The sequence below is a fragment of the Muntiacus reevesi genome, chromosome 6, assembly GCF_963930625.1.
Source record: "Muntiacus reevesi chromosome 6, mMunRee1.1, whole genome shotgun sequence".
In the NCBI taxonomy this organism is placed as follows: Eukaryota; Metazoa; Chordata; class Mammalia; order Artiodactyla; family Cervidae; genus Muntiacus; species Muntiacus reevesi.
The window spans coordinates 37,717,078-37,789,166 of record NC_089254.1 but is presented as its reverse complement, the minus strand read 5'-3'; positions in this window follow the sequence as shown (position 1 = coordinate 37,789,166).

The following is a 72,089-nucleotide window of genomic DNA, read 5'->3' as shown; positions in this document are numbered from 1 at the left end:
ATGGGGAAACAATGTCAAAGGCAAAAATACTGTGGAAAATTCACAAAACTCATGAGTTTGATCCCTGATCTTTATCTTCTAATTTCTTTATAGAGTTGAATAATAATTCTAAACAGATATTGTGAACCTTCCATAAAAAAGGAGAAAGAAGATGTTTAAGAACTGATACTTTCCCTGTAGAAATTGTTCACAGATCTTCAGGCTTCTCTAGTGTTCACTTGGGAGAAAATTAATAGAAAAAGTCAGATGACTTTATAACCATGCCATGATGTAGAAAGCCTATATAATTTCTATTTTGATTTAGATGTTACCAGTATGACTCTACCAAAATTTATCCTCCATAGAGTACCTGGCAAATTAATTGACCTATTGATCTGTTTTAAAAGTTAAATGTTTGGAGGGCAAACTTTGAATTACTCAATAGAAACAGTAGGTTGTCTAAATCTTAGGTTAACTAGAATGTATGTCAAAAATAGTTTAAAAATTAGGTTGTTCTTTGTGATAGAAAATCTTTAGTAAAATGTATTGCTTGGCTTGCATTACTGGGAGCATCATGCCTTAATTCAGCTATCCCACCCTCACACAACTCATGAAGATTTCATGTTACTTTTCCTCCATGTTTGATTTTCTACACACACATAGATTGAAAAATTCCTTGGTCCAGAACAAATTTTAGTAAAATTAAAAAATAATAGTTATATCTAAAGAAGGAGGAATAAAAATGTGGTTCTTTATTCATAAAGTATTGTTATTATTGGAGAAGAAAATGGCAACCCACCCCAGTATTCTTGCCTGGGAAATCCCATGGACAAAGGAGCCTGGTGGGTGGGCTACAGTCCATGTGATTGCAAAATAGTTGAACATGACCTAGTGACTAAGCAACAACAATTGTTATTACTCTTGTGAAAACTGGTTAAATAATTACTATAAGGTGAATCAAATCAAATATTGTATAAATCTGAATCCAATTAGGAGATAAAACCACACAGTTATGTGAGCAAGAAAAGTTTACTGTAAACATTTGTTAACTGTAACAGGTGATTGAAAAAACAAGGTATTGTCTAGTAAGAAAGAGAACTCTAATGAATTTGGAAATGAAACATATGAGGAATAGTTAGTAGCCTAGGGCTGAGGTAAGGTGTCCAAAGAGGAATCTCCTTTCCCCCACCCCTAGCATGAGATCTCAGCTCATTGGAAGACAGAGGAGTTATTATGGTGGATCTTGTAGGAATCTGTCCTTCAGAACTTGCCAGTAGTAACTATCTTGGTATCTGGGGAAAGTTTCTCTTGGGGAGATTTCATATCAGAGGCACTCCATTATGAAACCACCCATAGGGTATGCCAGGGGAAGCCGCTGGTCCCCGAGGGCTGCTGATAACTGTTTGCAGAAGCCTAGTGCAGGGGAAGCCACCGGTTTCAAAATATAGGCTTTGTTACTCAGGATTGGTAATACCAACAGATTAGGCGATTACTGCCTTTGCAAAGATAGTTTATTTTACTCACACATCCCAAGAGGAGAGAGCATGCCAAAGTACCAGTATCAGTGATGAGGCAAAAAATTAGGGGAAAATATGGGAAAGAGACTCAATGGGAAGGAAAAGGTAAGGCAGTGTAAGCAAACTCATGACTGTTTAGTTTGAATAATTTCACCAGGCTCTGGACACAGGGTCTATCCTGAGTTGTCTGGTACCTGATCCTGGGGATATTTGAGCAGGGGGATAGTGGCCCAGAGTGTGGGCCACTGATGAAGATGTTTGGGGATATGGGCTCTGGACTGGTTAGTATGTGTGTGTGTATATATATATTTCATATATATATATGAAATAAGTTCTTGAAGGTGAATTGTTTGCTGACTTTGGAAATCAGCTAACCCTGGGAGAAGCAGTCTCTTCAGAATCAACAAGATTCCAGTATGTCAAATATTCAGTGTAGAAAATAAAAGGCATGGTTAATACACAACCCCCAGTGTAGAATCTGGGCGCTAGGACTGCTTCATGCACTGTTAGGATTAGGTGCTGGAGAAGCTGCCTTTATTGTTGGAAGCAAGCACTGGAGAAGCTGTCACTGTCTAATCTTCCAGGAGAGCACACTAGAAAACTCCCACCGACAACATCTTCTCAGCTCCCTCCACAAAGCTGAACGTCAGGCCAGAGGATAACAGTAAAGTCTTTAAAGGGACCATCTATGTTTTTGCAGAGTAGGTAATGAAATTTGGATTTAGACCTAAAAGCAATATACATCTATGTTCAATTGCTGACTCTGATATTTGAATGTTTCAAGTTAATTTAACACACTGTTTTTTAATTTATTTATTTTACTTGGAGGCTAATTACTTTACAGTATTGTAGTGGTTTTGCCATACATTGACATGAATCAGCCATGGGTGTACATGTGTTCCCCATCCTGTACCCCTCTCCTACCTCCCTCCCCATCCCATCCCTCTGGGTCATCCCAGTGCACCAGCCCTGAGCACCCTGTCTCACACATTGAACCTGGACTGGTAATTTGGTTCACATATGATAATATACATGTTTCAATGCTATTCTCTCAAATCATTCCACCCTCGCCTTCTCCCATAGAGTCCAAAAGATTGTTCTATACATCTGTGTCTCTTCTGCTGTCTCGCATATAGGGTTATCATTGCCATCTTTCTAAATTCCATATATATGTGCTAGTATACTGTATTGGTGTTCCTTCTGGATTACTTCACTTTGTATAATAGGCTCCAATTACATCCACCTCATTAGAACAGATTCAAATGTATTATTTTTAATGGCTGAGTAATATTCCATTGTGTATATGTACCACAGCCTTCTTATCCATTCATCTGCTGGACATCTAGGTTGCTTCCATGTCCTGGCTATTATAAACAGTGCGGCGACACACTGTTTTAAAACCTCACTCAGTGAATCAAAATGGAGTTAGAGTGGTCCTTTGGGTCTGTCCAAATTTCAGTTGAGATAGCTGGTCCTTTATATCCCTACATTGATCTGTCTTGGATATAGTTGCCCAAGTAGGATCAAAACTGAGGCAGGGTCTTGCATATAACAGTGTTTGAGAAATCTGTTTTTAACTCATGTTGCTATTGCTATCATTAACACTATGATTTATTATACAATGCAATGGAATTCTTGTTCTATATTCAGGTGAAAATTTCTCCCACTTTGAGAACCAGAATTTCTGAAACTTTATTGCATAGAATTGCAAGGACAGATAGCACAGACTCCCAAGTGGATCACTGGAAATGATGGTAAGTGAAACTATTTTTGCTGCTATCATTTTGTTCCTGGATTGTTATTTCTATGAGGAGTAAAGTGCTATGTAAAGATACTTATGAAGGGTTCATATTCTTCTGCATCCTAGAAGATATTATCCCATTATCATACATTATTATAATGTGTCATCTTCAAATTACCTCTTTAACGGGACTTTAACATGCTATCCTACTGATCTGTTAGGCCAATAAACTTCAGATTGTGTGGTGTATGAAATGATAATTGCCTATCATCCAACTCTGAAATTTCTTTTGCTCTAAAGTGTGACCCTTGTTCTGATGTCATATTCATGTGGGGGTCTCACAAAAGTTAATCCTACAGGAAAGACAAACAAAAATATCTGTACCAGAAAAAATTCTGTACCAGAATATCTGTCTGTTTCTGTCAGCATGAATTTCTGCTTGTCCCTTCCATGTTAGAAGAGGTACAATGTAGTCAGTTTGACACTTGTCTTATATAAACAATTCAACATTAGTCTCTGTTTCTAGAAGATTAATTTCTGGGGCCCATGAATAAACTCTATCTCTACTTCCACGGCTGCTTTACTCAGGTGCTCATAGTGCCAGCACCAGAATGGTTAATGAGAAAAGCTTGACTAACTACAACTAGACGAATAATTTTGTCTGTTGAGTTGTTTAGTGCCTCTTTTATGATAGATGCTCTCTAATGCATATGGATGTGTGATACACAGATTTCATACTTCATTCCTACTTGTGTATGCACATTCACATGTCTCTATTCCAGAACTTCTTTGTCCTTCTAAGACCCTGATCAGCCAGGCAAGCCTTTGTCCCTGCTGCTGATTTTAAGCATATTCTAATCCATAGTCACTCCTCGTTTCTTACAAAGTGGAAGACAGGGTGAACTTCCCAGAGTTCTGTCCTTTGGGAGGACCCTAAACTGCCTTAGAGGCTTGAAATTCATTTGAATATACTAGATCATAAGCAACTGGGAATAAAGCTGCTCAAACTTCAGATTGGTTCACCTGGAGAATTGTCTGTTGCTCTGAGTCTCATGATTTTAGGATTTCAGTTTTATTTAGAGTGGGCTCCCAGTGGGTTCTTTAAATCAACTAAGTAAGTGAATAATTTACACTTGGCCTTAGCCAAAAGGCTGAGAACTGATAAGTGAATAATTTAAATAACTCCAAATTCTATATATTAGCACACTGAATTGTATTCCTGCTAAGGACCCCCATATCAATAAATTCTGGTCCAACTTATAGTTAGAATCTTCTGTATTTGTTCTAGCTCCCTCAAAATTAATTTCTACCCACATTCCTCCAGCATTTGTTATTAGTGCAGTGCAAACTTGTGAGTAGGATATTTGTAGAAGTAAAATAGGGTTATGGCCCATGCTAACACAGCTTGCAGGTCTAGAATTCCCACAGCATAGTAGTCTCCAACCAGGGACAATTTTATCCCCACACTTTCTCCAGGTTTGTCACTGTCAGGAGACATTTATGGTTGTTACAGCTAGAGAAGTGCTAGTGGTATCTACTGGGTAGAGTTCAGGATGCTGTTAAACATCCTACAAAACATACAACAATCTACACACACACACACACACACACACACACACACACACACACATACACTCACACAATTATTTGGCCAAAATGCCAATATTGCTAAGGTTGAGAAACATACTGAACTCAGAGAAGTGGTTGTATTGAGAGAAGATCCACTGTTGGAAGAGCTAGAAGATAAACCTTTACCGAAAGAAGGCTTTGGTGATGGTTATCTAAGCCATGGATGACTGAAAGAGAAGTTATTACAGAACTAGAGTCACTAGTGTCAATGGAAATGAGAACAGTTATTAGCTAGAACCCTGAATATATAATTAGAATAATTGGCAATTGGCACAAATCCACTTTGTGTCCTGGGTCTGTGGGTTAACAGTTATCATTGTTCTGTATTTCTATAGGCATCTACTTCCCTTTCCAAATCACTTTGCTCTCATGGAAAATCTATATGATTAATAGAAGATAAGTATATTCCTAATTAGAGAAGGACCAATAATCAACAGCCATGATAGGAATACAAATAACCGATATTTCCCACTAAGAATTTCAAAAAGAGTCCTTCTGATTAGCAGACATCATCTGCAGTTATGTATCTACACCATCTTTCCCTGCTCATAACAACATGGGCTTCTCATTCAGAAGGATCCAGAAAACTGAGTTTATTTTGTTTTAGGTGCAAATTTGTCACAATAACACATCAAACAACAGTAATAGAAATAAGAACAAAAATAAACTTGGTTCTCCTTATTCATCTACATGCCAAACATACTATATTATTCTTTTACTTTTTCTCCTTAGGTCCAGACTGACAACATAAGCATATATCTCCAATTCAAATAACTTAGCTGCCACCTACAGAGTAATGAACTCAGACTTTTATACCCAATAGCAGTCTTACAGTTTCATTTTAAAGATAAACAAATTGTGTCTAAAGAAACTGAAATCACTTTCCCAAGGTTGAACAGTGTTTCAGTAGGCAATAATCTAGCTTTGTATATTTCTTTTTAATGCTAAACAATAAAATAATAGTACCAGAGATAGTCAGAATAACTTGAGTTAATTAAAAATCATGTTATATAATTCTATTTTAAATGAACTTTATTTACTTGAGCCTAAACATATTACTAGGCAAAAATTAAGACATTCATAGCAAACATATGCTATATTCTTTATTAGATTAAGCAGTTTATTTGATATGCCCAAAAGATAACTTTTGCTTCTAATGCAATTTTCAGCAGAATACCAAGAGAGTCCAGAAATTGAGAAAGTGCATATCTGGGCTATTTGCTTTGTTGTTTATAATGAACATACTCTTGACAATTGCTTTGTTCTTTGTGCTTCTGTTTCAGCACTAATAACTCTGCTGTTCTCCATCTGATCACAGTGGGGTGCAGATAAATACAAGCTCAGGAGAGTGGTTGTTGAAAAGACAAAGTAGTATGAGATAAAGATCTTAAATAGAATTTTTCTGGTGCATAATTTGAGAGAAACAGGCTAAATAGTGGCTGAGCATGTTTGAGTGAGATATTTAGTGGAAAAGTGAGGTAAAAGGAGAGTGGGGATTAATAGAATGTATAGGATAATGATATCCTATACATTCTATTAATCCCATTTCTCTCTCCTAAAGGCTTATGGTATAAACCTCTTTTTCCTGTTTTGGTGTAGCCATTGCTACTAAAGGTCATTGATTCTCATCCAATTCAGGGAAAATAAAACATTATTCTATGAATCTAATGGTACAAAGAAAAACAAATGTGAACACTAAAAGTGTAATTTCATGGATGCTGTCCAAAACCTGACTATAAATGTGAACTGTAGAACATAAATAAAGTGAATATTCCTATTTTATCATAAACATTTTTCTAATACCATCCAAAATGCTGCAGATTGGAATTTCAAACAGGATAAGGAACTTGACTACAGCCCATTATTTCGCTCAGTGAGAGGCATGGCAAAAGCCTCCTTTATTCCGGCTACTGTAGTTCTTCCTCATCTAAATTTAGTTCTAAATTTCTTCCTGTGTTTATTGTTTCATTTTCTGAACTAATGATAACAGTATTCATTCTACAAATAGTTATGAAACACCTTCAAGCCACAAAACTAAGTGCTAAATATCAGAGGGAAATTGTCCCTGCCCTACTAGGATCTTACAATATTAAGTAGGAAAGTTAACTGCAAACTCAACTGTGGTCAGCAACCCAATCCATGCAATCAGGTAGCTGAAGAGAAACTCAAAACTATTCATTATAGTTTGAATTTTCAAATAACCAATTTACCTAAAAGGGCTATTCTACTCAAATTATTAAAAACAGAGTGTCAAAAGATAACTGAAAAAAAATTATATATTTTTAAATTTCCTCATATAATACACATCCTGAATGTTTATCTGATTTTTAAAAGGGTTAATCCCATTCCTCAAATACATTCAAAACTCTTCTTTCATATTTGTATTGAAAGATTAGTTTAGAAAGCTCTGTGTGATTTTATATTTATCCTATTGTAAGTTATTTAATTGTATTGTGGTAGAAGAAGATACTTAATGAGATTAGCATCCTTTTTAATGAAACACTGTATATTGAATGTATTGTCTACTTTAAGAAATATTTCATGTGCACTTAAAAGAATATTTCTTCTACAATTTAGGGGTAGGGTCAAAATGGCTGATAGTAATGTTAAACTAATTAATTTGAGCAATCATTTACACAAAGATGAATGCAGAAATTTCCAAATACAATTTTGGATTTGTTATTTTCCACCTTTTTCTGTCAAATTTAGCTTTATCTTTGTAAAGAATGAACTCTTATTATTTTACATTTCAATCTATCTTTATTTTTAAAGTACATATTTTGTAGATAGAATATAGCTGATTCCTTTTTCTTTTTTAAATCATGGGTCTTACAATATTTTCCTTCTCAAAATCTCTGCCTATTAATAGAAAGAAAAATATTAATAGAAAAATTCAGATGGCTTTATAACCTTGCCATAATATAAAAACTCTATATAATTCTTATTTTGATTTAGGTGTTAGTATGATTCTACCAAAATGTATCCTCCACAGAATGTATGGCAAATGAATCAATCTCGTTATCTGTTTGAAGAGTGAAATTCATGGAGGGCAAACATTGGATTACTTTCAGTTATAAATCTGTGGAAAAGAAACTATAGTATTTTTTAACACTGCATGGCCACAATGTCCTTTACAGCAAAATGACCTGAGAAATGGATCCTTATATCACAATGTTACAATCAATTACTTTGTAAATGGAAATGAAAATGAGATGAAATACCTTATGTAGTCTTTTACGTTGTTGTATCAGAATAAATCTGTTCAAAGAAAATGTCAGATCATGGTCTAATATGAAAGTAAGGCAAAGAGACCAGTTTCGTCTGACTTTAGTAGAAAGGAGAATGACTTGCTGTTAACTCAGGTGGACACTCTGACTGTTCTTCCTCTGGCCTGACATGAGGGACCACTGCTCCTCTGTGGTCGCTGCCTGAACCGAGCCTCAGCTCATCTGGGAACAACACCTGACTCCACACCCCCACCCCCCTGCCCCCATCCCCATCTCTAAGCGTCCAGAAAAAGTAATGGTCTCTCCTTCTCCCTCTCAAATTTTATATAGCTTATTTAAGTGTTTAATCCATAGTCTTCACTGTATATTTGCCTTTACTGGTGGGATTTTTCCTTTCCTGCAAATTCTTACTTATTGTAGCCTGTACTTTTCCACTTAGTGAAGAATCTGTAACATCTTTTTAAAGATGCTTTACTATTGGTGAACTGCTTGCCTGAGAAGTTTGTTATCTTTTCTTCAATTCTGGATAACTGTGGCAGGTAGATCATATTAGGTGTAATTTTTTTCTCCCCTTTCAGCACTTTAAATATATCATGCCACTTCTCCTAGTCTGCAAAGATTTGCAGAAATAGCAGCTCATAGCCTTATGGGGGGTTCCCTTGCATTCCCTCTTTGGTTTTCTCTGCTGCCTTTAGCTCTCTTTCTTTTTCTTTAATCTTTGCCATTTTAATCGTGATATTTCTTGGTGTGGGTCTCTCTGGGTTCATCTTGTTTGGGACTCTGTTTCCTGTACCTGGACATCTATTTCCTTCTTCATTTGGACTTAGGAAGTTTTCAGCCACAATTTCATAAATACATTTCCATCCCTTTGTCTCTTCTCCTTGGGATCCCTATAACACTATGGTCCCTTAAACTTTCCTCATTTTTGCTTGTTTGCTTTATATTTTGCTGTTTGGACTGGGTGATTTCCATTATTCTATCCTTCAGATCACTTATGTCTTCTAAATCACTTAGTCTTCCATTTATTCCCTCTAGAGTGCTTTTCCTTTCAGTTATTTTATTCTTCAGTTCTGACTATTCTTTTTTTTAATATTTTCTAGTTCCTTGCTAAATTATCACTGTGTACATCTATTTTTTTTTCCAAGTTCAGTTAGCATTCTTATTACAAAAGCTTTAAACTCTTTATTTGGTACATTATCATCTGTTTTACCAGTTTCTTTTACAGTTTTTTTTTTCTTGTTATTTCATTTGAAACAAATTCCTTTGTCTTCTCATTTTGTTTAAATTTCTCTGACTCTATGTAATTAGGTGATACAGTTACCTATTCAACCTCAAAGGGTATCCTTGTGTGGGAGTGTTTCTTTGCAGTCTGAATGTGCCCAGTGGCTTTGATGAGAGAGCTTGGATCTAAGGTGGGCGTGGATCATGCCTTCCCCTAGGTCTTGTTGGTAGCTATCACCTTGATGGAAGGTAGGATAGAGATGGGAGAACTAAAGCCAGAGCCAGTTGTGAGCTGGGGCTTCTATTATACTCAGTACTCTTGCCTTCACTTTTGAAGGATGTTTTCATTGGCTGTAGAACTGAGGGTAGGCTTTTTTTCTCCAACATTTTAATAATGTTCTATTATCTTCTGGCATCTGCCATTTCCAACACTCTTATAATTGTTTCCCTATATATTCTATGCCTTTCTCTACCTCTTACTGACTGAAATATCTTGGTTTTTTTTTTCTTTTTAGCAATTTGATTGTGTTGTCCTATGTGTAATTTTCTGAATTGATGAACTAATTTGATGAACTTCTTGTTAGTGTTTTGCACCAAATTTAAGTGTTTCAATTATTTTTCAAATATTTATCTTTCTGAGTCTCTTCATACTCCTGCTTTTACTTCAAGTATAAATATACTGTGAATTGATATTATCTTGTGTTATAACATCAGTTTGTTTAATTTTCAAATGTTTTTCCCTTTCTGTTCTTCATATTAAATAGTGGCTACTGAGTTTTCCTCGTTTATTAACATTACCTTCTACTATCTCCAATATAATATTAAGATCATGTGATGGACTTAAATTTCAGATAGTATAATTTTTAGTTATAGAAATTCTATTTGATTCTTTTAAAAGTAATTTCCATTCTTTCTCTGAGATTCCTCTCTGATTCACTTCAGTTCAGTTGCTCAGTCGTTCTGCCCCTTTGCGACCCCATGGACTATAGCACGCCAGGCTTCTCTGTCCATCAAACTCCTTGAACTTGCTCCAACTCATGTTCACCATGTCAGTGATGCCATCCAAACATCTCAGCCTCTGTCATCCCCTTCTCCTCTTGCCTTCAATCTTTCCCAGCATCAGGGTCTTATCCAATGAGTCAGTTCTTCACATCAAGTGGCCAAAGTATTGGAGTTTCAGCTTCAGCTTCAGTCCTTCTGTGAATATTCAGGACTGATTTCCTTCAGGATTGACTGGTTGGATCTTCTTGTAGTCCAAGGTACTCTGAAGAGTCTTCTCTAGAGAAGACCACAGTTCAAAAGCATCAGTGCTTCGGCGCTCAGTTTTCTTTATAGCTCAACTCTCACATCTGTACATGGATGTAAGCAAAAACAATAGCTTTGACTAGATGGACATTTGTCAGCAAAGCTATGTCTCTGCTTTTTAATATGCTGTCTAGTTTGGGCATGGCTTTGCTTTCAAGGAGCAAGCATCTTTTAATTTCATAGCTGCAGTCACCATAGGCAGTGATTTTTGACCCCAATAAAAGAAAGTGTGTCACTGTTTCCATTGCTTCCCCATCTATTTGCCATGAAATGATGGGTCTGGATGCCATGATCTTAGTTTTCTGAAAGTTAAGTTTTAAGACAACTTTTTCACTCTTCTCTTTCACGTTCATCAATAGGCTCTTTAGTTCCTCTGTACTTTCTGCCATAAGGGTGGTGTCATCTGTGTATATGAGGTTATTGATATTTCTCCTGGCAATCTTGATTCCAGCTTGTGGTTCATCCAGCCTGGCATTTTGCATGATGTACTCTGCATATAAATTCAATAATCAGGATGACAGTATACAGCCTTGATATACTCTTTTCCAAATTTGGAACCAGTCTGTTGTTCCATGTCCGGTTCTAACTGTTCCATTTTGACCTGCATCCAGATTTCCCAGGAGGTTGGTAAGATGGACTGGTATTCCCATCACTTGAATAATTTCCCACAGTTTGTTGTGATCTACACTGTCAAAGGCTTTGGCATAGTCAATAAAGCAGAAGTAGATATTTTTCTGGAATTCTCTTGCTTTTTCGATGCTGCAACGGATGTTGGCAATTTGATCTCTGGTTCTTCTGCCTGTTCTAAATCCAACTTGAACATCTGGAAGTTCATGGTTCAGGTACTGTTGAAGCCTGGCTTGAAGAATTTTGAGCATTCCTTTGCTGGTGTGTGAGATGAGTGCAATTGTGCAGTCATTTGAGAATTTTTTGGCATTGGCCTTCTTTGGGATTGGAATGAAAACTGACTTTTTCCAGTCCTGTGGCCACTGCTGAACTTTCCAAATTTGCTAGCATATTGAGTGAGGCATTTTAACAGCATCATCTTTTAGGATTTGAAATAGCTCAACCTGCCTTGCAGGGCTGCTGCTTCAGGCAGCTCCATCCAGGGACTTGATTCAACAAGGTTCTGTTGCTGGGGTGTGAACAGGCAAGGGGAAAAGTGAGTCACCAGTGAGGGGTTGTGGTGTTTGTGAGTGTCCAGGAGTCTCCTGGAGGCGTGGGTTGGCAGTGGCCTGCCGCAGGGTCAGGGACACTGAGTGCGGCAGTGCCTGCATGGGACATTTTGAAGGAGGTCGCCATTATCTTCATTACCTCCACCATAGTTTGGTCTCAGGTCAAACAACAGGGAAGGAACACAGCCCCACCCATCGACAGAAAATTGAATTGGAGATTTACTCAGCATGGCCCTACCCATCAGAACAAGACCCAGTTTCCCCCACAGTTAGCCTTTCCCATCAGGAAGCTTCCATAAACCTCTTATCCTTTTCCAGAAGCCAGCCAGAATGAAAACCACAATCACAGAAAACTAATCAAACTGATCACATGGACCACATCATGTCTAATTCAAAGAAACTATGAGCCATGCCATGTAGGGCCACCCAAGATGGTCAAAGTGGAGAGTTCTGACAAAAGGTGGTCCACTGGAGAAAGCAATGGCAAACCATTTCCGAATTCTTGCCTTGAGAACCCCATGAACAGTATGAAAAGGCAAAAAGATAGGACACTGAAGGATGAACTCCCTTGGTCGGTAGGTGTCCAATATGCTATTGGAGAAGAGTGGAGAAATAGCTCTAGAAAGAATTAAGAGACAGAACCAAAGTGTAAACAATGCCCAGTTGTGGATATGACTGGCGATGGAAGTAAAGTCCGAGGCTGTAAAGAGCAATACTGCATAGGAACCTGGAATGTTAGGTCCATGAATCAAGGTAAATTTTGGAGGTGGTCAAACAGGAGATGGCAAGAGTGAACATAGACATTTTAGGAGTCAGTGAACTAAATGGACTAGAATGGGCAAACTAAATTCAGATGACCATTATATCTACTACTGTGGGCATGAAGCCCTTAGAAGAAATGGAGTAGCCCTCATAGTCAACAAAAGTCTGAAATGCACTACTTGGGTGCAGTCTCAAAAATGACAGAATGATCTCTGATTCACTTACTATAATAAGAATTTCCTTTAAGCCAGTCATTGAACATATGTACTAGCTGTTTTAAACTCCAAGTCTGATAATTCTGTTATCTAGGTGGTCTCATGTTATGGGTATGTTGAACACCTTTTATCTTAATTATGGATCAGTTTTTTCCTATTCTTTGTACATTTAATATCCTTTTAAACTGTATACACTAATCACTGTGAATGACACACTATATAGATATTGGATTCTGTTATATTCATCTGAGAAGTAGTCATTTATCTTTTGGCATTTAGTTAAATTACAGACTAATGCCATTAACTTGTAAAAGCTGGGCTTAATACTCTGTTAAAGTGTTTGAATTTTGGCCTTGGTCTTTAGGAAAATTCTTTAAAAACTGTGTGAGAGTGCATGCTCTCTTGGTTTCAATGGAAACCCATCTAACCTAGCACATTTCAAATTTCAAACTAGTTTCCCCTGCAGTGACTGGCAACTGAAATCTCATTCAACATATTCTTTCTACTTTTTGTACCTGCTGGATTTCTTGTAGTCTTTCTTGCTAGTCAAAAGGTCAACCAAGGATATGAGGGGACTTTAAATGCAAATTTACAGGCTTCTATGTTTGGACTGCCTACTTTTCTGAGTTCATCTCAATTTGTAGCCATCTGGCAACCCCAAACTCTGTCCTCTGGCACTAGACTTCAAATCAATTATACCGTAGTTTTCTGCTTGATCTTTAATGTTTCCCCTGAACATACTAGATTGTGTAATGCTCAGGAAAAAAAAAAAAAAGTAAACACAAACCTCACCCAGAGAGGTTCATTTTCTGAAGCACCAATTCCATCAGAGTCCTGTGCACTTTGTGCCATTTTCTAGTGCTTTCATTTACTTTAAAAAAAAATATATAATTTGTCCATATTTGTTGTCTTTAGGAATCTTAGTTTTATATAAGCCACTATAACATCAGTAAAACTGGCAAGTGATTTTTGGAATTCTATTCCTTGAAGACCTACTTGGTCCCTGATACGGTTCACGAATAGCTACAGAACGTGAAGGAAAAGTCAGGTGCGTAGAGAGCCTCATCTTTCTATTGCTACTTGAGAAACAGCTGAACAATACTTTATGTTTTATTTTATTCATCATTGTTGTTCCTTGTAAGATTTTGTTTAGAAAATAAAATCTTCTGAGAGTAAATTGGAAAATCACTGGGCCCATCATTTATACAACAAATTTTAAATAAAACCATGACATGTGCTGTAACAGACTTTGAATTTTAATTTCAGTTAATAACTGATGATAAAGTTTACAGTAAATTTTTAGTAATATATTCCATTTTTGTATGCCCAATATGTATTATTCATATGTCTACAGATACTAAAATGAGTATCACTTCCAGATAGAAAAAAAAGACCAGAACTTTTATTTCACATTTTACTAAGGTGTATATTTTATATGTAAGTTTTAGGCCATCACATTTTTTGACCTAAATTGTTAGATTCTTCCTATTCCAGATTTCCAATAATAGGGATAACTATTTTGAATCTCCTAAAGTTAATCATACAACAAAGGAAACAATTATGATAAAGGCACTATGAATAAGGCCAATGAATAATTTATTATATAATCAACATAAGCATAATTATACAAGATGACAGCAAATATTACATAGAAAATTTTGCTATTTAAATTTAAATAGTGACATGTATATCTAATTACTTAACTATTGTTTCTTTCTAAATATTTGACCAGGCAGCATCATGTTCTTGTTTTGAGACAGACTATTCCAATACCTCTTTTTTTTTTTTTTTTTAATCAGGAAAGAGTTTTTATCTAAATGAAAAATATAAAGTTTATTTCCAAATAAATGGGGTTTAAAATTTTCAGTTAATATACAAATAAATAGTGCTATAATTAAAATTTGAAAGTCAATTTAATAACACTTGTTTGGGTGAGAGGAAGTGAATTTTTCATTTCAGCTGAGGAAGAAAAATATGAAAAAAAATTTACCATCGTTAGAAAAAAACTTATCTGATCTTTTAAGGAATGCTGGGAAGCATATTTTTGAAACTTTTTATCATCAAGTTGTTTTGAAAAATAAGTAACTCAACTTGATTTTACTTAAATACACTATTTTACAAAAATTAAATTTACACCTATGCTGACTACAAATTTTTGTTAATGGAAAATATATCACAATTGTCTAAATGAGAATGAACGAGAATTTTCAGTATGGTTGGCTGGTGGTGAATTTAACTATCAAAAATATCAAATAATTAAAACCTAACACACTAACAGGAAATTACAAAATTGAGAGATATTGAGGAACATTTACCAATTTCCCTTAGAATTATCCTTTCTCAAAGGACTAGTATTTCATTCCTCTTCTTTTATAGAGCTTATTCAGCATTGAAGCAGAGGATGAGATGGTTGGATAGCATCACTGACTCAATGGACATGAATTTGAGCAAGCTCTGGGAGTTGGTGATGGACAGGGAAGCCTGACATGCTGCAGTCTATGATGTCACAAAGAGGCAAACAAGACTGAGTGAACTGAACTGAGCATTGAAAGAAGAACAATATTTGTACAGTGCTATATCATGAAAAGCAATGAATATATATTCATTTAACCTTATATAAATGCATACCTAAACACATACACTTTTCCAACTTTAAATTCTGTAACTGCTTCCCCTAAAGGATTCATAATGGTGCAGAATTACTCAGAGCACACACCTAGATTAAAAGACAAACCATACGCTCTGTAGCCTGTAAATCTGAGAGTGTCTCTTAGTAATATCATTCCTGAATGTGTTTTAGAAACTTCTGCCAGATCCCAGGTCTGGAACTTGTTACACATACAGGCAAGTGAGCTAAATTTTGAACAAAGACAAAGAAGAAAAACTGCCAGCACAAATTCAACCCCCAAAGCACTGAAAGATTCTTCTATGTCTTATCACCATCTAGGGAAAGGAGACAGGGGTAGAAGATGAAGTAAATTTGTCTTTGAATCAGCTGTAAGCATGACCTCTTTTGTATAACTTATGCTTTTGTGCTGATGTGACCTGGGAAAACAAATTGACTCTAAATTCTGTAAACAAATAGTACTTTCTTTTGGAACACAGTGCTTATTATACAAGGCAATTCTTGCTTCATCTTTTATTTGAACCAATTTTTATCTCGTAAACATCAATGACAAAAAAGAATGCTTGTAGTTGTAGCTGTGAAAAACAAACTGTCAGTTTAAGGACTAGTGATGGAATTACTCAGGCAGGGATTTGTCTTTTCCTGAGCACTACTTCTATAAGCCATGTTTAGTTAGGCAAAGATAGACCTCGGCCCGCTTACAAGGATAAGGTGTGTTCCAGATAGTTATAGTAAAACTAAGTTACTCTACATAATGAATTTAGAATAACCTACAGCTTTCCAATATACTTCATAAAGAGAAGTATATTGCCTGGGATTCTGAAGCAGCTGGAGTTGATGAGGAGAGTAGGTAAGGAAAAGGCCAATAAGACTATAGAAATATGGGGCCATGAAAGAGTCAACTATGAGATACTGTCAGCTTTGAGTATAGTACAAATATTCTGGACATGCATGTCAAAGTTTGAATCTAAGAATGGTAGGTATTAGGTTGGTGCAAGTGTAATTGTGATTTCAGACCATGAATTTTAATTCATTATAACTAGGCTCAAACATATCTTTATTAATCAAAATAGGAACCATTATAATCAACACATCTTTGCCAATGAGAAATGCATTTGCTTATTCCTGTAACATAAAAATCTGTGCTTTGGGATTTGATGGACTCTTGGAAAGTGTTTTCTACATTCTTCTGATTGTGGAAGTGTTTTCCCTGCAAAAAGCTGTTGGGAAGCTTGAAGACGTGGTAGTCGAGAGGTCAGGCGAACATGGTGGATGAGACAAGACTTTGTAACCCAATTTGTTCAACTTTTGAAACATTAGTTGGGCAAAACGTGGTCGAGGATTGTCATGGAGAAGAATAGGGCCCTTTCTATTGATCAATGTCTGCTGCAGGCATTGCAGTTTTTGGTGCACGTCATCAATTTCCTGAGCATACTTCCAAGATGTAATGGTTTCATGGGGATTTAGAAAACTGGGGTGGAACAGACTGGCAGCAGACCCCCATTAGTAACTATGACCTTTTTTTAGTGAAAGTCTGGCTTTGGGAAGTGCTTTGGAGCTTCTTCTTGGTCTAACCACTGAGCTGATCATCACTAATTTCATATAAAACTCACCTTTCATCGCATGTCACAATCTAATCAAGAAATGATTTGTTGCTGTTGCATAAAATAAGAGAAGATGACACTTCAAAATGATAATTTTCTTGATTTGTGGTCAGCTCATTAGGCACCCACTTACCGAGCTTTTTCATTTTTACGATTTGCTTCAAATGTGCTATGATTGTAGAATGGCCAACTCTGAATTATTTGACAATTTTTCATGTAGTTGTAAGAGGATAAACTTCAATGATTTCTCTCAACTGGTAGTTGTCAATTTCTGACGGCCAGGCACTATGCTCCTCATCTTCAAGGCTCTTGTCTCCTTTGTAACACCTCTTGAACCACCAGTGCACTGTACGTTCATCAGCAGGTCCTGGGCCAAATGCATTGTTGATGTTGTGAGTTGCCTCCACCGCTTTATGACTTATTTTGAACTCAAACAAGAAAATTGTTTTAATTTGCTTTTTGTCTAATCATTTCCATAATCTAAAATGAATATAAGATAAGCTACAAGTAATAAGTCATTAGCAAAAAAATAAAGTGATAAATATGCATTAAAATGATGTATAACATAACCACATTTATTTAAGAATATATTCCAATATCAAATAGCAAATTTCAACAGTGCAAAAATCACAATTACTTTTGCGCCAACCTAATAGTTATGCTATACTATGTTCTGTGCACTTGAAAGTACTGCTCCACTCCTCCAAATACTTCAACCTTTACTCCTGACTTTTAAGTAAAAATTTTTTATACAAAGTGCTCCTGTGCAAATATAATTTGAGATTTATAAGCAAGGAGAATATTCCATGATTGGATTCATATAGAATAAAGCAAAGGAAAGGCTGCTAAGTTTATTTCAGGCAAAGACGATGACTAGAAGAAATAAGAGCCATTTGGAAGGATTGAGAGTAGTATGTTTTACTATTGGTAGAAGAAAATTTTGATACCCTTTCTTAAAATTGCTTCCTGGTGGCTCAGATGGTAAAGAATCTGCAAGCAATGAAGGAGACCCGGGTTTGACCCCTGGGTTGGGAAGATTCCATGCAGAAGGATATGGCTACCCACTCCAGTATTCTTGCCTGAAGAATTCCATGGACATAGGAGCCTAGTAGGCTACAGTCCAAGGGGTCACAAAGCGTTTGACACAACTGAGTGACTAACACTTCCTTAAAATTAATCAAGTGATTAAAAAATAAAATGAGATATGAAAAGTGCTGGAATGGGAGGAGGGTTTTTCTTTAGGCAGCATGGGCAGACAAAAGCTCTTTGAGGAGATCATATTTGAGCTAAGGCATAAGTGAGGAGCAGTAGGAAACCAGTGAAGAAAAAGGGGAAGAGTAGTAGAGGAGGAAGAAAAATTTCAGAAAAGAAAGAAGCCAGTGTAGCTAGAATACAATGAATCAGGTTGACTGGTGACATTAAGAGAGAGGACGGGTACGTTGTGATCAATCACACTGGCCTTGCATATTGTCACAGACAGGTTTCCTTAGAAAACAGAACCTGAGGTAAGCTTATATGCTAACACTGTACTGGGAAGAGGGTAACCTCAGCGTGACAAATGTGAATGGGAAAGGAAAATGAGGCAGGAAAGGAGCAAAAGCAAGTACAAGTAGGGCTTTACTAAGCTAACTAAAATTGATGCTCAGTTATAAAAGGCATCTCTGAAGGGCCCACATAGAATCCTCGACAGTCTTTTAGGGTAGATGGAAGATGACAAAATCTATTTCCTTCCACAATTTGTCTTTCACTTATCAGATTCTGCCACATGGGGCTTACCATCTTACCTTCCCTGACCTATGTAGGCACCTGCTGGAGATACCAGAGACCTTGTGTGAAAGACTGGGCGAACATTAGGCAGTGTAGATACAGTGGCCTCTGCTACAAGATGGTAGGATAAAGATCATGAGGAATCCAGACTAGCTTGGAGGGGAGGCTGAGTCAGCTGGGAAATTAGGAGATAATCTTGTAGACCAGTAGCTAGAGTTCTTCAAAGATTTAGGATATTTTTCTAATTTCAAAATTAAGCCAACAGGATTGTTTTAAGCAAATAAACAATATTCTCTCATTTGTGAATTTAAGCAATCACTGTCTGCTGTGTGGTTAAAGAAACATGCAGAACAGCTTGATAGTGGGAGACAGATTATCAGCATAGTGTACATGTGTGTGTGTTTAATTTGTCAATTCCACTGAGAGTTTGAAAAGATGAGAAAGAGAATTTTCAAGTTTTCCCTTTATGGAAGTCTTCAATGGTTTTTACATGAAATATTATTGCTAGGTGTTGAAGCAAAATCATGATCAGAGAGAGATAAGAAAGAGAGTGTTATAAAGTGAAGGCTCTGAAGGTACTAGAGTAAGACTAGGCAACACTTCGAGATGCTGTAGGGTAATTTTGTCCAAGACAATGCTTTATTTTTAAAGGGATAATTTAAAGGAATATCTAGGTATCAGAAAAGATCCAATATTGATACAGAAATATATGAATTAGGACAAAATTCAGGAACTGTAGGACAATTTCCTAGAGTGTGATGAGAGATGAATTGGCATGGAAACAGAAAAGTTGGCCCTGGAGGAGTAGAGGTGCTTCCGTAATCTCAACATTAACATTCTAGTCAAGAACTATTTCACATCTATGTGTAAGACTATAAAAATGCCCACTTACTTATCAACTTAGAGTCAGCCTTTTAGGAATCACAGAGATAAGCTTTAGAATTCAGGTCCAGGTTATATATATATATATACATATATATATATATGTATATATATATATAAAGATTGATATTTGCCACCAGAAAAAAACTGAAGAGTCTTATATTTAAAAATTGTCAACTGTCAAATTTACAAAAACTAATTATGTGGAAAACCACATACTCTTTCAAAAGAATATAATATGAATCTTGCATTCTGAATTGTGTTTTCAGTAAATTTAAGCCAACTACTTTACTGTGCATTATACTTTTCTCAATGAGGTTGAACTGAAATGGGCATTTTCATATATGAAATAAAACTGAAGATAAAACTGAAAACTGAAAGAGCCTTGTGAAAAGAAATTTGGTCATTATGATATCCATAGCATCAAACCTGTACATGCCGTTTGATAACAATATGCTTCTTTTCAGAAATATATCTATGAAAAAAACCTTTAAAATAAGGAGAGAAGTGTATGGTATAAAGTGTTTATTGCACTAGTGTTTGTAATAACAAAATATAAGTGATGATGCAAGTATCTAATAATAATAATTGTTGTTGTTGTTCAGTTGTTGTCATGTCTGACTGTTTGTGACCCCACGGACTGCAGCATGTGAGGGTCCCCTGTCCTTCACCATCTTCTGGAGTTTGCTCAAATTCATGACCATTGAGTCAGTGATGCTATCTAACCATCTCATCCTCTGCCACCCCCTTCACCTTGTGCCTGTAATCTTTCCCAGCATCAGGGTCTTTCCCAATAAGTTGACTCTTTACAACAGGTGGCCAAAGTACTGGAGATTCAACTTCAGCATCAATCCTTCCAAGAATATTCAGGGTTGATCTCCTTTAGGATTCACTGATTTGATCTCCTTGCTGTCCAAGGGACTCTCTTCTCTAGCACCACAATTTGAAAACATCAGTTCTTCAGTGCTCAGCCTTTTTTATGGTCCAACTCTCCTATCCACACATGAATACTGGAAAAACCATAGCATGACTATACAGACATTTGTTAGCAAAATGATGTCTCTGGCTTTCCTTTCAAGGAAGCAAACGTCTTCTAATTTCATGATTGCAGTCACCATCCACAGTGATTTTGGAGCCTAATATAAAATCTGCCACTTCTTCCACTCTTGGCTGTTCTGTTTGCCATGAAGTAATGGGATCAGATGCCATGATTTTAGTTTTTTGAATGTTGAGTTAAACCCAGCTTTTTCATTCTCCACTTTCACCTTCATCAAGAGATGCTTAGTCTCTCTTCACTTTCTGCCATTAGAGTGTTATCATCTGCATATTTGAGGTTATTGATACTTTTCCAGGCAATCTTGATTCAAGTTTGTGATTCATCCAGCCTGACATTCTGCATGATGTACTCTGCATATAAGCATATAAGTTAAATAAACAGGGTGACAGTATACAGCCTTGTTGTACTCTTTTCCCAATTTGGAACCTGATTGTTGTTCCATATCCAGTTCTGTTGCTTCTTGAGCTGCATACACATTTCTTAGGAGACAGATAAGTTAGTCTTGTACTCCTCATTTTTAAGAATTTGCCACAGTTTGTTGTGATCCATACAGTCAAAGACTTTAGCCTAGTCCAGGCGTTTTTCTGGAATTTCTTTGCTTTTTCTACGATCCAGTGAATTTGGCAATTTGATCTCTGGTTCCTCTACCTTTTCTAAAGCTAGCTTGTACATCTGGAAGTTCTAGGTTCACATACTATTGAAGCCTAACTTGAAGGATTTTGTGCATAACCTTGCTAGCATGTGAAATGAGCCTAATTGTATGACAGTTTGAACATTTTTCAGCATTGCCTTTCTTTGGGATTGGAATGAAAACTGACTTTTTCCAGTCCTGTGGCCACTGCTGAGTTTTCCAAATTTGCTGGCATATTGAGCGCAGCACTTCAACAGCATCATCTTTTAGGATTTGAAATATCTCAGCTGGAATTCCATCACCTCCCCTAGTTTTGTTCATAGAAATACTTCCTAAGGCCCACTTGGCTTCACACTTCAGGATGTCTGGCTCTAGGTGAGTGACCATATTGTCAGGGCTACTTGGGTCATTAAGACCTTTATTGTCTATTTCTGTGTATTCTTGCCACTGTCAGTCTAAGCCCTTACCATTTCTGCCCTTTATTGTGGCCATCCCTGCATGAAATACTCTCTCGACATCTCCAATGTTCTTGAAGAGATCGCTAGTCTTACTCATTCTATTGTTTTCCTCTATTTAAAATAATAATACATGTTTTAATATAATATTTAAAAATATTTTGCACCTATTAAGTAGTTTTCTTATTATTATGTAAGGATATTAATATATTTTTTTAGACTTTAACAAAATATTTTGTTAGATCATTTCTAAGTAAGACATGATGGCAAGTAGGCACACATACTGCAAACGAAATGGTAGTTTCTCCACTCTAGTATTCTTGCCTGGAGAATTCCACGGACAGAGGAGCTGGCAGACTACAGTCCATAGGGTCAGAAAGAGTCCCACATAACTTGAGCAACTTAGCAGGCACACACAGGTGCACATATCATTAAACATGCTTAAATTTATACAAAAAATGTGCCTAAAAGAAAATGTATGCAGATTCACAGAAACATGAAACACAGTTACAACTCAATTGCCATTTACTACTAAATATTCTATGAGTTTTCTTGAAAGGACTTTAAAAGCATGTATGTTGTATGTCTGTAACAATTTCCTCAATGCCATTAGACACAATCAGTTGAAGCACAATGGAAGGTACTGGTGTTTACCAAAAAATGAAAAGTCATGCTACTATACATGGATTTGATCTGCACATTAGTAAATTCCAATTTAGGATAAAGAAGAAATAGTGTCTTTTCCACTTACTACCAAGTGTTTCTTTGTTTCTCAGTAGGCCTTATTTGCTATCCAGTCATGAAACAAATCTCATGTTCTTGCCATCTCCTCACTGAAATCCCTAACCATGGGATTGGAAAGCTTTTCTTAGATTCATGTTGACTGTTTTTTTTTTTTTTTTCAAACTGGAATTTCTCTTCCAAATTATTATTTTGGGTCCTGCCATAAAAATCCATAAAAGCAATTAGAATGTAATGTCTCAGTAATTAAGGCACATTCTGCATAAGCTCCCTCTCTTTTTTTAAGAAACACTGCATTTTAGAGTTCAATAATAAGCAACCAGACTAGTTAGAGGGAAAGGAAAAGTAAAAGAAACAAACAAATGGATGATTCCCTTCTCACTAGTTAAATTTGGAAATGATTATTATCCATTACAATCTTTCTTCTTATCCCTGGGAAGTAGTAGAAAACAATGAATCCATTTGTTTTACACTGACCTAATTTGGAGATGTAATCTTTGCAATATTTCCTGAGGTATCTTCCTTTCACCCCTTTATGAGTCTAATTTTTCCAAATTGCCTATGAATAAGGAGGCCAAGGCAATTAGGGATTTTATCACATAAATAGAGTTATTTAAATGCTGTTTTCATTTCACTATATGTCAAGTACCATCATAACAAGCTCATTACAAGTTACCACACTGGATGGTCTAAGAATTGATAAGGTTTGCACCATCATGTTTTTGAAGATGAGGGGGAAAAAAAGTAATTGTGACAACAGTCACAATTTCTAGAGGATGCTGAGAATTGATGCTTAACCATTTTTCTGGATGATTTCTTACGGCTCTTCAAAAGAAAACCATATCAAATTTTATATATCAGCAATATGAATTGAAGACAGCCAGTGAGAAGCATTAAAGCCATGATATTAAAAATTCCTTCACTGGGTGGGGTACATATAGTAGATATTTCTTTCTGGACAGATTCTTTAGGGGTTTCTGCAATGATACAAATGTAAAACCCAAGAAATACAATTGTGCAGTGAAAGGGAGAATAAACGTTGCCAAATAATCAGTAAAATATATATAAAAAAATCTGTTTTGAACTACTATTAATGGTTATAGAACCACCAGTATGTAAAAATAGTAAGAGAAATATCCTATATTTATTTCATCTCATAAGAATCTAATTTTTTAGGTTCTTAAGAAATGAGTGAAAACTATTTCACTAGATATATTTATTTGAAAATGCTCTACCTATATGCATTGTTATTGATGATTCTTTGAAAATGCAATATTTTGAAATGCATGAGATTTTGAAATTTCATAAATTACATGAATGTATATCCTCTAGGGATAAATTAACTGCTAAAAAATACACTGCTCTTGTCAATTACTATCTATTCTTATCAGCTATTATCTTTTCTCATGAACAAATATCACTGTTGCTTTTTCCTAAAATAGTAAACTAAAATCCCAATCTATGTTATAATTATATTTGGCCCTTGAACTGCAAGGGTCTACTTATTTGCATCTGAGACACAGATCAAAATTTCTATCTGTGGTTGGCTGAGTTCATGAGGGCAAAGCCCCCAGTAAGAAATCCCCATTGGGAAGGCCAACTATGGCACTATATCATCTTGGATACTAAGGGACAATTGTATACACAATTTGCACATGCAGATAAGTTGCCTTCAGAAGAACATTCATAGAGCTGAAACTGATTATTCATTAACTAGTTCATTTTTGTTATGTTTCAGTAATTGGTGGCATTTAGTCACTAAGTTGTGTCTGACCCTTGTGACCCCATGGACTGTAGCCTGGCATGTTCTTCTGTCCATGGAATTTTCCAAGCAAGAATAGTGGAGTGGGTTGCCATTTTCTTCTCCAGGAGATTGTCCCAACTCACTATCGAACCCACGTCTCTTGCATTGTAGGTGGTCTCCTGCTTTGCAGGCAGATTCTTTTCTGCTGAGCCATCAGGGGAGCCCGGTTCCAATAATTAATATATCATAATTTTTATGACTTTAAGTAGTTACAAATTCTATGCTTTCAAACTGTGGTGCTGGAGAAGACTGTTGAGAGTCCCTTGGACTGCCAGGAGATCAAACCAGTCAATCCTAAAGGAAATCAATCCTGAATATTCATTGGAAGGACTGATGCTCAAGGTGAAGCTCCAGGAATTTGGCCACCTGATGTGAAGAGCCGACTCATTGGAAAAGATCATGATGCTGGGAAAGACTGAGGACAGGAGAAGAAGGGGGCAACAGAGGATAAGATGGGTGGATGGCATCATCGACTCAATGAACATGAACATGAGTTCAAGCAAACTTTAGGAGGTAGTGAAGGACAGTGTGGGGCAGTGCATGGAGTTGCAAAGATTCAGACAGGACTGACTGAACAACAACAACAAAAGCTCATTACTCTATAAGTCTCAGATACTTAGTAAGTCTGAAATATTTCCATTAAACATATATTTTGGCATATTTAAGGCAACTTAAATGTTTTACATTTTCAGACTTTGAAGCTTTGGATCTCCATCTACTTCTTTAAGTATTTCTGTTGAGCAAACCACAGGGAAGGTGTTAGGTAGTTAAAATAGAAAAAGGAGTCCAGAATGGCGGTGGCTAAAAAACAAGGAAGGGGAAAGCCTGAGAAAATAGAATACAGGAAGGTCTGAGGACCAGAATGAAGACACCAGGTAGAACAAACAGCACTCACAGCTTGCTCAATTTACATAGGGCAGGCCCAGGGGGAGGAAAAAAGCGCATAAAAAGAGGAGTCAAAGGGCCAGGGGCCTCTCTCCCTCTCTGCTACTTTCTTGCCCCCCTCCCTCTCTCTCTCTCTTTCTCTCCCCTCTTCACATCTCTTGGGTTGGCCTGCCCTCACGCCTTGAGGATGCATTTTCCTTTATTTTCTAAATAAAACTGAGCTGTAACATGGAGCTGCAACAGTGATCTGTCCGAGAGTTGTGACATGATCTGTCAGAGGGCTGTAACCCTGGTCCATTGTTTCAAAATTTTTGTTGTGATGAGACAGAACCAAGGAAATTACACAGTCCCCTGACAAAGGGGTTCATTTGAGAATGAGAATTAAGGGTCAAACCAATTTTGGATTATTCATAAAAGTAGTAAAAAGAAATGACAACCCACTCCAGTATTATTGCTTGGAAAAGTCCATGGACAAGAGGAGCCTAGTGGGCTACAGTCCATGTGGTTGCAAAGAGTTGGACACGACTGAGTGCCTGAGCACACACACAGTAAAAAGAAAGATGTATTTTTGATTTATGGGTTTAATTTAAAGCCAAACTAAAAGAGAATTAGGCAGTATTTCTCTATTTCTTACCCATAGTTTCTTTTGCACATTTAGCTCATGTACACATTTTTAATTTAGTTTCTCTTTGTTTGTTTAGATTTTTAAGAATCATAGTTAAATGTGGACTAAGCAAAACAAATAAACATAACCATTCGGCTAATAAATATTTTTAATTTTACAATTTAAATAACGAAATCTATATTAAGTCCAGTTCAAAAGAAAGGAAAAACTCAGAAAAACCTAAATGGTTGTGTGTGTGTGTGTGCTGATCAAATATTCTTGTATAATATATCTGTGTACTTGGTTTGTTTTTTTGAATATATATCATTCAAATACTTGAGAAATGCATTAAGAATAATTATTAAACATATTTCCAAAGAAGACATACAGATGGCCAACATTACTAATCTTTAGGGAAATCAAAATCAAAATCACTGTGAAATATCACCTCAGACCTATCAGAATGGCTATTATCAAAAAGACAACAAATAGCAAGGGCTGGTGAGAATGTGGAACAAAGAGAATCCTTGTGCAATGCTGATAAGTATGCAAATTGATGGAAATATTACGGAAAATAGTATGGAGAGTCCTCAAAAAATGAAGAATAGAAGACTACCAGGAAGCCCACTTCTGGGTAGTTTTCCAAGGAAACAAAAACACTAATTCAAACAGATATGTGTGTTGTCACTCAGTCGTGTCCGACTCTGTGCGACCCCATGGACTGTAGCCTACAAGGCTCCTCCATCCATGGGATTTTCCAGGCAAGAGTACTGGAGTGGGGTGCCATTTCCTTCCTCAGGGGATCTTACCGACCCAGGGATTGAACCCAGGTCTCCTGCATTGCAGGCAGACGCTTTTCCCTCTAAAGCACACCCCCACTATATTCACTGCAGCATTACTCACAATAGTCAAAATTTAGAAGCAACCTTAGTACCCAAGCATAAATGAATATAATATAATATACATTGGAATATATGGAATGGAACATTACTCAGCCATAAAACGGAATAAAATCTTGTCATCTGGGGCAACATGGATGGGGACAGAGGGTTTTATGCTAAGTGAAGTAAGTCAGAGAGGTAAAGACTCATACCATATGATTTCACATATATATTAAATATAAAAAAAGAAAAAAAATAAATGACCAATATAACAAAAGAGAAACAGAGTCATAGATGCAGAGGACAAATTGTTGCTAGAGGAGAGAAGGGTAGACGGATGAGTGAAATAGTTGAGGGAAATAAGAGATATAAACTTGCAGTTATAAAATAAATGAGTAATGGGGGTGAAATATAAAGTATTGGGAACAGAATCTATAATAATGTAATATCTTTGATGACAAAGGTGTTCAAAATGTACAAAGTTTCAGTTACAATATAAATAAGTACTAGAGATGTACTATACAACATAATTATTAAAATTAAGACATGTATATCATTATGAAACATATTAAGAGTATAAATACTAAGAGCTCTCATGAGAAGGAAAAATGATTTTTCATTGTATCTATTTGAGTTTATGAATATTCACTATGCTTATTGTGGTAATCACTTCATGATATATATACATTAAAAAGTTATGCTGTAAAGCTTAAATTTAAGCAATGCTGTATTTAGAAAAGGCAGAGGAAACAGAGATCAAATTGCAAATGTCTATTGGATCATCGAAAAAGGAACAGAGTTCCAGAAAAACATCTACTTCTGCTTTATTGACTATGCCAAAGCCTTTGACTGTGTGGATCAAAACGACTTGAAAATTCAAGAGATGGGAATACCAGACAACCTTCCTTGTCTCCTGAGAAATCTGTATGCAGGTCAAGAAGCAACAGAAAGAACTGGACATGAAACAACAGACTGGTACCAAATCAGGAAAGGAGTACATCAAGGCTGTATATTGTCACCCTGGTTATTTAACTTATATGCAGAGTACATCATGAGAAATGCCAGGCTGGATGAAGCACAAGCTGGAATCAAGATTGCCGGGAGAAATATCAATAATCTCAGATATGCAGGCGACACCACCCTTATGGCAGAAAGTGAAGAGAAACTAAACAGCCTCTTGATGAAAGTGAAAGAGGAGAGTGAACAAGCTGGTTTAAAACTCAACATTAAAAAAACTAAGGTCATGGCACCTGGTCCCGTCACTTTATGGCAAACAGATGGGGAACAATGGAAACAGTGAGAGATACTATTTTGGGGGTCTCCAAAATCACTGCAGATGGTGACTGCAGCCATGAAATTAAAAAACACTTGCTTCTTTGAAGAAAAGCTATGACAAACTGAGACAGTCAATTCCTAGGCTGATTGATAAGAAGTCCAGGGGCCCCCAAGGAGAGAGGGGTTTGGAATTCTCAAGGAGGAAGAAAGGACAAACTTTTTTTTCCCTTCTACATTCCTTAGGATTATGTAACAATAATGTATCCTGATCGAGGACAGTCTCTGGAAAAAAACCTTCTGGCTCATCCCGTTACCTTATAATGTGAATTATGGGAGTAGGGCTAGTGAGGTCTTTACAACCTCTAGACATTCTTTTGATTCACTGTAATAACTAATTGGAGAGTATATAACTCCATTGCTAACACTAGCAGGGGGGTACTCTTTCTGCCCCCTTCTGATGCCTATGTCAGAAGTTTTCTCTATCTCCTTTATACTTTAATAAGACTATTACACAAAAGCTCTGAGCGATCAAGCCTCAAGATGATCAAGCCTCGTCTCTGGTCCCAGATTGAATTCTTCTCCTCCGGAGGCCAAGAATCCCGGCATCTTTTCGTGGTTCAGTAACAACCTTTCAAACCTAGATACCATATTAAAAACCTTTGCCAACAAAGGGCCATCTAGTGGAAGCTATGGTTTTACCAGTAGTCATGTGTGGATGTGAGATTTGGACTATAAAGAAAGCTGAGTGCCGAAGAATTGATGCTTTTAACTGTGGTATTGGAAAGACTCTTGAGAGCCCCTTGGACTGCAAGGCGATCCAAGCAGTTCATCCTAAGGGAAATCAGTCCTGAATATTCATTAGAGGACTGATGCTGAAGCTGAAACTCCAATACTTTGGCCACCTGATATGAAGAACTAACTCATTCAAAAAGACCCTGATGCTGGGAAAGATTCAAGGCAGGAGGACAAGGGGATGACAGAGAATGAGATGGTTGGGTGGCATCACCCACTAGATGGACATGAGCTTCAGTAAGCTCTGGGAGTTGGTGATGGACAGGGAAGTCTGGTGTGCTGCAATGCATGGGGTTGCAAAGAGTTGGACACAAATAAGTGACTGAACTGAACTGAACTGAGTTAGTTATAGCTCAACAAAACTGGGATAAAAATAAACTTTAAAAGTAGAAGAAAAGAAAATTTGTATTTTTCTTGCTTTACTGTACATTGTTTTTGCCTCTTCTGGACCAAATATTTTCAAATTCTTTCATTACTATTTTACTATTTAAATTTTTTTTCTCAACAAGAAAATGAAATTGTCCCAAAAAATAAAATATGAAAAATCTCAATATACCTACTTAATATGATTTCTTTCAGTACCAAGAGAAAATTCTATTAAATCCCATGCTTAGCACTCTTCTCAAGATAACCATTAATATTAACATTTTGGGAAATTTCAAAGTATCAGTTTAAAGACCATGAATTATTTTTTTTTAATCCATGAGTTTTATCATCAATTCAAATGAACTGGTACAACACAGATAATACTCATTTAATAACTGATTAAACTAATTTTTTGATACTGAAACTGATCATTTATGTACGTATTTGTTTACATCGGTCTTAACATGACATTAAAGTTTACCTGTTACAGAGCTTTCCCCACCTTGGTCCTGTACGTTTTAGTATGCTTAGCAGTGTTCTTGACCTCCAGATTCTAGAAGCCAAGAGTTTCTCTCCAGTGTGACAACCAAACATATCTCCAAGTTTCGCAAATGTTCCACAGTGGGCAAAATGGCCCCAGCTGAGAAACACTCATCTATTATTCCAATAAGTCATATGATTCTTAAAACTACTTTCTATTCATACGGATGATTAAGAATCATTTTTCTTTTGTGTGTAAAAATATTATTTTTGAGAAAAATTAGATTGAAAAAATGAAGAACAAAATCTTATCATTTTCAGTATATATTTTAATAGCTTGCATGTCTGCATCAGTTTTCAGAAAAATTTTAGAGATACAGTCATTTTATTCCAATTTTAATATGTTAATTCTGCACTTTGGGGTTGAATAAGATCTACATAAGCATACTGTAATCTTTGAGGTATTTAAATTAGTCATCAAAGTGATTGTATGATAATTATCATAATAATTCTCTAAAGTAGGAATTATTCAAAATATTTATAAAAGTTTAATGACAACTTTCACTTTAGCTTTAAATACTTTTTCTACTTTAAGTGTTGATGAATAAGTAATCAACCTCTTCCCTCCCACATTAATGCACTTGGAGGAATTATTCACAGGGACTGATACTGCATTTCATGCAAAGATGGGCACAATAAAGGACAGAAATGGTATGGACCTAACAGAAGCAGAAGATATTAAGAAGATGTGGCAAGAATACACAGAAGAACTATACAAAAAAGATCTCATGACCCAGATAACCATGATGGCGTGATCACTCACCTAGAGCCAGACATCCTGGAATGCGAAGCCAAAAGTGGGCCTTAGGAAGCATCACTACGAACAAAGCTAGTGGAGGTGATGGGATTTCTGTTGAGCTATTTCAAATCCTAAAAGATGATGCTGTGAAAGTGTTGCACTCAATATGCCAGCAAATTTGGAAAACTCAGCAGTGGCCACAGGACTGGAAAAGGTCAGTTTTCATTCCAATCCAAAAGAAAGGCAATGTCAAAGAATGCTCAAACTACCACACAACTGCACTCATCTCACATGCTAATTCTCCAAGCTAGGCTTCAATAGTATGTGAATCGTGAACTTCCAGATGTTCAAACTGAATTTAGAAAAGGCAGAGGAACCAGAGGTCAAATTGCCAACATCCACTGGATTATCAAAAAAGCAAGAGAGTTCCAGAAAAACATCTACTTCTGTTTTATTGACTATGCCAAAGTCTTTGACTGTGTGGATCACAACAAACTGTGGAAAATTCTTCAAGAGTTGGCAATACCATACCACCTGAGCTGTGTCCTGAGAAATACATATGCAGGTTAACATGCACAGTTAGAACTGGATATGGAAAAAGAGACTGGTTTCAAATCGGGAAAGGAGTATGTCAAGGCTCCTTGGAAGAAAAGCTATGACCAACCTTGACAGCATTTTAAAAAACAGAGACTTATCACTTTGCCAACAAAGGTCCAACTAGTGAAAGCTATGGTTTTACCAGTAGTCATGTATGGATGTGATAGTTGGACTATAAAGAAAGTTGAGTGCCGAAGAATTGATGCTTTTGAACTGTGGTGTTGGGGAAGACTCTTGAGATTCCCTTGGACTGCAAGGAGATCCAACCAGTTCATCCTAAAGGAAATCAGACCTGAATGTTCATTGGAAGGACTGATACTGAAGCTGAAACTCCAATACTTGGCCACCTGATGTGAAGAACTGACTTATTCGAAAAGACCCTGATGTTGGGAATTATTGGAAGTGGGAGGAGAAGGGGACGACAGAGGATGAGATGGTTGGATGGCATCACCCACTATATGAATATGAGTTTGTGTAAGCTCTGGGAGTTGGTGATGGACAAGGAAGTCTGGTGTGTTACAGTCCATAGGGTTGCAAAGAGTTGGACACGACTGAGCAACTGAATTGAACTGAACTGATACTACATTGGCCACAACAGTGAAATAAATGTTACTCACCATTTAAGTAATGAATATAAAAATGAAAATTAAGATTTTGTGAAAATTTCTTTTTCAAGTGCCCACAACGTGTGACTCAAGATGAAGAGGCCAGGGAAGATAGCAGATTATACAAATCACATAAGCTCTTAAAGCCAGAGTAAGGCTGATTTGGTGAGAGAATTTGCACAGAAAATTGAGTGATTCAGAATAAGCTAAAAGACAATCTGTCACTAGTGGCAGAATAAATACAGACTATTTTTTGTATTCCTCTCCTATGAAAAATTTAAGACAGTGTTCCTCACTCCCTCAAATGTAATGATTAATTCAACTGCAGTCCTGAGAGTGGTGGTGGTGGTGGTTTAGTTGCTAAGTTGTGTCTGACTCTTGCAACCCCATGGACTGTGGCCTGCTAGGCTCCTCTGTCCAGTAGTTGATGGTGAAATGAAGGGCAGGAAAGGGAATCTGTGTTACACTCAATCTTTCATTCACTTGACCTTGGAAATCCCTCTCTATCTTAAACAGAGAGTCAGATATATCCCACAATGATTGTGTTATTTTAATTAATTCAGACCTTCTCTGAGAACATCAGGAACAAATGAAAGCAACATTCCCATTAAGCACAATTCATCAGAAGAGTAAGTAAAACTCTTGGAAAAAGCATGGCAACAAGGAGCTGTATGGTGAAAGTGAGACAGCCTTGAAGAGCACTCTCATAAAGCTAGAGAACAAAATGAATCTGGCAATGAGGAGGGGTGTAATAATGCAAAGGCAAAAGTCTCAGTCCTTCAGCAGATGACAGTACTCAGGGGTACTGCAGAACTGTGGGGAAACATCATTAGGAAAGATGGGAAAAGTCATCACTGTAAGCAAAGAGGGCATCTAATTCGGGGTTTTAGAGTTAGAACAGACTAGGATTCAAAGTACTGTTCAGCAGATGAATTACAAGTGAGGGATTTGGAAGGCCATTATTTGGGCAATGACAATGCCTGGCTATATGCAATCCTATGATGCTCACTTGAAGGATGAACTATTCTATGGTCGGAATACTAAAGACTGTGCATGTTCTGTTTCTGTATTGGGGAAATCTATAGAGGAGCAAAAGAAAGATGGCAGGGGAATCAAATGTGAGCTCTGATTTAGAATAGAACTTTGTGACGCTCAGACAACTTGAAAAGTTGTGAAGGTTTTGGTTTTGATGTCTTAGTGAAATGTCAGGTGAAGAACTTTATTCTCTCTACAGTTAAACTCTGTATAATGTATTTCTTGACTACCATGATGCTGTGAGGAAACCATTTCAAAGCTAATTTTCATCAATCATTAGAGACATGCAAACACATTAATAGTAAATCTAGGATTCACTAGACTGTAAAGGAACAAAGAAAACCCTAAAACCATTTTATAGACAAACATATTTAGAAATTCAAATCTTATACCTTTGAGTATAATTTATATGTAAGTTCAAACCATGTGAGAAATCAGAGACTGCCAAGGAATTAGAAGCAGAGGAGAAACAATCCAGAAAACAACATTTTCTCATTCTGAGGTGGCTGGTCGCCTGCCATTTCCATGTGCAGCAGATGGCAAAAAGGCAGTGAGGGTGGGAATGGCTGGCACTTCATAGACTGCCAGGCTCCGTCTGGGCTCTTGATAAATATTAATTAAATGAACTGAATCCATTGAAGAGTGCTGTCCATGCTGCCAGTTATGACAGCCATGCTTTGTTTTACGTATTGTTCTCATGTTAGCATGGCTTTGGTAAATCTTTATAAAGACTGAATGGGTTACCAAGAGGTGACACTCAAAGTCACACACTAAAAAAAATAATTACTTTGGAAACATCTTATTAAAACCATATTCTAGTGATATCTTGATTGGCATTTCATCTGCAAATAAAGTTATACTACTTTAGCAAAATCAATCTTTGTGTAATAGAGGCTAGGAGAATTTCAGGTTTTTTCTTTGCTTGGCCTGGGCATGTGGTGGATAAGGAGGAAAAGGACACAACACAGAATAAATGCATGAAGGGGATTTATATTCTTGGGTTTCATAATCCATGTAACTTCTAAGTTGTGAAAGTGTTACCTGGGCTCCTGAACTGAAAATGATTTAGAGAGATCTATGTGCCTCTCTTCAGCAAAGAGAAGGTTATAGAGTTGCAATTCCCTGAAAGACTAGAATTGAGCAGCCACAAAGAAATCTATATGTTAAAAGCACTCCCAAATTAAGGTGTGATGGTCCTATTTTATATGAAAGTATTTTCCAAGTTAAAGTGCCTTAGGAATACACCCTCTTTGTTATAGCAGTCTACCCAGAATGTATGCTGGCCTCACAAGCCTGTGGGTTCAGACAAGGATTCATTAATATTAATGCCCAAATCCCACGAGCTGTCTCTCAATGGCAAGATACCACTCTCCCTCCGAGTGTGAAATATCTGAAAATGTTGGCTGGTTACTTCTTGGAGTCCTCTGTCTCAGTTCTGTTCCGTTTACTCCAGCCTCTTGTTAATGAATACTGTCAGGCAATATCTTAAGGGGAGGCACCTGGTCACTGGCATTTTCCCAGAATTTTTTAAAAGGAAAGATTTAGGCTCCAGAGTTACCGATGGGAATGACGTCTCTTTGCTCTGTTGTGACCTGTCATTTGTGCTCCAACATAGCACAGTTGGTGCCTGGAGCCCCACCTGAATGAAGCTCCTTCTAGTTTTGGTTTATCAATAAGAAACATTCAGGAATGAGGATAAACACTGCTTTCCCAGGGAAGCATTTCCTGACTTGTAGAATGTGTTAGAACATGAGAATATTTACGACCTCATAATTCTTTAAACTTCTATCACGGTAGTTAGTAATTTCATTTTGCCTAGCTTCTTGTCTGTCTTCCCCCTCTAAACTCTATTTATAAGGGCAGAATCTTTGTATGTTTATACAGCATAGTGTTCCTTACCAAGGCTACCACTCTACTAGACCAGTGGACACTATTCACATTAGATCCTCTGAAATTGGGTAGCAAAGGTCCTGATTCCCAGCATTAATAAAACATGGTAGAGATTAATAAGTAATTTTCAATGAGTAAATCCTCTTATGCATTTCTAACTTTCAGCTACAGGTTTATTTAAAATCACACATAAAACAAACTTCCACAAATACCAAATAGTGCAGACATTCCTGGGTGATGAGCTCCTTTGGTTGAGCAGACACTTGCATTCTGAATTCTAAATTATACTTAAGTAGGACTTCCCTTCCAAACATTAAACAACAACAACAAAAAACTGAGATCATGGCATCTAGTTCCCTCATTTCATGGCAAACAAATAGGGGAAAAGTGGAAACAGCTATAAATTTATTTGGGCTTCAAAATCACTGTGGATGTTGACTTCAGTCAGAAATTAAGAGATGCTAGCTTCTTGGAAGGGAAGCTATGACAAATATAGACAGCATATTGAAGAGCAGAGACATCACCTTGCCGACAAAATTCCATATAGTCAAAGCTATAGTTTTTCTGGTAGTCATGTACGGATGTGAGAATCAGACCATAGAGGAAGGCTGAGCACTGAAGAATTGATGCTTTCAAACTGTGATGCTGGAGAAGACTATTGAGAGTCCCTTAGACAGCAAGATCAAACCAGTCAATCCTAAAGGAAATCAATCCAGATTATTCATTGGAAGGACTGTTGCTAAAGCTGAAGCTCTGATACTTCGGCTGTGTGATGTGAAGAACCGATTCATTGGAAAAGACTCTGAACTGGGAAAGACTGAAGGCAAGAAGAGAAGGAGGTGACAGAGGATGAGATGGTTGGATATTTCACCAACTCAATGAACATGAATTTGAGCAAACTCTGGAAGATAGTGGAGGAAGAGGAGCCTGGTGTGCAATAGTCCATGGGTGCACAAAGAGTTGGACATGAATTAGAGACTGAATATCAACAAATATTAATATTCAGACAATGTCTTATGAAGAAAATTCAATAGAGCCACAGGATAGAGCATGATACAGATATATGGCTATTTAATACAATTTGGTAAGAAACTTACCTCTCTGAATAAAGAGAAGTGAGCATATAAAGATTATTGGAAAAAAATACACTGGCTGGTATTATTATTATACACTCAACAGTTCATAGTTCAGTGGATGGAAAACTGGTATCAAACTGCTCTCTTCCTCCAAATATTGAAAAAGAAATCTACCATTTCTTTAAAAATGTACCAGCAATAGTGACCCTATCTGCTGCTTGCATATCTTCTGCTTTGTAGAAATCACTTGAAGTGCTTCCCCAGGATCGATCCCTGGGTCAGGAAGATCTCCTGGAGAAGAGAATGGCTACCCACTCCAGTATTCCTGTTTGGAGAACTGCATGGACAGAGGAACCTGGCAATAGGGTCGCAGAGTCAGATATGACTGAGTGACTTACACAACACACTTTCCCATCAAACAAATCTAGAGTAGTAGGAACAATTTATTTAACAGATATGCACTGCAATAGTTGAAAAACAATGACTTGGGGAGATCACAACTGGGGGAGGATTTTAATGTGAAAAGCCACTCTAAATGCTCCAGTGGGCAGCACCAAACAGAAATATGGTAGATGACAGATGGCAAATATATCCTTGCCAACTGACAACTGCAATTCCCATGGTCAAACACTTTCTATGCTATGCAGTTCCCAGGTCAAGGAGTCTTCATTCTATACCTGGGTCACCAGATACATGTAATTATCTTTAAAACACAGATGTTTTGAGTTATTATGTATCATACTAAGTATATTTCATATAATGAAAATATAAATAATTGCTTAAAATTTAGGGTATTGAAAAATCTATTTGATCATTCATACTGTGCTACACTATTCTGGAATGTATTTTAAGTATTACAGAGTATCAAGTCTTCACTCTTTTGAAAAAATATTTTCTCACAATGGAAACTAAAATGGAAAATCATTCAAAAATGTTTTGCCAAGTTACATGCTTTTATTGGTACTGGGATTAGGGAAACGACTAAAACTGTCTAAGAAGAAATTTTTATTTCAAGTTTTTCTGTGTGCAACTGATGTTTTAGAAAAAATTATTTGGTCCAGAGTTTCTCCAGATTTGTATAAATTAGATTAGTTGAAATGAAAGTTACTTGTTCTGTGTTGATACTGCTATGTTACACTTATATAATTCTTTATTCTAATTTACTAAAAGGAAAAGGATTACCTATTCACTTAGAAAAATATGATCATTAGCAGGTCTTCAAATATGTAACAACAGATTAGAAATACTGACAGTGGTGGTTAGTTCAATCCAAAAATCTTTTTGTGTTTCAACTTTGGTATTATATGGAAGTTACGTGTTAGTCTCTAACAATTCTTCTGAAAATGGAGATATATACAAAGAAAGGTGACACATCCTATGCCCACAATTGACACTGGTCATAATGAAGAGCATCCACTCCTCCAGATCAGCAGGATTTCCTATGGCATTTTTTCTCATTCACTCTGAGAACAGAACTGAGAAGTCTGGCCAGATACAATCTTGCTGCAACTTGGAAGCTAATAGTTTTCAGTTGCTAATTTACATTAAAGGTTAGCTATGCCAGCCTTAAAAATGAGACTGAATACAAAGCCAGATGACCTTAAATAACCAGACTGAATACAAAGCCAGATGACCTTGAATAACCAGAAATGAGCAATCACCTGAGCATTAATAATTTGCATATGACATGCTTCTATTTGGAGCCAATATACATAATGAAGAGCAGAACTCAGAAATGAGTTCCTCAATTTGTCTATCCATGTCATCACAGTAATCTAATAATTGCCTTATTTCTACATAATTTCCCTTCTATCTGAGTCATAGCCTTGTATCAAGAATGAACCATTGAGATTTCATTTTCTATTGTTATTTCAGAGGACTAATTATTTATATAATTATAATAATTTTTTCAGAGGACTGATGCTGAAGCTGAAACTCTAATAAATTGGCCACCTAATATGAAGAACTGACTCATTGGAAAAGACCCTGATCCTGGGAAAGATTGAAGGCAGGAGGAAAAGGGGATGACAGAGGATGAGATGGTGGGATGGCATCACTGACTCAATGGACTTGAGGTTGAGTAAACTCCGGGAATTGGTGATGGACAGGGAGGCCTGGCGTGCTGCAGTCCATGGGGTCACAAAGAGTCAGACACGACTGAATGACTGAACTTAACTGAACTGAATATGTCACCCTTGAAACTTAGTGGTTTAAAATAAGAGCTATTGAGTTGGCTCACAATTTGCCAAGTTGAAAAAATGGACTGAATATGGTGGGCAGCTTTCCCACAGGTCTCAGTTAATTTCATTCATGAAGGACTCACCTGGAGATTGATGGGCACTGGTTGGTCTGGAATGACCTCAATCAATACATTGGTAGATGGCTGGTGGGTGGCTGATGCAACAGAGCTGGCTGGGTCTTGGATTTCTCTTAATTCAGTAGGCTAGCCTGGGCTCACTTACTTGGTGGTTGCAGAATTTCATGAGCAGCAAGAAAAGGACAAGCCTCAATGCATAAGTATTTTCTAATTCTCTGCTCTTCACGTATATGCTACTGCCTTACTGGCACAAACAAGTCACATGGCTAAGTCCAGCATCAGAGCGTGTGGGCAGCCACAATTCCAGGGAAAGGAAATGTGGATGTTGTGGTTATTCTTGCAATCAAACATGCTTATAAAGGAAGATCATTTTAACACAGAGAATTGAACTCTGTCCAGATTGATAGTTTTAGTGATGCTTATTAGAAAACATGGAGAAGAAAATGGCAACCCACTCCAGTGTTCTTGCCTAGAGAATCCCCGTGGACAGAGGAGCCTGGTGGGCTGCTGTCCATGGGGTTGCACACAGTCGGACACTACTGAAGCACCTTAGCAAGCATGCATAGCATTAGAAAACAAGACCAAAAGCTGCCACAGTGCTCGGTTTTCAATAGGTCAAAAAATTAGATAAACGCCTTAATCTTCAAATTTAACACTGAATAACATTTACTGAGCTTTTACTACTTGCAGCATATCAGCATTTTACCTACATTATTTCATTTTACTGGGAAAACACACAATGAGGCAGCTGAGTGCATTATTTATGAGTACAGACTTGAAGTTCAATTACCTTTGTTCAGTCCTGGCTATTATTACCAGTGGGGTTTTGGTTAAATGATCTGTTTCATAGTGCTCTTGTGTTTTCATGTGTTAGTATATACAGGATCCCTTGAACTGTGCTAACATATCATGAGTGTTATATAAGTTACCACTACTATTATAAATTACTTACTATTAGCCTCTCCATGTCAGAGGGAAATGGAGAAATTAACTAACCAGCCTAGGGAAATTAACTAAGCAAAGAAACAGTATGCATTCAAGTAGAAGAGAGTTTGATTCAAAATTCCATGATTAATCTAATGAATTCTTTTTTTTTTGTAATGGGTAGATGAATATGGAGAGCATGTTTACACCTACATAATGTTTTAAATGTAAATAATTACCTACTATATTAAAGACTTTAAAAATTCAAACCATGGTATTCTTTTTCTTATTAACATTATGCATATTTTGACCTGAAGAATTTTGAATAATTGCCTCTATTCTAACATATGATTTCATAATTAACAATTCCCAGGTTATATCTGTTAAATTTCTATAAAAATAATACATAGTCTTTCATTCTGAGCATTATAGTTATACATGTGTATTTTGTCATTTCCAGTATTAAGGATTGATTAGCCTATTGAAAAAGATGCTGAAAATAACATGTGGTTAAAAATATTTGGGTTTTAATCCCAAATCTTCCACTCATTTGATCTATGCAAAGGCAATTTCATGTGATCCAACTTAGTACACATACTTAACATAGAAATGACTGAGCACATTCTAGTTATTATTATTACTATTATTAGTATAATACCATAAAAGATGTAATTTTCTTGATTTCTCCTTAATTAATTAAAGGCAAGTGCATTTTAGTTAATGTGACATCAAAGTATAAATGAATGAAAAGTGACCTGGAAAGGGAGAGAAAAAAAAAAAAAAATCAAAGAGACTGGAAGATGCTATTGTCGATGGCTTTGAAGACAGAGACAGAGGGCAAGAGGCAAGGAATACAGGTGGCTCTAACGTAAAAGTCAGGAAGCAGATTTCCCCTAGAGGCTCTAGGAGAGACTAACCTTGTCTACACTTTAAAACTTTTGGACTCAAAGAGTACTTGTGTTGATTTATAAGTAAATAAATAAAAACTAGTAAAAACTGGAATTATCTGACATGGAAACATTCTAAAAAAAAAAAAAAAAAAAATATGCCAGGAAAATTTCAGATGAATCCAAATACTCTGAAGATGTATTTTCTTTCTCCTCAATATTCTGCTTGATTCCATTTTACTCTGAGGAAGCTGATGTTTCTATCAAATAATATAATAACCTTTGCTGAAAAGAAGTAGAACATAAATACAACAAAAATAAATGAAGAGGCATCTTCTGAAAATTAATCACAAGTCAAAGAAGTCAAACATTTCTGTTAAACTGTCAATAGACTTCTTGGCAAGCTATATTAAAACACTTCCTCCCACTCACCTATGAGCACCTTATCTCTGACAAAGGAGAGATGATTATACAGTGGAGAAAAGGCAACTTCTTCAATAAGCGGTGCTGGAAAAACTGGACAGCTATGTATAAAAGAATGACATTAGAACACTTCCTAACACCATACACAAAAATAAACTCAAAATGGACCAAAGACTTAAATGTAAGGCCAGAAACAATAAAACTCTTAGAGGAAAACATAGGCAGAACACTCCATGACATAAATCACAACAAAATCCTCTTTGACCCACCTCCCAGAACATTGGAAATAAAAACGAAAATAAACAAATGGGACCTAATTAAACTTAAAAGCTTTTGCACAGCAAAGGAAACTATACAAAAGAGGAAAAGAAAATCCTCAGAATGGTAAAAAATAATTACAAACAAAGCAACTGACAAAGGATTAATCTCCAAAACACATAAGCAGCTCAAACAGCTCAAAATCAGAAAAACTGAACAGCCCAATTAAAAAATGGGCAGAAGAGATAAACAGACATTTCTACTAAGAAGACATGCAGATGGCCAATAAACACATGACAATATGCTCAATATCAGTCATTATTAGACAAATGCAAATCAAAACTACAATGAGTCACATCAATCAGAACAGCCATCATCAAAAAAGCTACAAACAACAAATGCTGGAGTGGATGTGGAGAAAAGAGAATCTTACTGTCCTGCTGGTGGGAATGTAAATTAATACAGGCACTATGAAGAACAGTATGGCAATTCCTTAAAAAAACTAGGTATAAAACTACCATATGATTCAGCAATCCGACTCCTGGCCATATACTTGGAGAAAAACCATAATTCAAAAAGACACATGCACTCCAGTGTTTATTGCACCATTGTTTACAATAGTGAAGACACAGGAGCAACCTAAATGTCCATCAACAGAGGAACAGAAAAAGAAGATGTGATACATATAGACAATGATTTATTACTCAGCCATAAAAAAGAATGAAACTGGGACATTTGTAGATATGTGGATGAACCTAGAGACAGCCATAGAGAGAGAAGTTAGTTAGAAAAAAGAAAAACAAATATTATTTATTAACACATATATATGGAATCCAGAAAAATAGTACTGATGAAGCTATTTGCAGGGAAAGAATGGAGACACGCACATGGAGAATGGACCTGTGGACACAGCGGGGAAGGAGAGGGTAGGACAAACTGAGAAAGTAGTGTTGGCATATGTACAATATCATGTGAAAAACAGAGAGCTAGTGAGAAGCTGCTGTATGTCAGGGAGCCCGGCCCAGTACTCTGCGATGACTTAGAGTACTCTGCAATGACCTAGAGTACTCTGGGATGACCTAGAGTACTCTGTGATGACCTACAGTACTCTGGGATGGGAGGGGAAGGGAGGCTCAATAGGGAGGGGATATAGAGATAGATAGAGAGATATAGGAGATATATACATTGGAGAAGGAAATGGCAACCTACTCCAGTGTTCTTGCCTTGAGAATCCAATGGACAGAAGAGTCTGCTGGGGTATAGTCCATAGAGTTGCCAAGAATCGGCCACAACTGAAATAACTGAGCACGTGGCAGATACATGTATGTATATATACAATTATGACTGACTCGTGCTGAAGGGCAGAAAACAACACAGCATTGTAAAGCAATTATCCTCCAGTTAAAAAACAGTTCCTATATTTAAACATTATATAATAGAAATATTCTATATTTTGTACATAATAAAATTTCACAATATGCTGTTTCTTGGTTTGTTTCTGTACCAAGACATCTTTTTCTTGGCTGCCACAAATTTGAATGTATCACCTTCAGCTTCTGTGATTTCTTATTGTCTATTCCTGGCACTGAAACTATACCCCTTCAATTTTCCTGACCAGCACATTCATATCAATATTACCTAACAAATGGAGTTAGGTGATATACTGGTGGCTCAGATGGTAAAGAATCCACCTGCAATGCTGGAGACCTGAGTTTGATCCCGGGGTTGGAAAGATCCCCTGGAGAAGGAAATGACAACCCATACCAGTATTCTTGCCTGAAGAATCCCCATGGGCAGAGGAACCTGGTGGGCTACAGCCCATGGGGTCACAAAGAGTCGAACATGGCTGAGCTACTAAGCATACACAGGTGATACAACATCCCTGCTTGTAACTATCTATATCCACTAATTTGTATTGGGACTAATGAATAAATAATTTGAGTTAATGTAACTACTATGATACAAACATACTAAAATTATTTCAAGAACTGGTTTACATATGTGAAGTTGATTGCCTGGAGCAAGAAAAGGGTTTCCTAGAGAAAAGGCAACCAAAGGAAGGGATTATGATGGTGAGGCGGATGCAGACACAGAGACAGCTGGTAGGGCAAAGGAAGCTCAAGTGTAGCTTCATGAGTTATGTTAATTCTAACCCAGGTGCCTTGGCATTGTATTTCAGTGCTAGAAGACAGAGGCTCTTTGCATAATTTGAAGAATCTGCTCAAGGTATAATCTTTTAAAGTAGAGGCAAATTTGGTTTAGTCTGCTGGCTATTTACCAAGTTTAATGTTGCATATGAGTTTTGTTTCCTTACTTTATCAGAGTAGATATGTTGTACATCTGCTGCAGGGTCCAAAGGTAGTTTTCCAAATCTATTCCAGAGTGGCACATTTCTGATTTCACCTGGTCCTAGATAACAGTGATGCCCTCAGAAGGTGAACTGGAAACCATAAGCATTGTGGTTTGGACAACTGGACCAGCTGCACTTTTCTGACTCACCTTCTAAGAGCCACTGAAAGAACAGTTTTGATAATTTCTGTAATATACTTTGTCTTAAGCAAGCTTTTGTTGAATGTCCTAAATGGGCATAACATGGGAAAAAACGTTCCTTTTTATTTTGGAAGAGCAGAATAAAGGTAGAAGATGATGCCTGAGATTTACCAACATCCAATATCCTCTTGGGAATGACTTCATAGAAATATTAATACTGTATCTGTGGATCTGTGGCAGACTTGGCCACTCAAATCCAGCTCTGCTGCTCCCGGGGCAAATTACAATGTAAAGTGATTCATAGACAGCAATGTTCTTGCAGGTACGCAAGGTGATTCTATAAGAATGGAGATCTGGGTATGTTTGCAGACTGTTATGTTTGCAGAGGTTGGAAAGTAAGGCCTCAGTCCACGTTCCACAGGGGTTAAAAACTGAGGCTCACATTACAGTTCAAAACTTAAAATTATATATTCATAAAATTTTATAAAATAACTACAAACTTGGTACATTTATTAATACTTCAAATTAACTAACACTCTCGCGAATGGACCTAAATATCAGTGTAAATTGCTACCAGATTTTTCTTCTTTCTACCTGGAAAAATAATATAAAATATGCTTTTTAAATGCATACAATATGGTTTAATAACTTTTGATTTTTGCTCCCTTTTCTTTCCTCCCTTTAGCTCTTGGCTGACCTAACCAAGACTGGGGCCACTCCCTTATTTTCCACCAAGGAATGTGTTCACTCGTTTAACCTACAATAGCCTGATGTTTCTAATCAAATCTAAGGATGTGGAATTTAGTTTGAAAACATCAGCATTTCAGTATAGATGAGTGACTACAACTGTCACTCTCTGCTTCTTAAAATACATTAAAAATAATTGAGGTGATTTCTCCAAGTTCAGATTGCTTTAGTAGTTTTGACTAATTTAATCAGTCAAATATTTGCTTCAAATTAAGGTATTTTTCTGTTGTGATATTTTAATTAGTATGTGCATAGATAAACTTCGTTTCCTATGGCACAAATTCAACTCAATTTGTTGAAAAACCAAAGACTCTCTTTTGGACATGGCAGTATTGGGCACCAGAGAGTTTTGCTGTCTATATCTTTAGACTGGAATGTCTTTTACATAATAGATGTTCGGTATACAGTTACTGAATTGAACTACTGAATTCATCTATGGTTTAAAACAGTGAAACCAGTATGTAAGCTTAGACAGGCGGACAATTTATACAGCAATTCAAGGATTCAGAGGCAGTGATACAGTAGAGGCTCAGTGTCTGCAAAAGAATCAAATAATTTCAGGATTCTCCTCTGTTGTCCAAGAGACAGCACATGCTAGTCACAGATGAAGAGTCAGTGAGTCTTTGCTGTGGTGACAGATGCATGGATATTAGTCTACAAATTCATTTGACTAGATAAATCACAAAGAACATATGGATGGCATCAATATTTTGTTAACCATGTTAGACATACTAATATTTAATATAAGATATTAAATATTGGTATAGCTGACAAATAAAAGTGGATAGGTAAATGGTACCAGGAGTCTTGGAAACTGGGAGGCAAGTGAGAATATTATTAAGGTGATCCAGGCTTATTTCAGTCAACAATATGCTAGATTTTGCCCTGTTCTTTTGTGGAACATGAGTTTTGCCATTTTTTAAATTTATATTTTAATTGGAGGAATGGTTGCTTACAAAACTGTGTTGGTTTCTGCTGTACAATACAAATCAGTCATAATTATATCTATCTATAATATCTATATCTATCTATCTCTATCTCTATATCTATACCCCACCTCATGAGGAGCTTTGTCTTTTTTAAAGTTTATTTTATAGTATTCCATTTTAAGCACTTAAAACAATTTATCAATTTCAGAATCAATGAACATTTCCCTCCCCAGTTTGGGACTCTTAGGAATAATGGTTCCATTAACATCCTTGAATTTGTCTTGTGGTGCACATCTGAATGCAGTTCTGTCAGGTATATACACCTACGGAATCGTTGGCTATGTATACGTCTAATATTACAAAAGATTGCCAAACAATTGACAGAGCAATTGTTTTCCTTTATTTTCCCATTGGCAGTGTATAAAAAGTCCTATACTACTGAATTTGCACCAACACTTTGTATGGTCTTTTAATCGTACCCATTCTTACAGGTGTTTAGGGGTGATCTGCAGTTTATTTATTTATTTTTTTTGATCTGCAGTTTAAATTTGAATTGTTTATCTCATTGGCAATGATGTTAAAAAAATACTAAATATTTTAAATGAGAATTTATTATCCTTCCTGAAGGACTCAAAATAACTTTTTAAGCTGAAGCACCGTTGATTTACAATATGGTGTTACTTTCAAGTATAGAGCAAAGTGACTCAGTCATGTGTATATATATATATACACACATGAATATGTAGTGGTTTAGTTGCTAAGTCTGTGACTCCATGGACTGTAGACTGCTTGGCTCCACTGTCCATGGGATTTCCCAGGCAAGAAAACTGGAGTGGGTTGCAATATCAGTGGCATCTTCTCAATCTAGGGATCAAACCCATGTCTCTTGCACTTCCTGCTTGGCAGGCAGATTCTTTACTATACATATGAATACACACATATATGCATACACATATGTAATTATTTTCCACCATGCTGTGCTGTACTCACTTGCTTCAGTGCTGTCCAACTCTGACCTATGGACTGTAGCCCGCCAGTCTCTTCTGTCTATGGGATTACCCCAGGCAAGAATACTAGAGTGGGTTGCCATGACCTTCTCCAGGGGAATCTTCCCAACTCCAGAATCAAACCCAGATCTCTGGTGTCCCCTTCATTGCAGGCAGGTTCTTCACCCACTGAGCCACCTGGGAAGCCCTATTTTCCACTACTGGTTACTAAAAGATACTGAATATAGTTTTCTGTGCAATATAGTAAATCTTCAAGCATTAGTTTATTTACTTTATGTATAACAGGCTGTAAATATTCCTAATTTATCCCTCCAACACCTTTGTTCCTTGGTAACCATAAGTTTATTTTCTATGTCTGTGAGTCTGTTTATGTTTTGTACATAGATTCATTTGTATTATTTTTTGATTCTGCATATAAATAATATGTAAAATTTGTCTTTGTCTGACTTACTTCAGTAACTATAGTATTATCTAGGTCCATCCATGTTGCTGCAAATGGCAATATTTCATTATTTTCTATGACCGAGTAATATTCCATTGTATTTACAAAACATCTTCTTAAGTCATTTGCCTGTTGACAGGCACTTGCGTTGCTTCCATGTCTTGGCCAGTGTAGATAGTGTTGCTAGGAACACTGGGGTGCATTTATCTTTTTGAATTAGAGTTTTCACCATTTTTAGATATATACCCAGGAGAGGGATTGCTGGATCATTTGGTAGCTCTATATTTTTATAAGGTAACTGCAAACTGTTTTGCATAGGGACTGCACTAGTTTATATTTCCACCAACAGTGTAGGGTTCTATCTTCAGCATATCCAGAATATTTCATTTATAGACTTAATGACAGACATTCTTATAGATTTGGAGTGATATCACACTGTGGTTTTGATTTGCATTTATCTAATCATTAGTAATGTTGAGCATCTTCTCATGTGGCCATTGGCCATTTGTATGTCTTCTTTGGTGAAATTTCTATCTAGGTTCTCTCTCCATTTTTTGATTGGATTCTTTGTATTTTTGATATTGAGTTGTAATAGCTGCTTGTATATTTTAGGTATTAATTTTCCTTTTCCTATTTGCTTTTGTAGTTCTTTGTTCATTTCTTCCTTTTGTTGGTCGTTTTGTGGCTAGATGGGGTTTTTTGTATCAGTAGCATGCTTGAATTCCTTTTGTTTTGGTTTTTGTGAATCTTTTGTATGATAACTTGTAGCTACTCTGGAGCTCAAGTATGTTGACCCATACCTATATCCACTTGATTTAAACTGATAGTCATACAAGTTCAAACATCCTAAAAGATTTATATTTTTATATTGTGTTGCCCATTTTGTGATTTTTGATGTTCTGTTTTACATCTTCATGCTTAACCTTCTGCTGCTAATAGTAGTTTTAGTAACTTTTACAAAAAATTTAAATTATTTAAAAATCTATGTACTGCCTTATTTAACTGTTATTCAATCCTTTTATATATTTGCCTTTCAGATTTGTTTTTTCCTTTGCTACAGATTCTTGCTTCTTTTCTATTTAGAGAACTTTTCATATCTCCTTTAGGCTGTGTGCTGTTCTTAGGCACTGAGTCATGCCCAACTCTTTGAGATCCCATGGACTATAGCCTGGCAAGCTGCTCTGTCAATGGGGACAGTCCAGGCAAGAACACTGGAGTGGGTAGCCATGCCCTTCTCCAGGGAATCTTTCCAACCCAGGGATTCAATCCAGGTCTTCCTCATTGCAGGTGAATTCTTTAGTTTTATTCATCAGGGAAGCCCAATATTTCTTTTACATTAGGTTTAGTATTGCTGAGTCTTCCTAGTTTTTGCTTTTCTGAGAAATTCTTTATCTCTCTTATTCTAAATGATATTCCTGCTGACTAGAGTGTACTGACTTGCAGGATTTTCCTTTTCAAACTTTTGATATGTCATGCCACTTCCTTCTGACTTACAAGTTTGGTGCAGAAAAATCAGGCAAAAAGATAGGACACTGAAAAGTGAACTCCCCAGGTCAGTGGGTGCACAATATGCTACTAGAGAAGAGTGGAGAAACAACTCCAGAAAGAATGAAGAGATGGAGCCAAAGCAAAAACAACGCCTGGCTGAGGATGTGACTGGGGATGGAAGTAAAGTGCAATGCTGCAAAGAATAATATTGCACAGGAACTTGGAATGTTAGGTCCGTTATCAAGTTAAACCAGAAGTCGTCAAATAAGAAATGGTAAGAATGAACATTGACATTTTAAGAATGGTGAACTAAAATGGACCGACTTGGGCAAATTTAATGCAGATGATCCTTATATCCACAATTGTGGGCAATAATCACTTAGACAAAATGAAGTAGCCATTGTAGTCAACAAAAGTGTCTGAAATGCAAACTTGGGTGCAATCTCAAAAATGACAGAATGATCTCTGTTCATTTCCAAGGAAAACCATCCAATATCACAGTAATCCAAGTCTATGCTCCAACCACTGATGCCAAAGAAGCTGAAGTTGAATGGTTCTATGAAGACCTACAAGATCTTCTAAAACTAACACCAAAAAATACGTCCTTTTCATCAGAGGGGATTGGAATGCAAAAGTAGAAAGTCAAGAGATACCTGGAGCAACAGGAAATTTGGCCTTGGAGCGCAAAATGAGGCAGGGCTAACAGAGTTTTGCCATGAGAGCCCACTGGTCGTATTTAACACCCTTTTTCAATCACACAAGAGACGACTTACACATGCACATCACCAGATGGTCAATACCAGAATCAGATTGATTATATTTGTGGTCAAAGATGGAGAAGCTCTATACAGTCAGCAAAAACAAGACTTGAAACTGACTGTGGATCAGATCATGAACTCCTTATTGCCAAATTCAGACTTAAATTGAAGAAAGTAGGGAAAACCAGTGGACCATTCAGGTATGACCTAAATGAAATCCCTTAAAATTATACAGTGGAAGTGACAGGTAGATTGAAGGGATTGGATCTGATAGACAGAGCGCCTGAAGAACTATGGATGCAGGTTTGTGAAATTGTACTGGAGGCAGTGATAAAAACCATTCCCAAGAAGAAGAAATGCAAAAAGGCAAAATGATTGTCTGAGGAGGCCTTACAAATAGCTGAGAAAAGAGAAGTAAAAGGCAAAGGAGAAAATTTGAAAGATATACCTATCTGAAATCACAGTTCTAAAGAACAGCAAGAAGACATAAGAACACCTTCCTCAGTGATCAATGCAAAGAAATAGATGAAAACAAAAGAATGGGAAAGACTAGACATCTCTTCAAGAAAATTAGAGATACCAAGGGAGCATTTCATGCAAAGATGGGAACAATAAAGGACAGAAACAGTATGGACCTAATCATGATGGTATGATCACTCACCCAGAGCCACACACCCTGGAATGTGAAGTCAAGTGGGCCTTAGGAAGCATAAGTACAAACAAAGCTAGTGGGGGTGATGGGAATCCAGGTGAGATATTTCAAATCGTAAAAGATGGTGCTGTGAAAGTGCTACACTTAATACACCACCAAATCTGGAAAACTCAGCAGTGGCCACAGGACTGGAAAAGGTCAGTTTTCATTCCAATCTCAAAGAAAGGCAATGCCAAAGAGTGTTCTAACTACGGCACAATTGCACTCATCTCACATGCTAGCAAAGTAACGCTCAAAATTCTCCAAGTGAGGCTTTAACAGTACATGAACCGAGAATTTCCAGATCTTCAAGCTGGGTTTAGAAAAGGCAGAGGAACCAGAGATCAAATTGCCAACCTCCATTGGATCATAGAAAAAGCAAGATAATTCCAGAAAAACATCTACCTCTGCTTTACTGACTAAGTCAAATCCTTTGACTGTGTGGATGACAACAAGCTTTGGAAAATCCTTCAGGAGGTGGGAATACCAGACCACCTTACCTGCCTCCTGAGAAATCTTTATTCAGGTCAAGAAGCAACAGTTAGAATCAGATGTGGAACAACTGCTGGTTCCAACCTGGGAAAAGAGTGCATAAAGCCTGTATATTGTCACCCTGCTTACTTAACTTATATGCAGTGTACATCATGTGAAATGCCAGGTTGGATGAAAACAAGCTGGAATCAAGATGGGAGGGAGAAACATCAATAACATCAGATATGCAGATGACACCACCCTTATGGCAGAAAGCAAAGAAGAACTAAAGAGCCTCTTGATGAAAGTGAAAGAGAAGAGTGAAAAAGCTGGGTTAAAACTCAACATTCAAAAAACAAAGATCATTGTATCCAGTCCCATCACTTCATGGAAATAGATTGTGAAACAATGGAAACTCAGTCTTTCTTCTCTTGGGTTCCAAAATCACTGCAGATGGTGACTACAGCCATAAAATTAAAAGACGCTTGCTCCTTGGAAGAAAAGCTATGACAAAACTAAACAGCTTGTTAAAAAGCAGAGAGGTCACTTTGCCGATAATGGTCTGTCTAGTCAAAGCTATGTTTTTTTTCAGCGACTGAACTGAACTGAACTGAACTTAGTTGTATAGGAGATCTTCTGCCAGTTCCCAGTTGGTTTTCTGTAAGAAATGTTATACTAGATGTATTTTTGATGTATTTATGGGAGGAAGTGAACTCCATATCTTCTTACTCTATGATCTTGATCACCCTCCCTCATATAATTTTTAATCTTTTACCTTTTTAATTAACCTCAGACTGGTTCCAAATAGGAAAAGAAGTACATCAAGGCTGTATATTGTCACCCTGCTTATTTATCTTATATGCAGAGTACATCATGAGAAACGCTGGACTGGAAGAAGCACAAGCTGGAATCCAGATTGCCGGGAGAAATATAAAAAATGTCAGATATGCAGATGACACCACCCTTATGGCAGAAAGTGAAGAAGAGCTAAGAGCCTCTTGATGAAAGTGAAGGAGGAGAGTGAAAAAGTTGGTTTAAAACTCAACATTCAGAAAACTAAGATCATGGCATCTGGTCCCATCACTTCATGGCAAATAGATGGGGAAAGGGTGGGAACAGTGGCTGACTTCATTTTTCTGGGCTCCAAAATCACTGCAGATGGTGATTGCAGCAATGAAGTTAAAAGACGCTTTACTCTTTGGAAGGAAAGTTATGACCAACCTAGACAGCATATTCAAAAGCAGAGACATTACTTTGGCCACAAATGTCCATCTAGTCAAGGCTATGCTTTTTCTAGTGGTCATGTATGGATGTGAGAGTTGGACTATAAAAAAAGCTGAGCACCGAAGAATTGATGCTTTTGAACTATGGTGTTGGAGAAGACTCTTGAGAGTCCCTTGGACTGCAAGAAGATCCAACCAGTTCATCCTAAAGGAGATCAGTCCTGGGTGTTCATTGGAAGGACTGATGTTGAAGCTGAAGCTCCAATACTTTGGCCACCTGATGTGAAGAGTTGACTCATTGGAAAAGACCCTGATGCCGGGAAAGATTGAGGGCAGGAGGAGAAGGAGATGACAGAGGATAAGATGGTTGGATGGCATCACCGACTCGATGGGCATGTGTTTGGGTGGACTCTGGGAGTTGGTGATAGACAGGGAGGCCTGGCGTGCTGTGGTTCATAGGGTCGCAAAGAGTCGGACACAACTTAGCAACTGAACTGAACTGAGGACTCTGCCTTTCCTTTCATGATTGTGGGGATTTTGCTTGTATTTTTTTTTTTTTTTTTAATATACACACTAAATAAAAATTCTCTGTCAGGTTGATATTTTGAAAATAGTTTCAACTCTAAGACTGACTTTTTCATTTTCATAACGTTATCTCCTGATAAACAGAATTAGAATTATTTATTTTTTAATATTGTTGTTGTTCTGTCACTAAGTCATGTCCAACTCTTTGTGACTCCATAGACTGCAGCACACCAGGCTTCTCTGTCCTTCATTGTCCCCTGTGGTTTGCTCAAATTCATGTCCACTGAGGCAGTGATGCCATCCAACCATCTCATTCTCTGTTGCCCCTTTCTCTTCCTGCCTGCAATCTTTCCTAGTATCTGGGTCTTTTCCAATGAGTTGGCTTTCACATCACGTGGCCAAAGTATTGGACCTTCAGCTTCAGCATCTGTCCTTCCAATGTATATTCAGGGCTCATTTCCTTTAGAATTAACTGGTTTGGTATCTTGCTGTCAAAGGACTCTCAGGAGTCTTCTCCAGCACCGCAATCTGAAAGCACCAATTTTTTAGAGCTCGGCCTTCTTTATGGTCCAACTCTCACATCTGTACTTGACTACAGGATAACCACAGCTTTGACTACATGGAACTTTGTTGGCAAAGTGGTGTCTCTGCTTTTTAATATGCTGCTTAGATTTGTCATAGCTTTTCTCCCAAGGAATAAGAGTCTTAATTTCATGGCTACACTCACCACCTCACAGAGACACCGCTCAGAGAATGAAAGTTGCTCCCAGAAAGTCAGCTCATCACACTGTGGTCCACTTCTCTGGGATTCTGACCCCTTAAGTCCTAATGGCTTCAGCAATTCCCCAGTGATTTCAAACAAATCCCTTCCCGCCTTTGTAATTTTTGCCATTTGTTCTAGCTCTTCTCTCTAGGAATGTTAGTCAGCCAAAGCTATTGGGAAATTCCCAACAAATTGGTTTTGATCATTCAAGAGTTACACATTGTTTTGAGTGTCAGAACTGAGTGATTTAACAAGTATTGCATAAGTTTTAATAAAAAAAATCAAGAAAAAAAATGCTTTATGTGAAATCCTTAAATAGGCAACCCAAAAGCACTACACCAATGGAATGGTTCTCATTTCTGAAACATAATTGAAACAGAATTAAAAAAATTCAAGTTTTTCAGAGTCTGAGAACAGATTACATGTGATATAAAATGGCAAAAAAAAAAAAAAAAAAACAAAACCCCACACTTATCAATACATAGTTGCTTGGATTTAAAACGGAAAGGATATACTGATTGCGGTATAGAGGAACTTCTTTTGCAATCAGGGGAAGACCTGAAATATTACTACTCCTTAGTTTTTTGACAAAATAGAGCCAAGAAATAGGATTGTTCTGTAATTAAATGTATAGTGAAAGCTTCAATGACAAGAAGTAATAATTTTACAGAAGTTGAGATGTTGCATATCATGAGGTTCAGGAACTGTTACTGTTGGACAGACTTCTTCAATTTTATTCTACCAAGGGGCATTAATAAAGAGCTGGCTATTGCCAACAAGATTAGGACAATGAAAGCAAGCTTATTAAAATAATCTTAAAATCCTGTTAATCACTTTTGGCTGAAATTATATTTAGGATGCAAATTCAAAAAAATCAATCCTGCATTCTCTATTTGCTATATGAATTCTTCCAGGAGTAGATCTAATACCAAATTAAATGTAAATCAAATCATTCATTCCTTTTCAGAGTTAGACAGGACAATATTCAAATGTTTTAGAGGGGAGGAGAAAACATTTATGCTTCTATTTTATGCATCAGAGTTCTATTTTCCTAAAAATAGGGTTTAAATTTTAAAACATTTGGAGAAACATTATTTTAAAGTTGTGGAATATGTAGATTTTAAGTCTGAAAAAAGTCTATATGTAGAAAGTCATGTATCTACTATATTTTTATTATGAAGAATGCATCTATTCATGCTCTAATAATTGGATGTCAACCCATAAATTCTGATATATTTTAGAGATATTGTAGAAGTTTAAAAACATAAATAAAAGCACTAAATATACAAATAGCAACAATTGGGAAAGTCAAGAGAGAAATGATTTTATTTCCAGACATAAAACTCCTTTCCTATTATGATTTGTAAATGTAGAGGCTGCTGACTCATTGGTGACTTACATATGCATGACAGTAAAATTATGACTCAGTTATTCCATTTCTTACTCACTCTTGTTTATAATTTGGTATTACTTAGATCATCATTTTACATAATTTATAAACACTTCTTTATTTTTCATGAATGTAAATCTATTCTTTTATAAACTCTGTATATTTGTTTCCTGTATCTAATTAGACACTTTCTAATGTGCCAAACTAATTTCTGTTTCTTTATGATTTAACCTCCTATGAATGTTGTGTTGTGCTGTGAAGAATTTACATGAGAATTAGAAAATGCAAAATCGAATGCTTGTTGTCCAGCTACTGACTGACTTGGGTTAGGTAACATACCTTGAATCTTTAAGTTGTTTGTTTTTAGAATGAAGTAATTTTTATATATGGTCTCTGAGTTTGAATTCAAACCATGTGATTTGACTCCATTTTTTCCCATTTCATTTAGAGTAAACTTAAATTATAACTTACATTATTCTCAACTGGATAGAGTTTAACATATATTTCACTGAAGTTTTGTTTATATCTAAAACTATTAGAATCCAGACTCTCAGGAAATCTGATTAGTTACCTTATAGCTTTTGGACATTGTCATTGATTTTATCTCCCATGTGTATTTCAGGTGAGCTGATTATGCAATAAAAGAAAAAAACATTTTTAAAGAAAACATACTGTTAAAGATTTTACTAACATATGGATGACCAATTGCCCAAGCACCATCTATTCAGAAGTCTCTCTGCATTGATCTGTAACTTCAGCTTTGTTGAAAATTTAGTTTATATTCATATCCATCTGTTTTAGGGTACAATACTCTGCTATATTGTTCACATTATTCATTGTCTTAATTATTACAGTTTCAAATTAAGCCTTGATATCTGGCAAAGCAAATTCAGTCACAGTTGTCTCCTGTTACAGTATTGTCTTGACTTTTCTCTACCCTTTGAACGCCCATATATATTTTAGAATTTACAAATAAGTTCTACCGAAAAGACTTTTTTGTTCTTGATCAGGATTACACTGACTCATAATCAAAGTGGGGAAAATGAGATCGTTAAAATATTGCATCTTCCAATCCATGAACAAGGTATATTTCTCCATTAGACAAGTCTCTCAATATTTTATTATATTAATAGTTTTACACAATATGCACAAATATTGTGTCCATATTTTGTTAAGTCTAATTCTAGGCCCTTTATATTTGTTTGCCCCATTGTAAATTATATATAATGTATATATGTATATACATACACACAAACACTTTAGTATAATTCAGGTACATTTATTTTTCTGATTGTTGCTCATGATGATCTTTGTATGTATTGTTATTTTTGAATATAAATGCTAGATGGAATCTTGTCTATGAAAACATTTGAAGCCTAGGATGAAGATGGGTTCCTTCAGAGAGAATGTGTGTATTAACTTTTTAAAAAATTTATTTTTTTAAATTAAAGGATAATTGCTTTACAGAATTTTGTTGTTTTCCGTCAAGCATCAACATGAATCAGCCATAGGTTTACATGTGTCCCCTCCCTCGTGAACCTCCCTCCCATCTCCCTCCCCACCCCACCCATCTAGGTTGATACAGAGCCTCTGTCTGAGTTCCCTGAGACATACAGAAAATCCATTGGATATCTGTTTTACATATGGTACTTAAGTTTCCATGTTACTGTCAGTCATCTGGAGGCACTGAGTCTAGGGTATTTTAAAGGAAATTCTTGACTTAAGGGGTTTTCGGATCACCTCATTGGACTATTTTATGAACTCAGGTTGTCAACTTGTACAATATCTGACTTTGTAACTTTGGTTACAAATCAAATTCTCACAAGTGATTTTTAAAAATCTTTTGTACCAAATTTCAGGACAGTCTGTTTCCTAGTAGCACTTAGTTTGGGGAAGGGGATTTCTAGTCCATCCTTACAAATCAAGTGAAGATTTTGGGTGGGTGGGCTTTACAGTCGTCTTCAACTCTGTCCATCACCTCAGGTTCAAAAGCTAAGTTCTTGCAGCATCCAAGTTCCACAAGTTTGCAAAAGCTGATGCTCAAATTCAATTAATTAATAAAAAACTTCCCCATGAAAAGGCAAATTTAGTGTCCCTTTAATTTTAGCCTGAATTCTAAATTTCTGGCCAGTTCTTAGGAGAACTTAATATTTTCATACAGTTTTTACAGTGGGTCTCCTGGGCCCATATTAAGTAAAGCAGAGTCTTCACATGTGTATTTATTTAATGTTATTTAATTGTATATGAATACTATTTCAATAAAAGCAATATTTAAATTTTTTAAATTAGCACTAGGATAATAATAATTATGATATAATAGATAATGAATAACTACTATTATTGTTATTATTTCCAAAATCTGGTCACTGAAAAATGTTTACAAGCAATGGCAATCCAAAAGGAATAAACATTATTCATCCATGATTTGGCCCTCAAACATTATTCCCCATTAAACACAACTATGGATTTTGCAAAAAATACTGATTTCAGCCATGAAACAGAAAACACATAATGAACCTAGAGAATTTCAATGAGCCATGAAGTGTTTATCAGTTGTTATTTTGTGGGAACAACAGGGAGTTCAATATAAAAGAGCTCATATTTTCCAAATACTGGGTAATTTGAACATCAAAAAGAATAATTAATGGTAATTTTATAAAGCACATTAAAACTGTATACTGAATTAATAGTGTAGAGAAAGAATGTGTGAGAGAGAAACAAAAAAACTAAAAATAAGAGGAAGGGGTAGAGAAGCTCATTGTACACAACTGGAAGTAACCTGACACCAATTCCTTACTCTTAAAATCAGCAACCAAATATTTAGGAGTATATATAACCAAGGATGTGAAAGACCTACACACTGACAATTATAAGACATTCATGAAGGAAAATGAAGATGATGCAAATAAACAGAAAGGTATCTCATGTTCGTGGATTGGAAGAATTAATATAGTTAAAGTGATCATAGTGCTCAAATCAATCTACAGATTTAATGCAATCCCTATCAAAATACCCATGACACTTTTCACAGAACTAGAAGAAATAATCCTAATATGGAACCACAAAAGATCCTAAAGTGTCAAAGCAATCTACTGAAAAAAGAACAGAGTTGGAAGTAACATACTCCCTTACACCAGATTATACTATTAAGCTATAGTAATTAAAGTAGTATGGGATGAGCACAAAAACAGACACATAGATCAATGGAACAGAATAAAGGGATCAGAAATAAACCCACACACCTAGAGTCAATCTCTGACAAAAGAAGCAAACATATACAATGCAGGAAAGATAGAATCTTCAATAAATGATGCTGGGAAACCTGGAACAGTTACAAGTAAAGAATGACATCTGAACATATTCTCATACCACATACAAAAGGAAAAACCAAAAAATGGGTTAAAACCTTAAATGGAAAACTGGAACTCATAGATTTCTACAACACACTTTGACATAAATCAGAGCGATATTTTCTTTGACCCGCACTTAAGGATAAGGAAACAAAACCCAAATTAACAAATGTGACCTAACCAAACTTAAAAGACTATGCATAATGAAGGAAACCAGCAACAAAATGAAAAGGCAACCTACTGAAGAAAATATTTGCAAATGATATGACCAATAAGGGTGAATATCCAAGATACATAAACAGTTCATACAACTCAATATCAGAAAAGCCAAAAAACAAATTTTAAAAAATGGATAGAAGTCCTGAATATATATTTTTACAAAGAAGGTATTCAAATGTCCAACAGGCACATGAAAAGATGCTCAACATTGGTAATCCTCAGAAAAATGTAAATCAAAACCATTATGAGGTACTACCTCACCTCTGTCAAAATGGCTATCATCAAAATGTCTACAAATAACTATTGATGAGAAGGCGGAGAAAGGGAACCCTAGTATACTGTAGATGGTAATGTAAATTAGTGCAACCACGATGGAAAACAATATGGAAGTCCCTCAAATAAATAAATAGAATACCATATAAAATATGTTAGAATATAATACTGCATAAAAATACCATATAACCTAGTAATTCTACTCCCAGTATATATACGAAGAAAATGAAAACACTGATTCAGAAAGATACAGGCACTTAATATTCCAAGTAGTGCTATTAACAAGAGCCAAGATATTGAACTAAACTAAGCGCCATCAACAGATAAATGGATAAGCAAGAAATAGTATACATATGCAACAGAATATTTTTCAGTCAGAAAAAGAATGAAACTATGAAATTTTGCTATCTTCAACAACATGGGTGAATCTAGAAGGTATTATGCTTAGTGAAATAAATCAGAGAAAGATAAATTCTATGTTATCACTTATATGTGAAATCTAAAATCTAAAATGAATAAATATAAAAAGCAGAAATAGCCACACAGATACAGAGAACAAACTAGCATTTGCCAATGAGGAGAGGAAAAGTGGGGACACCGAGATAGAGGTATGGGATTAAGAGGCATAAACAACTATGTATAAAATAAATAATCCTTATGCCAACATTTTAACTTTAGTTAAGACTTTCTAAATTTTGGACATATTTATGTACTTCCAGATTAACAATATGTGATAAGTGGATACAGGAGATATCCACTCAACATCAGTAAAAATAGATTTAGAGCAGAAACTTTTTCACTAGTAAAATGACTACAGAAATCATTAAACAATGGCTTTCGGTTCTCAGTGTCTGAAGTTCAAAGGAGGAAGGATTCAGTTCAGGTCAGTTCAGTCACTCAGTTGTGTCCGACCCTTTGCAACCCCATGAATCACAGCATGCCAGGCCTCCCTGTCCATCACCAACTCCCAGAGTTTACTCAAACTCATGCCCATTGAGTCGGTGATGCCATTCAGCCATCTCATCCTCTGTTGTCCCCTTTTCCTTCTGCCCCCAATCCCTCCCAGAATCAGGGTCTTTTCCAATGAGTCAAAAGGTCTTTTCCTTTTTGAATGAGGTGGCCAAAGTATTGGAGTTTCAGCTTCAACATCAGTCCTTCCAATGAACACCCAGGACTGATCTCCTTTAGGATGGACTAGTTGGATCTCCTTGCAGTCCAAGGGACTCTCAAGAGTCTTCTCCAACACCACAGTTCAAAAGCATCAATTTTTCGGTGCTCAGCTTTCTTCACAGTCCAACCCTCACATGCATACATGACCACTGGAAAAACCATAGCCTTGACCAGACGGACCATTGTTGGCAAAGTAATATCTCTGCTTTTTAATATGCTATCTAGGTTGGTTGAAGGAAGGATTAACTTGTACCAAATCATCTGTTTTTGTCCAAATCATTTTTTAACCAGATTTGGAATTTATGAATGGGACTGATATATTTTTCTTGGAAGTAGCTAGTAATTCTCTGAAGACCAAAACTGTGGGTGTACCTAAAGAGCAACTACGTCTACATCATTGACTACACTAAAGCCTTTGACTGTGTTAGTAACAATAAACTGTGGAAAATCCTTAAAGAGATGGGAATACCCGACCACCTTCCCTGTCTCCTGAGAAACCTGTATGCAGGTCAAGAAGCAACAGTTAGAACTGGACACAGAACACTGGACTGGTTCAAAATTCAGAAAGGAGTTGTTTTTGGTTTCGTTTTTTAACAAAATTCAGAAATGTTGTATACGGTCACTCTGCTTATTTAACTTATATGCAGAGTACATCATGAGATATGCTAGACTGGATGAATCACAAGCTGCAATCAAGATTGCTGGGAGGAATATCAACAACCTCAGATACATAGAAGATATTAGTCTAATGGCAGAAAGCAAAGAGGAACTAAAGAGCCTCTTGATGAAGGAAGAAGAGAGTGAAAAAGCTGACTAAAAACTCAACATTCAAAAAACTAAGACCTCGGCATCCAGCCTCATTATTTCACAGAAAATAGAATGGGAAAAAGTGGAAGTAGTTACAGGTTTTATTTTCTAGGCTCCAAAATCACTGTGGACAGTGACTGCAGCCATAAATTAGAAAACACTTGTTCCTTGGGAGGAAAGCTGTGACAAAACAAGGCAGCATATTAAAAAGCAGAGATACCACTTTGCTAACAAAGTTCCATACAGTCAAAGCTACGCTTTTTCCAGCAGTCATGTACACACATGACAGTTGGGCCATAAAGAGCTGAGTGCCAAAGAATTGATGTTTTTGAACTATAGTGCTGGAGAAGACTCTTGACAGTCCCTTGGGCAGCAAGGAGTTCAAGTCAGTCAATCCTAAAGAAAATCAACCCTGAATATGCATTGGAAGGACTGATGCTGAAGCTGAAGCTCCAATACTCAGGCCAACTGGTACAAAGAGCCAACTCATTGGAAAAGACTCTGAGGCTGGGAAAGATTGAAGGCAAAAGGAGAAGAGGGTAGCAGAGGATGAGATGATTAGATAGCAATCCCCATCAGAGATAGGAAAATCTTGCGAGCTGCAGTCCATGGGGTCAAAAAGAGTTGGAGAGGACTTATAGACCTAACAACAATAACAAATTTGGTTGAAAGCACAGAACTAGTACTTATATTATATTTAAAGTTAAAATAAAGCTATACAAAGGCTAATATGAAACACTACTAAAAGCTTTAGAATACATTGGGTAAGGGAAGATAAAAAGACAAACAGGCAAACTTTATATGCATAAACATGACGTGTGCTTTTGACATTTTGACATTTAGTTTCAAAATAATAAATTGCATAGTTTAGGAAACTTCTATTAATAAATCCAAAAATGTCATCAAGGATTTAATTCAATCAAAATCTTCAAGAGATATGACTAATTTAAGACATCTAAAAAATCTTTAAATGTAGAATTAGAATAGTTCATCTGGTGGGCTACTTGTCCATGGGGTTGCAAAGAGTTGGACATGACTGAGCGATTAACACTTTAATTTCACTTTCATGAAATGTAATTATATTATATTTCCTGTCATATTATTTAGGGTATTGTTTTCTATTCTTGGAGTCACATTTGAAGAAAGACTCTAGGAAAGTAAATCATGCTAACTGGAGAATACAATGGAAATTATGATGATAAGAGGTCAGGAAATAATTTTATAAACCTTGCAAAGTAATAAACATAACTTTATGCTTTTTTATTTACCCATATGCATAGGCATAAAGCATATGCTTTTTTATTTACCCATCCCCTGCTGTAAGCTTATTACCAACATCATTGCAGAATTTAGCCTAAAAAAAATTGTCAAAGAATTTCACTTCTCAAATCTCTATAGTACCTCCACTAAGTGCTTATAAGGGTCTACAAAGCTGTATACAACCCTCTCTCTCACACCACTCTGATGTCCTCGTCTGCTACTATACTCCTGTTTGTTCACCCTGCTCCAATCACACTGGCTGCTTTGCTGTGATCTTTGCCTTGGTTCTTCTTTCTACCTGGAACACTCTTCTCCCAAACTGTCACAGAGGTAATTCTCTTACCTCTTTCAAGTCCTTGCTCAATACCACCTAGGTGAAGGCTACTCTGATTACTCTATTTAAAATTGCAAATCACATCTATTTCAGTGCCTCCCTCCTCTTCCCCCATATTTCTTATTTCCATAGCATTTACCAGTGCTTACAAACTACATATTTTACTCATTTATTATTGCTGATGCTTTGTTTATTTGATTTGTCTGTTTTTGGTTACCTTTCTCTGTTAAAATGAAAATTCCATGCAGACAAGAATCCTTGTTTTGTCTATTACTCTGTCCTGGAGTCTCAAAATAGAGTATGAAACAAATAACATGTTGAAATCTTTAATTGAACTCAAGTGATTTGTAAGCTGATCTTTCAAAAAAAGAAAAACACAGAACACTTTAATGTTGGGAGAGCAATTAATACTGTAATAGATTTAGTCTCTTCTGCTCTGGATATAGTACTGTCCAATAGGAATTTTATGTCCTCTACAGTGCCCAGTATTGAGTATGTTCTCTACAGTATCTAGTATTGTCACCATTAGCCACATAGGGCTATTGAGACCTTAAATATGCTAAATATTGTGGCTGAAGAATTTTCAATTTTATTTAATTTTAGCTCATTTTAATTAAAATTTATATAGTCACAGAAGTCTAGTGGCAGTCATATACAAGAGTGAAACTCTAGAAGGCATAAACTAAAACTATTGAGTAAACATTAATTGGAAGCAGACTTTTGTTTAATTAAAGAAGAACATTTCAATCAGGCTCTATCCAACAAAGAAATGAACTGCCTCATGAATAGAGTATACCCTACCTAAATGAAGTAATGCTTTAACAATGATTAAAGAGTCACTTACCAGAATTGCTACAGCACAGAGATTCTTGCTTGGATGGGTTAGTTGTACTATTATGTCAATGTAATTTCCAAATTCAATAAATCCTATTATTATAGGATTGCTACCTAAAATTTGTGTCTACAATAACTTAGTGGGAGGGAAATCAGTATTCCAAAAGTAACAAATGGTGTATACTAAAAACAGGCAACTTTGTTCTTTAAATCCTGAATTAGTGAAGGGCTATTGGGAAGAGAGTATATTTATAAAGATGACACAGTGAGATAAATTTCTTGCCAGTACATCTGGATATGAAATGTAAAGAGCATAGACTTTGCAGTCATATAAAAACTTGGGAATAGGTATTCTCTGATAGTTGAAGGCCACCAGATATCCATTAGTATAATTTTTCTCTACCTCCATGGTAGTAGAATTTAGTTTGGGTCATGACTGCCCACCCAGGAAGCACATGTCCCTATGCCCCTGTAGTACTTGTAGATATGTGACTAAGCTCTTGGCACTGAAGTATAAGCAGAAGTGACATGTACAACCTTTGCCTTCCTAAATTAAAAGGGAAACTCTCTCTGGACATCAGCTCTTATCCTCTCTTCATTGGCTAGAATGACAAGAATCAAAGTGACTTCATATTTTTTTTTTTAAGCAGTATAACTTATTCAATAAATTAAGAGCAGATCTATTAAAGTTTTAATCTATAGAAACATTAGTTAAATGATAATCATTAGGCATGTCCCCCAAAGCAAAATGAGAAATGTTTCAGATATCTGGTTTCCTCAAAATCTAATATCTTTCCTGACATATTAACGTCAGCTTCCCAAGTAGAAATTTCAGAAACATTCAGAGGTCAACATGACAAGTAAACTTTTTGACTGCTGCTAGAGCTGGTGACATTTGAAATTCCTCACAAGAAAAATAAAAGGGCTATTTAAAGCAATGACAAAGTTATTGGTGGGTAGGCACCTTTCCTTTTTTCCTAAATGGTACTTAGTGTTTGACAACAAATACACTTAGATTTTAGGTTGTAATTTTAGATGGTATTCAGAGGATGTGAATCAGTTTCCTGATACAAACCTGTAATTAAAATCAAACAATGAGAATAGTTAAACATGGCATTACCCAAAAGATTGCTTAATGATGGACTTCCTTTTCCCCTTAGTTGAAAGGTAAGGGTTCATTGCAACTATTCAGCAATCTAAATACAATGTGTCTCTTAAAATATTTTTTTTACAAAAACTGTAGTCTTCTGATTATATGTTGATATTTCCTCATGGGCAAATGTCGAGTTTAATAGGAATTTTATTAAGCAAAATCATTTCCCCAAAAAGTTTTGCCAAAAGTTAAACTGAAATGACTCACTGTTTTACTCCTTATTTTATTTCCGATATAATGAACCTCACAAGTTCATTATACTTTAGGGCACCTCACAAGTAATATCACAATAAAAGGGATATTCAATTTATAATAAGAGCAAATACTAAAATTTAGCCAACTTACCTCATAAGGTAGTATTAAAATTAAAAAAAAAAATCTATTCTGGCTATTTTCTCTTGTTATTCATAGTCTCAAAGTTTGAGCAAAACACATTCAGTTCCAGCATTCATTAGAAGTTCCAATTTAAGCAAGTTATAGAAATGATGTGTGATTAGGTCTGTTTTGAAAAGAAGAGCACTGAGATCCTGAAGATTTTCTCAAAGGTAGAAACAATCTGTTATTTAACAAGAGTTAAGTGGGAACTTACTGTGGGAACTCTGATATGCATTAAGTTAAAAGTTGTAAATAAATATATTGCAATATGCCAGTATGCCAAAAGTCAACTTTATAAAACATAATCTTTTTGTTTTCACATAATATAGAGTGATTTCAGAGATTAGTAAGTGGAGGAAATGAGAAAGATATTTAAATTTTTTATCCTTGTAAATAAGCCAAGTCTTTGCTTTAAGCCTCCAAATACCCTGATAAAATGAACAAATTCATTACTTCACTTTCACAATCACTATATTTCATTCCTAAAACTCTTCAGTAATCCAGCCACATTGAGGGCCACTTCCTAATTTTCCACTTTAAAATTAGCTTTCTGATGCCATGATCTGAAGTCCACGAACAAGAAAGCAGAAATGTAGGAAAACTGAAACATGTATAACTGTAAATAAAATGAGATGAAGATTTTGCATTTCAAATTGCTATGCTTTTGTTTTGCTTCCATTTTTAGATAATTTTTCCTATTATCACTAGTATTTTAGGTCTTAAGCTTTTTAAAACTGTTGTAGGCGATCTTTACATTTTCATCTTTATTCATTTAAAAACATTACTTTGAACAAATATTATTATAGTTATGTCTCAAGTTGTGATATCCATTGAATACAATCTAGATTATAAAATATTTTTTAAAAGTGATTTTGTATTATATACTTATTTTTCAAAGTGTTTTAAAATTAAGACAGATATTCATTCCTTTAAAAAGCAAGTTTAGGGATTCCAGCCAAAAAAGACTTAAAAATTCATTTCTCTATGCTGAGTATGACAATAAAAAACCTTGGAAATAACACAAGAGGCAAACAAAGAATTCTGAAAAAGCAAAATAAAACTTTTTCAAATTTAATGAGGAAGACAGTGTTAATGTAAGATCCCATGGCTGCAAGAACAATATGGTGGCAGGAGCTGTTTACAAGCCCCACACCTAACAGAAAATCATATACTATGCCAAGCATTTCTTGACTCTCAAACTAGTAACGAAAAGGTAATCCAGGTAAATTACTTTCTTCTCCTCTCCAAATGAATATCCTATCATTCAACAGATGTTAAACCAAGATGACAATCATGTTAGGATTACCTGGCAAAGATTTTAAAGCAGTCATCACAAAAATGCTTCAACAAGAAATTTCAAACATGAATGACCTTAACGGGGTAATAAACTGTCTTAACACAGAAATAGAAGCTATCAAAGAAAACATTTTAGAACTGGAAAGATAATAATTAAAAGAAATAAAAACTTATGAAAATTGTAATATGTTCATTTTCATGAAAGGGCTTCCCTGGTGGCTAAGAGGTTAAAGTGTCTACCTGCAATGCGGGAGACCTGGGTTTGATCCCTGGGTCCGGAAGATCCCCTGGAGAAGGAAATGGCAACCCACTCCAGTATTCTTGCCTGGAGAATCCCATGGAGGAAGGAGCCTGGTAGGTTACAGTCCACAAAAAGCTGATATGACTGAAAAAAAATGAACATGATTAACCTTTAAGATTAGTGCTAAAATAAACAAATCTTTCTTGATAAATTGTGACAATTATTTTCATTTATGATGATTTTTAAATACTGAACTGATGTCTTTTTAAAATTTCTTCAGAAGTAAGCTAATTTGGTTTTAAAAATGAGTCTACTACCAATGATTTAAAACTAAAGACTTTGTTTTCCTAAAACCTATCTGACCTTGAGAGAAAACATTTGCAGAATGTGCTTGTAATTCTTTCCAAACTATCTATTAAGAAACAGTATGCTCTACTCATTGAAACCTAATTGAAGACACTTAGTATCCATTTGGATATTTTTAAAACTCAGTACAATATTTCCTAGTGGAATTTCCTTGTGAAATTACAAAAGAACCCAACTTTCATGCATATTAGCCTTTAAGATAATTAATATTATTTAATGCTAACTGTCTTTCTTTACTGAATGAAATAGGAAAACTTACCCTGAAGAAAACAATACTTTTTATAAGACAAAATTTGTGAGCTTTTTCATAAACTAGGTTTCTTAATTCTCCGAATACTTTCAGATAGGGACTACAGGATGTAAACTATTCAGTTTTGTGAATAACAAAACATGGCATCAAAAGAGAATATCTTACCCAAAGAAGATGAGGGATTTAAATAAACGGATTTCTATTAAGCTAACTGAAAGAATTTGGAAGTGAATTATTGTGCAAAAAGAGATTTGATGATCATTCCTGTCATTCTTCAAAGAAAACAAACATTTTCCTTCTTTAAAAAGTAATTTTTATTAGAGTATAGTTGTTTTACACTGTTGTATTAGTTTCCACTGTATAGCAAAGTGGATCAGCCATATGTGTACACGTAGTCCTTGTTTGTTGGATTCCTTCCCATTTAGGTCACCACAGAGCACTGAGTAGATTTCCCTGAGCTACACAGTAGGCTCTTATTAGTCATGTATTTTATACATAGTATATCAACAGCACATATATGTCAATCCCAATCTCCCAATTCATCCCACTCCTTCTCCTCCTCCTTGGTATACATATGTTTGTTCTCTATGTATCCATCTATATTTCTCCTTTGCAAATTAGATCATCTATTCTGTTTTTCTAGATTTCATATATATATATATATATATATATATATATATAAAATACTTGTTTTTCTCTTTCTTACTTACTTAATGCTGTATGACAGTCTCTAGGTCCATCTACATCTCTACAAATGACTCAGTTTCATTCCTATTAATGGTTGAGTAACAGTCCATAGTATATATGTACCTCTTCTTTTTCCATTCCTCTGCTGATGAACATTTAGGTGCTTCCCTGTCCTGGTTTTTGTAAATAGCGCTGCAATGAACATTGGGGTACATGTGTATTTTTAAATTAGGGCTTGCTCTGGGTATATGCTCAGGAGTCAGATCGTTGCATCATATGGTAGATAGAGACATATACAATGTTCTTGTATTGTAAGGATCAGTATTGTGAAAACGACGATACTACCCAAAGCAATATACAGATAAAGTACAAATTGCCAATGGCATTTTTCTCAGAATTAGCACAAGGTGTTTTACAGTTTGTATGAAAACACAAAAGACCTTAAATAGCCAAATCATTCTTTTTTAAATTAATTAATTTTTTTTTTTTTTTTTTTTTTTTAGTTTTCTGAACACGGTTTTTTAAATTATTTTTTTGAAGGATAATTGCTTTACAGGGTTTTGCTGTTTTCTGTTAACCTCAACATGAATCAGCCATAGGTATAAATATATCCCCTTCCTTTTCAAGCTACTTCCCATCTCCCTCTCCATCCCACTCCTCTAGATTGATACAGAGCCCCTGTTTGAGTTTCCTGAGCCATACAGCAAATTCCTGTTGGCTATCTATTTTACATATAGTAATGTAAGTTTCCATGTTACTCTTTCCATACATCTCACCCTCTCCTCCCCTCTCCTCATGATTGTAAGTCTATTCTCTGTCTGCTTTCCATTGTTGCACTGTAAGTTCTTCAGTACCAGTTTTCTAGATTCCACACATATGTGTTAGAATATGGTATTTATCTTTCCCTTTCTGATTCACTTCACTCTGTACAATAGGTTCTAGGTTCATCCACCTTGCATAAGTCTCCTTGCATAAATTTATTCCTAGATATTTAATTCTTTTTGCTGCAATGGTGAATGGGATTGATTACTTAATTGCTCTTTTTGATTTTTTCATTGTTAGTGTATAGAAATGCAAGTGATTTCTGTGTATTGACTTTGTATCCTGCAACTTTGCTAAATTCACCGATTAGCTCTAGTAATATTCTGATATCTCTGGGGTTTTCTATGTACACTATCATGTCATCTGCAAACAGGGAGAGCTTTATTTCCTCTTTTCTGGTCTGTATTCCTTTTTATTTCTTTTTCTTCTCTGATGGCCACAGCTAGAACTTTCAGAACTATGCTGAATAATAGTGGTGAAAGTGGACACCTTTGTCTTGTTCCTTATCTTAGGGGGGAAGCTTTCAGTTTTTCACCATTGAGAATAATGTTTGCTGTAGGCTTATCATATATGGCCTTTACTTTTTTGAAGTAGGTTCTTTATATGTCCATTTATTGAAGAGTTTTAAACATAAATAGGTGCTGAATTTTGTCAAAGGCATTTTCTGCATCTATTGAGATGATCATATCGTTTTTATCTTTCAATTTGCTTATATAGTGTATCACATTGATTGATTTGCACATATTGAAGAATCCTTGCATCCCTGGAATAAACCCAGCTTCATCATGGTGTATGAGCTTTTTGATGTGTTGCTGAATTCTGTTTGCTAAAATTTTGTTGAGGATTTTTGCATCTATGTTCATAAGTGATGTTGGCCTGTAGTTTTCTTTTCTGTGTGTTGTCTTTATCTGGTTTTGGTATCAGGGTGATGGTGGCCTCATAGAATGAGTTTGGATGTGTTTCTTCCTCTGCATTTTTTGGAAAGAGTTTTAGAAGCATAGGCATTAACTCTTCTCTAAGTGTTTGGTAGAGTTCTCCTATGAAGCCACCGGTTTTGGGCTTTTGTTTTTTGGGAGAATTTTGATCACAGCTTCAATTTCAGTGCTTGTAATTGGGTAACTGGGTTGTTCATAATTTCTATTTCTTCCTGGTTCAGTCTTGGAAGATTGAACTTTTCTAAGACTCTGTCCATTTCTTTACAGTTATCTCTTTTATTGCCATATAGTTGTTCATAATAGTCTCTCATAATTCTTTGTATTTCTGCATTGTCTGTCCTAACCTCTCCTTTTTCATTACTAATTTTGTCGAATTGATTCTTCTCTCTTTTTTCCTTGATGAGTCTAGCTAAGGGTTTTTCAATTTTGTTCATATTCTCAAAGAACCAACTTTTAGTTTTATTAATCCTTACTATTGTTTCTTTCATTTCTTTTTCATTTATGTTTGCTCGGATCTTTATGATTCCTTTTCTACTAATTTTGTTTTTCTTTTTCCTTCTTTTTCTAGTTGCTTAAGGTGTAAAGTTAGTTTGTCTATTTGATGTTTTTCTTGATGTTTCTTGAGGTAGGGTTGTATTACTATTCCCTCTTAGAACTGTTTTTGCTGCATCTCATAGGTTTTGAGTTGTAGTGTTTTCATTGTGATTTCTAGAAATTTTTTTACTTCCCTTTTGATTATTTCAGTAACCTGTTTGTTATTTAGAAATGTGTTGTTTAATCTCCATGTGTTTGTGTTTATTACAGTTTTTATCTTGTAATTCATGTCTAGTCTCATAGCACTGTGGTTGGAGAAGATGCTTGATATGATTTCAATTTTCTTCATTTACTGAGGTTTGGTTTCTGATCCATGATGTAGTCATTCCTGGAGAATGTTCCATGTGCACTTGAGAAGAAGATGTATTCTTCTGCATTTGGATGGAACGTCCTGCAGATATCAATGAGATCCGTCTCATCTAATGTATCACTTTACACTTGTGTTTCTTATTAATTTTCTGTTTTGATGGTCTGTCCATTGTGGTGAGTGGGGTGTTAAAGATGCCTACTATCAATTTCTCCTTTTATTTTTGTTAGTGCTTGTCTTATGTATTGAGGTGCTCCTATGTGGGCTGCATAGATATTTACAATTGCTATGTCTTCTTCTTGGGCTGATCCTTTGATCATTACATAGTGTCCTTCCTTATCTCTTGTAATTTTCTTTATTTAAGGTCTGTTTTGTCTGATATGAGGATTGCCACTCCAGCTTTCTTTTGCTTCCCATTTGTATGGAGTATATTTTTCCATCATCTCAATTTCAGCCTATATGCATCTTTAGGCTTGAAGTGGGTTTCTTGTAGACAAAATATATATGGGTCTTGTTTTTCAATTCATTCAGCCAGTCTGTGTCTTTTTGTTGGAGAATTTAATCCATTTATATTTATTTTCTCCCATACAGAAGGTTGTCTTTTCACCTTGCAGATAGTTTCCTTCTTTGTGCAAAAGTTTTTAAGTTTAATTAGGTCCCATTTGTTTATGTTTGCTTTTATTTCCAATATTCTGGGAGGTGGGTCATAGAGGATCCTGCTGTGATTTATGTCGGAGAGTGTTTTGCCTATGTTCTCCTCTAGAGTTTTATAGTTTCTGGTCTTACATTTAGATCTTTAATCCATTTTGAGTTTATTTTTGTGTATGGTGTTAGAAAGTGTTCTAGTTTCATTCTTTTGCAAGTGGTTGACCAGTTTTCCCAGCACCACTTGTTAAAGAGGTTGTCTTTTTTCCATTGTATATCCTTGCCTCCTTTGTCAAAGATAAGGTGTCCGTAGGTACGTGGATTTATTTCTGGGCTTCCTGTTTTGCTCCATTGATCTATATTTCTGTCTTTGTGCCAGTACCATACTGTCTTGATGACTGTGGCTTTGTAGTATAGTCTGAAGTCAGGCAGGTTGATTCCGCCTGTTCCATTCTTCTTTCTCAAGATTGCTTTGGCTATTCGAGACTTTTTGTATTTCCATACAAATTGTGAAATTATTCGTTCTAGTTCTGTGAAGAATACCGTTGGTAGCTTGGTAGGGCTTGCATTGAATCTATAGATTGCTTTGGGTAGTATAGCCATTTCCACAATATTGATTCTTCCAATCCATGAACACGGTATGTTTCTCCATCTATTTGTGTCCTCTTTGATTTCTTTCATCAGTGTTTTAGAGTTTTCTAAGCATAGGTCTTTTGTTTCTTTAGGTAGATGTACTCCTAAGTATTTTATTCCTTTTATTACAGTGGTGAATGGTATTGTTTCATTAATTTTTCTTTCTGTTTTTTCATTGTTAATGTATAGGAATGCAAGGGATTTCCATGTGTTAATTTTATATCCTGCAAATTTACTATATTCATTGATTAGCTCTAGTCATTTTCTGGTAGAATCTTTAGGGTTTTCTATGTAGAGGATCATGTCATTTGCAAACAGTGAGAGTTTCACTTCTTCTTTTCCTATCTGGATTCCTTTTACTTCTTTTTCTGCTCTGATTGCTGTGGCCCAAACTTCCAAAACTATGTTGAATAGTAGTGGTGAGAGTGGGCACCCTTGTCTTGTTCCTGATTTTAGGGGTAATGCTTTCAATTTTTCACCATTGAGGGTAATGCTTGCTGTGGGTTTGTCATATATAACTTTTTTTATGTTGAGGTATGTTCCTTCTATTCCTGCTTTCTGGAGAGTTTTAATCATAAATGGATGTTGAATTTTGTCAAAGACGTTTTCTGCATCTATTGAGATAATCATATGGTTTTTATCTTTCAATTAGTTAATGTGGTGTATTACATTGATTAATTTGCAGAAATTAAAGAATCCTTGCATTCCTGGGATAAAGCCCACTTGGTCATGATGTATGATCTTTTTAATATGTTGTTGGATTCTGTTTGCCAGAATTTTGTTAAGGATTTTTGCATCTATGTTCATGAGTGATATTGGCCTGTAGTTTTTTTTGTGTGTGGCATCTTTGTCTGGTTTTGGAATTAGGGTGATGGTGACCTCATAGAATGAGTTTTGAAGTTTACCTTCTTCTGCAATTTTCTGGAAGAGTTTGAGTAAGATAGGTATTAGCTCTTCTCTAAATTTTTGGTAGAATTCAGCCGTGAAGCCATCAGGTCTTGGGCTTTTGCTTGCTGGAAGATTTCTGATTACAGTTTTGATTTCTGTGCTTATGATGGGTCTGTTAAGATCTTCTATTTCTTCCTGGTTCAGTTTTGGAAAGTTATACTTTTCTAGGAATTTGTCCATTTCTTCCAAGTTGTCCATTTTATTGGCATAGAGCTGAAAATAATAGCAAATGAAGAAACAGACAAAGGATTAATCTCAAAAATATACAAGCAACTCCTGCAGCTCAATTAATTCCAGAAAAATAAATGACCCAATCAAAAAATGGGCCAAAGATCTAAACAGACATTTCTCCAAAGAAGACATACAAGTGGCTAAGAAACACATGAAAAGATGCTCAACATCACTCATTATCAGAGAAAGGCAAATCAAAACCACAATGAGGTACCATTATACGCCAGTCAGAATGGCTGCTATCCAAAAGTCTACAAGCAATAAATGCTGGAGAGGGTGTGGAGAAAAGGGAACCCTCTTACACTGTTGGTGGGAATGCAAACTAGTATAGCCACTATGGAGAACAGCGTGGAGATTCCTTAAAAAACTGGAAATAGAACTGCCATATGACCCAGCAATCCCACTCCTGGGCATACACACTGAGGAAACCAGATCTGAAAGAGACACGTGCACCCCAATGTTCATCACAGCACTGCTTATAATAGCCAGGACATGGAAGCAACCTAGATGCCCATCAACAGATGAATGGATAAGGAAGCTGTGGTACATATACACCAAGGAATATTACTCAGCCATTAAAAAGAATTCATTTGAATCAGTTCTAATGAGATGAATGAAACTGGAGCCCAGAGTGAAGTAAGTCAGAAAGATAAAGACCAATACAGTATACTAATGCATATATATGGAATTTAAAAAGATGGTAACGATAACCCTATACGCAAAACAGAAAAAGAGACACAGATGTACAGAACAGACTTTTAGACTCTGTGGGAGAAGGCGAGGGTGGGATGTTTTGAGATTATAGCACTGAAACAAGTATACTATCAAGGGTGAAACAGATCACCAGCCCAGGTTGGATGCATGAGACAAGTGCTCAGGGCTGGTGCACTGGGAAGATCCAGAGGGATGGGATGGAGAGGGAGGTGGGAGGGGGGATCGGGATGGGGAACGCATGTAAATCCATGGCTGATTCATGTCAATGTATGGCAAAAACCACTACAAT